This window comes from Carcharhinus amblyrhynchos, chromosome 23 (genome assembly GCF_965287045.1).
Source record: "Carcharhinus amblyrhynchos chromosome 23, sCarAmb.v2.hapA, whole genome shotgun sequence".
NCBI lineage: Eukaryota > Metazoa > Chordata > Chondrichthyes > Carcharhiniformes > Carcharhinidae > Carcharhinus > Carcharhinus amblyrhynchos.
The window spans coordinates 27,825,705-27,889,637 of NC_137346.1; the positions used below are offsets into that span (position 1 = coordinate 27,825,705).

The 63,933-nt window shown below is 42.7% G+C and overlaps 2 long non-coding RNA genes and 5 other non-coding genes across 10 annotated transcripts; all 7 read right to left on the reverse strand.

Annotated features, from left to right (window-relative positions):
• Positions 1–17,466: 17,466 nt before the first annotated feature.
• On the reverse strand, positions 17,467–27,602 carry LOC145357528 (uncharacterized). 4 transcript variants are annotated; one of them, XR_013889307.1, is made up of 9 exons: positions 27,579–27,602; positions 23,307–23,403; positions 22,926–22,972; positions 22,540–22,606; positions 20,475–20,525; positions 19,692–19,740; positions 19,203–19,253; positions 18,388–18,459; positions 17,467–17,715 (listed from the first exon to the last, which is right to left on the reverse strand). It is a non-coding gene; the product is annotated as an uncharacterized LOC145357528 (long non-coding RNA). The 4 variants fall into 4 exon arrangements; XR_013889309.1 differs by having other exon boundaries at positions 22,540–22,636; XR_013889308.1 differs by lacking the exon at positions 27,579–27,602 and adding an exon at positions 26,710–26,836.
• On the reverse strand, positions 19,323–19,452 carry LOC145357630 (small nucleolar RNA SNORA8). Its single transcript, XR_013889323.1, has one exon. It is a non-coding gene; the product is annotated as a small nucleolar RNA SNORA8 (small nucleolar RNA).
• On the reverse strand, positions 20,595–20,724 carry LOC145357632 (small nucleolar RNA SNORA8). The gene has a single exon (XR_013889325.1). It is a non-coding gene; the product is annotated as a small nucleolar RNA SNORA8 (small nucleolar RNA).
• LOC145357635 (small nucleolar RNA SNORA40) lies at positions 23,155–23,280 on the reverse strand. Its single transcript, XR_013889328.1, has one exon. It is a non-coding gene; the product is annotated as a small nucleolar RNA SNORA40 (small nucleolar RNA).
• A 19,159-nt stretch (positions 27,603–46,761) lies between the features above and the next one.
• LOC145357529 (uncharacterized) lies at positions 46,762–54,499 on the reverse strand. Its single transcript, XR_013889310.1, has 9 exons — positions 54,440–54,499; positions 52,100–52,201; positions 51,727–51,773; positions 50,680–50,747; positions 49,640–49,705; positions 48,966–49,007; positions 48,490–48,538; positions 47,703–47,773; positions 46,762–47,003 (listed from the first exon to the last, which is right to left on the reverse strand). It is a non-coding gene; the product is annotated as an uncharacterized LOC145357529 (long non-coding RNA).
• On the reverse strand, positions 48,608–48,737 carry LOC145357631 (small nucleolar RNA SNORA8). The gene has a single exon (XR_013889324.1). It is a non-coding gene; the product is annotated as a small nucleolar RNA SNORA8 (small nucleolar RNA).
• LOC145357634 (small nucleolar RNA SNORA18) lies at positions 49,819–49,952 on the reverse strand. Its single transcript, XR_013889327.1, has one exon. It is a non-coding gene; the product is annotated as a small nucleolar RNA SNORA18 (small nucleolar RNA).
• Positions 54,500–63,933: the final 9,434 nt, after the last annotated feature.

Sequence of the window (63,933 nt, forward strand, 5' to 3'; positions counted from 1 at the left end):
GAAAATTAGCCAAGGAGACAGAAGGTACTGGAAGACAACAAACCTGATTGAAATTTGAGAATGACTAAAAATCTTTTTTCTGTTGTTAATAAGTGGGAAGTGGATTTATCTGAACAGCATTCCATTAGAATAGTGTTTTATTTGGTTTGTTAATAGTTTAGTTAACCTGTTTGCTGTTAGTTGGGTAAAATAAAATGTTACTTGTTGCTTTACAGAGAGTCTTTGGTAGTTATTTTGATTTGACCTCTAAAGTTGCTGAAGTGTAGATAATACCCCTTCTCACCTCATGTTAACAGATTATGAAGTGAGGTACTTCTCTTTGAGTGGTTGAGTGTTAGTTCTCAGAGAGGAGATCAATTTTCCCTTTGTAACATGAGGAATAAAACTATTTTAGATCTAGTATTGTATAGTAAGGCAGAGTTAATTAGTCAGCACATAGCAGAAGATCCATTGGGATCAGCACATAGCAGAAGATCTATTGGGAACTAATGATCATAATGTCATTTGAATTTTATGTTAAGTCTAAAAGTGACAAACTTCAATCACAAACGAGAATCCTAAACTTAAACAAAGCCAATGAGGAGTATAAGGGGAGAACTGGCTATGGCTGTTTGGGTAAATAGAATAAAGGATATGGCTACAAAAAAACAGTGGGAACCATTGAGATAAAGAATGCAAAATGTTCAACAAAAATACATTCCATTCAAAAAACAAAAGCTCAGTGAGAAAGACTTATCTGTGGCTGACTCAGGAAGTGAAGGCTAGTATCAGATTAAGACAAGAGGATTATCAGGTTGTAAAATGTCTGAGAAGTGTTTTAGAAGCCAGTTTAAGGTTCACATAAAAAGTTGATAAAAAGGGAAAAAATAGAATATGCGAGCAAATTAGCCAAGAATATAAGAAACAAATATAAGAGTTTTTAACCAGTATATAAAAGGAAGGGAGTAGAGAAAGGAGAGGCAGGAGGGATGAGAAAATGGCAGAGATCATAGAATCCGGACAGTGCCATTCGGCTCATCAAGCCTGCACCAAAAACTATCCCATGCAGGCCCTACCCCCATAACACCAATTATTTACCCTGCTAGTCTGCCTCTGATACCAAGGGGCAATTTAACATGACCAATCAACCTAACCTGCGCATCTTTTGAGTGTGGGAGGAAATCGGACCACCTGGAGAAAACTCACGCAGACACAAGGAGAATGTGCAAACTCCACACAGACAGTCACCCAAGGCCAGAATTGATGCTGTGTCCCGGGCACGGTGAGGCAGCAGTGCTGACCCACTGTGTCATCCCAGTAAGTGAAGATAAAAAAAAGTGAAACATAAAGAAATCTGGCTTATCAGTCACCACAGCAGGCATGTGGCACCCATCTCCTGGCACCATCACCCCACCCCCATTCAGAATTTATATCCTACAATGAATTCGATCACCTCTCTCCACCCGATCTGACTTCCACTACAGGCATCGCGTTGCCTCGACCTGCCAAATTCACTACTGCCCTGAATACTTATGCTATTAGGCATGTTAGCCTGACTAATGCTAATCACTAATTGAGCACAGATTCATCAAATAAGTTGCGGTTACATTGTTTTTCAGAAAAAGCAATTTCATCACCTTTTCCAGGGAAAACTCGTTCCATTATTCAGACCTTCCACTGTTATGGAACGGCAGGATTTCCCAACATACAAGGAACCCTAAATGACTTCCATAAAGCCATATGTGGTCTTTTCATCAATCTAATTAGCTACACCACAAGAAAGGGTTACACTCACTCAATGTTCAGCTCTTTTCCAAATAGCAGACCCACATGGAGTAAAGGCTGTCTTGTAACTGCGCAATGGTTTCCTTTTTGAGGTAATTGAGCCTGGTCCCACTCATTCCATCGGATGGACAAATGCCTCCGTGGCTCTTGGGAGATGAAGGCTATCCTCCAGTGTGCGACCGGTGACGCCTGGGGCCTTTCACAGGATTTCACAGCTCAGCAGTTTCAGAACGAGGTGGATGACTGGTGCTTAAATAACTTTAGTTATGGCTGAGCAAAACCTTTAGAAGTATCAAACTGTAAGGACCATGTACTGCAGTTGTTCAAAGAGAAGGCCCACCAGAGGGGTACAGGAGCAGAGGGACCTGGATATTTATACATGTGTTAAAAGTGGCAGGAGAGGTGGAGAGAGCAGTGAATAAAGCATATATTATTCTGGATTTTATCAACAGGGGCAAGGGGCATAGAATACAAGAGCAACAAGGTTATGCTGAAAAAGACACTAGTTAGACCTCATTTGGAGCATCATGTACAGTTCTGGCTACTATCCTATAGGACTCACAGAATTGTTATGGCACAGAAGGAGGTCATTTAGCCCATCTTGTCTGCAGCAGCACTCTGAATGAGCACCATGAATTTGTACAATTCAATGCACTTTCAATCCAGCAAATAAGAGGACAAGCAGAAATAAAGTACTGGAAGAGGAAATAAAATGATTTCCATAAACTATTTTATATTCTAAAGCAGGCTAATTAGATTGCATTGCCGATCACTTTATTATGCATCACACATTCACAAATCTCATTAAATAACGAGCCAAATAGTCTCCTGAGATGAGGACCTCTCCTTTATGCACATCCTATGTGCATTCCAAGAGGTGCCTGGAATTTCAAACATTGAAACCCCTGAGGCAGAATTCCAAAAAGCTCACTGAATTTAAACTGTTAAATACATGAAAATTCTTTTTCTTCTGGCTTACTCCGTCCTATCAAAGTCCCCTTACCAAACCCAGAGTTATGAAATGCTTGTGCTTTAGCACAAACTTTAACTAACATTATCCATGAGATTTCAACGCAAGCGAGGAATAAGTGGAATTGTCTCCAGCACTAATACTGTAACTAGTTCAGAACCATTTGGAAATATGAAACGGATTTGCTCATTCTGCAGCAGATTGAATAAGATTAGTTACGTTCCCTTCTTCAGCCCCACCCCCCAGTATAAGTGTTTGGTTTTGGTACAAGCTGCCAATTCAGATCAGGTATCACACCCTGTTTTTTTTCTCCCTCTCTGAGCTGATCTTTCTGAGGTCAGTTTTTTTCCTTTGGCTGTGCGATTCACGGAGCTGTAATTCTTTCCAGATGGTGCCATCTATTGTGAACAGGCTGCAAATTTCTGAGCTGCGTAATGTTGCTGTGGGGTAGGGGTAGGTATTCCTTTCAAAGAAAGAGCAGACTCCAGTCTTCAGATGACAATCCATTCGAGGGGCAGGCCTGATACTCATTGCCAAATCACCGTGATTAGATTAAATACATTTCTCTTCAAAGCGTGGAGATCCAGGAAAACAAACTACTGTAATTGTCTCGTAAGCACTGCCAACTGGCAGAACAGAAAATACATTGATTTATCTCTTTACATGTTGTTTTTCTTGCTGGCGTGTAACCCATTAAATCCAGGGAGGTTTGCCTTGGCGGGGAAGAGGAGAACAGTCAGCCAGGACTGTTGAAACTCCTGTCACAACACTCCCATCTATGAATGAATTATCGGGCATTCTTTAAACACTGTAGCTGCCATGCCAAGATGTGCCTCCAACATGATTGTTTTTCGAGCATACATTGTGCAATGATGCACTTTCAAAGTCTTTCATTACTGAATAAAAAAGGGATTTATTTAGTGATCCTCAAAAGCTGCAGGTTTTGATCCCCGGATCACAGTGTTTAACGCTGCTGCCTCACAGCGCCAGGGACCGGGGTGCAAGTCCTGGTTTGGTTGTGTGGACTTTGCATGTTCTCTGCATGGGTTCCCTCCCAGTCTGAAAGACGTACAGGTTCAGTGCGTTGGCGTGCTGAATTCCCCCTCAGTGTACCTGAACAGGAGCCGGAGTGTGGTGACTAGGGGATTTTTACAGTTCCTTCACTGCAGTGTTAACGTAAGCCTACCGAGGACATTAATAAATAAAATACCTCTGCCCAGGACAAATTCTACCTCCCCCAAACGCTTGGTGATTCCCCACACTGAGTCCCAATTGGTCATCTAGATCAGGTGATCCTTACTCTGCTGTGTTGCCCTTAAAGGGACAATCGTCACACAGTCCAACAGCATAGACACTTTAATTGTATTTTGTTGTCTGCAAAGGCTCGGCTGAGGTTATGAAAGGTGCCATATAAATGCAAGTCTTCTTTCTTTATTCCAGTCATAAATACTGCTGTGTGAATCCATGGCCGCGCAGCATTCATGATTGAGTATACCATGTCGTGCTATGAACAACTGTGCAAAACAAAGAAAATATAGAGGGAACAATGATATTGAAATATTTTACAGGATTGCCATGGATGGGAGGATTTTCATAACACTCCACAACCAATTGACAAATGCTTAGATGTAGCAAAGTCATAAAATCAAGAAGAATCCTATTGTTTGTTGGTCTAGGTAGAGTTATGTAATTGACTTCTAAGCTAAGTAGAGGGAAAGTTATTCCTGATCACTACACTGTGATTCCCGCTGGGGACTGTACCTGTGTGCGCACAGGGCTTGGCTGTGATGACCCTTGTGAGTCCAAAGATGTGCAGGTTAGATGGATTGGCCATGCGAAATTGCCCCTTAGTGTCCAAACATGTATCCGAGTGACATTTCAACCTCTACTTTCTGATCTGAAATCCAATTTGCACTTCAAACACATTTCCAGAGCAGAGAAAACAGGGGCTAGGAATGAATGACGTGCATGCTATTTCCAGAACATCAAGCATAGGTGACATTCAAATATATTTCTGTCTATGGGTCTCCTGCTTTCGTACAGCCAGGATTCACTTCAAAGAAAGGCCAATTCCATGATTCTAAATGCTTCACTTTGTAGATTTTTCAAGTTTTTGGAATGGGAAGATAGGAGTTGGTCACACCACTGACATGGAGTCTTCCTCTGTGTGCTAACGTAGCGAGAACATGTCAGCTAATGTCATCAAGATTAAACATGGCCTTAAAATAGCCTCTTGGGCTGAAACGCATTAAAGCATCAAAGACGTTCTGAAAATCCAGAAACCAGAGCAAATCTGTTGTGGACACCTGTACAATTTTCCATTGTGTTTGGTGCTGGCAGGTAAGTTTTGATGGGTCTTATTTATCATCAAAACCATTACTGACACTATTGGGAGTGTCCTTACTGTGGTGGGTTAAAGTGGAAGACAGTCAATGGAGGGAGATCTCAGGAAGATCAGGTTGCCTATCCCATGCATACAAAGACAAACATACCTCATTTTTGCAGTCAATTTGTACGTGATGTTGCTGCTTTTCCCAAAGGAACCAGGGGCAGTGAGTGCAGTGGCACCAATTCTGTGGTCTGTGAATGTCTGACTAATGTTATCTGAGAGGGAGGTATGCTATTAGCATTGAGGTGTCACATTGACTCACCTCTGAGTCAGAAGATTGTGAGTTCGGATGCTACAACGGACTTTGGCACATCCCCTAAAGTAGCACTTTACTGGAGAACTAAAAAGTGTTATAATGATGGAGGCGCCATCCTTCGGATGAAATGTTCAATCGAGGCTCATTGTGGGTGGGTCATAGTTTGAGGATAAAGGGTAAACCTGTTTGGAATGAGATGAGGAGAAATTTCTTCACCCAGAGAGTGGTGAATGTGTGGAATTTGCTACCACAGAAAGTAGATGAGGCTAAAACATTGTCTGATTTCAATAAGAAATTAGATATAGCTCTTGGGGCGAAAAGAATCAAGAGATAATGGGGGGAAGGGGGATCAGGATATTGATTTTAATGATCAGCCATGATCATAATGAATGGTGGAACAGGCTCGAAGGGCTGAATGGCCTACTCCCAATTCTGGTTTCTATGTTTCAGTTTCTATATTCCATTAGTGCTCCTGGAGCTAATTGCTGTCTCCCTCTCCCCCTGAGACTGAGCCAGGTGATAGTTCTTGAGTGACCAAGAGCGGAAAATCAGATAGGGAAGGCTGAGTGAGGGTGGAGTGCAAGGCAAGAGGTCCATGCTCACAGAATTGCAGCTTGTCAGATAGCACGAGAATGATGAGGTGAGATGCTCGAAGGGGAAAGTTCAGGAATATACTTTCACCTGCAATTTTCTCGGTTGCTACAGAATCAGGGGCAGCTGGCTCTGTGATGTGACGCACAATCTTCCCAATGTGGGCTCAGGAGATGCAAGCATGTCTGTCCCCTCAAGCATTTCCCCTCTGCTCCCTGTGACTACTCACCCTATCTATGCCTCTCATAACTTTATAGACCTCTATCAGGTCAGCCTCAGTCTTTGGGCATCCAGTGAAAAGAATCTGAGTTTATCCAACCATTCCTCAAAGCTATAACCCTCCAGACCAGGCAGTATGATTGGAAAGGGGTCTGAAGGTGAGGTGGAATATCTGAATATCCCACCCAGACCCTATCTCCACGCATTTACCCAAGCTAGTGCCCCTGACACTAAGGGGCAATTTAGCATGGCCAATCCACCTAACCCGCATATCTTTGGACTGTGGTAGGAAACCGGAGCAGACACTGGGAGAATGTACAAACTCCACACAGACAATGACCCAAGCCGGGAATCGAACCCAGGATTCTGGCGCTGTGAGGCAGCAGTGCTATCCACTGTGTGCCACCGTGCTGCCCATATGTGCAATTATTCAGCCAGGGCAGATACATCACTGAAACAGAGTGCAACTCATAGACATGCCTAGTCTTGACTGCTAGAGATTGTTAACGGGTACATGTTTGGGAGTGATAGTATGCTGAGCACTCTGAGAGGTTGGTGGTGCAGTGTGTGGGAAATGTCCTTGAAAAATTAATGCACTGACCTTGACCACCCACACAAAATCATTGTAGTTCTTGGAACGCCACTGTCAGGTCTTCATGCCAGATTCTGCGAGTTGACTTCCCTGGACACTTGCTCCTACTCCCTTCTGAATGTTGATCCTTGAAGGCTTCCTGATTATTGCATGCTGCTGCAGCTCCCCCACCACCTCCCCCCCACCACAACAGCACCTCCCCAACCTACCGCAAAAACATAGCCTCTCTCTTCTAGTTAATCTCCATCACAGCACCCTTGAATCAAGGAACTCTCTCCCCCTCTTTTCTCTGGTGTTCCATTTGTTTAAGTTTTATTTGCAGCCAGTTGTAGCACAGGCAGCCGGCAGCAGACTCCTTCGAAAATGTGCAGCTGATCTACAGGTAAGGGACAGGGTGTCTTTAAGAGCTGAAGGCCAGTTGAAATGCATGCTACCCACGCCTGCTCCTGAACTCCCCACTGAGTGTTCAGTGCGGGCTGGTTGCAAATCTCAACTCCTTTCCCTTCACTTGAAAAAACTCCTCTCGAATTGTTTTAAAGTTTATTTATTAGTCACAAGTAGGCTTACATTAACATTGCAATGAAGTCACTGTGAAAATCCCCTAGATGCCACACTCCGGTGCCTGTTCGGGTACACTGAGGGAGAATTTAGCATGGCCAATGCACCTAACCAGCACGTCTTTTGAACTGCAGGAGGAAATCAGAGCACCCAGAGGAAACCCATGCAGACACGGGGAGAACATACAGACTCTGCACAGACAGTAACCCAAGCTGGGAATCGAACCTGGGCCCTTGGCACTGTGAGGCAGCAGTGCCACCATAGTGCCACCCCTCAGCAACTCATCTTCATACTGTTGGCTGTATCCCACACCCTCCAATCCCTTTCTCATTACAATCTGTCAACAGGCTGTTAGTGCCTCTCACAGACTGAGCCCATAGTGCCCTTCATTTCCCTTTTAATGTTACCATCCATTCACCCCAAATTTCCCTAAATTCATCTCCTCCTGTGACTAGCTATTCTGTGCACCAATCTCCCTTCTACCACATCCTCTTCCTCAACACCTTTCCCAACCAGCTGAGCTTCTCACTGAAATAAAACAAAATACTGCAGATGCTGCTGGAAATCTGAAATAAAATCATAAAAAGCTGGATAAGCTCAGCTGGTCTGGCAGCATCAGGGAAAAGAGAAATACGGCTAACGTTTCAAGTCCACTTGATCCTTCTAAAGAACGGAAAGAGTTTAAGTTTATTTATTAGTGTCACAAGTCAGCTACAATGAAGTTACTGCTAAAATCCCCTGGTCACCACACTCCGGCTCCTGTTCGGGTACACAGAGGGAGAATTTAGCACAGCCAATGCACCTAACAAGCACATCTTTGGGACTGTGGGAGGAAACCCAAGCAGATACAAGGAGAACGTGTAGATACCGCACAGACAGTGACCCAAGTCAGGAATTGAAGCCAGGTCCCTGGCGCTGTGAGGCAGCATTGCTAACCAGAGTTGAGGAGGAACTTCTTCACTCAAAGAGTGGTGAATCTCTGGAATTCTCTGCCCATTGAAGTGGTGGAGGCTGCCTCGCTAAATATATTTAAGTCACGGGTAGATAGGTTTTTGATAGACAAGAATTAAGGGTTATGGGGAGAGAGTGGGAAAGTGGAACTGATCCACTTCAGATCAGCCATGATCTTATTGAATGGCGGGGCAGGCTCGAAGGGCTAGATGGCCTACTCCTGCTCCTATTTCTTATGTTCTTATGTTACCACAGCACCACCCTAGAAAAGGAATAGTAATGCAATGAATTGAATCTTAGAATCCCTACAGGGCAGAAGGGGGCCAATGGGACCATCGAGTCTTCACCAACCACAATCCCACCCGGCCCTATCCTTATAACCCTACTTATTTACCCTACTAAACCCCCTGACACTATAGGGCAAATTAGCATTTGCCAATCAATCTAACCTGCACATCTTTGGACTGTGGGAGGAAACAGGAGCACCCAGAAGAAACCCACACAGACACAGGGAGATCGCACAACCTCCACACATACAGTGACCCAAGCGGGAATCGAACCCAGGTTCCTGGCGCTGTGAGGCAACAGTGCTGACCACTGAAGGATCACATAGACTCAAAACATTAACTGTGTTTCTCCTCCACAGGTGCTGCCAGGTCTGCTGAGTTTATCCAGCATTTTGTGTTTTTATTCAAAATTTTCCAATCCTTTCAATCCAACCTTTAGTTTGTGCCTGGATTCCTCAGGAAAAGAATACAGTTCATTTAACCAAAGGAGTCTCTCTCATTCCCATATCCCCTTTAGTGAAAAACTACGCAGGTCAATTTTAGTTTAGTTGGAAAAAGCAATGCAAGAGCTTAAATTATAAGTTGAATATATAAACACCATGAAAATTTGTTGTTAATTAAGAAGTGTAATCACATTATTTCAAAATATTTGTAAAACTTCTGGGCGATGTGGGATTCAGTGTATTGCTGCCCCCTTGTGGTTTAACTATTTCTCAGGCTGGCCAAATATGACCAGCCCGCTGACTATTCCAGTGAGGCCCAAACTAAGCCACTTGCAGCCAGAGCCTGAAACCATAGTAATGAGGTTGCATTCACAATGATTTGCTTGCTTGTCCTTGGTTGAATTTCATGGCTTTGGAAGATTGAAGTGGGCCGTTGAGTCCCTCATCGCTGAATGCATTGTGAAACAAAATGCCCAAAATCTGTTCGCTTCATTGCTAACGTGTCATACAAGTCATCTCTAGCGATTTAGTCTTCTTCGGTCAGTCAGGCAGGCTTCCTCGAATGTCACGAGATACTTGCAAAACGATGAGAAGCCAGTGGAAATGGAAGTCCAACGAGACACGGCTGGGGACAGGGGTAGAGGTGCTGCGGGTGGGTGGGTGGGGAATTTGGGGGCTGGGGGGTTGCTGGGGAAGATATTATAAAACATGTCCAGGTTAACAAAAAATTACTAAAATGCCAGGTACAGAATGTAATCAGAAGGCTGGAGGGAATGCTGGCCTTTATATCTACAAGGGAATGTTGTCGTGTTTCAGCTGTACAAAGCCCTAGTTAGACCATGCTGTAAGAAGTCTCACCAAACCAGGTTAAAGTCCAACCAGTTTATTTGATAGTAAACCCATAAGCTTTCGGAGTTTGCCCCTTCGTCAGGTGAGTGGAGAGTTCTGGACTTTAACCTGGTATTGTGAGACTTCTTACTCTGTTTACCCCAGTCCAACGCCAGCATCTCCACATCATGATATACCATGCTTACAGTCCTCTAGGCAGCTCTGGGCACCACACTGTAGAATACAATGACCTTGGAGGAACTACACAAATAATACCTGGACAGCAAGAGTACAACAATAAAGAGAGATCACACAAAACAGGGTTACATTACCTCAAATTTAAAAGGTTAAGCAGTTATCTGAGCAAATATTAAGATATTAAAGGACATAGGTTGGATAGATAGCAACTATGGGGGTGATTCTCCAATCTCACCGTGCCTGGCACAGATTGTGCTGATCCCATACTTTAGCGTATGGGCCTAAAAAAATCAGTTTTGTGCCCAGCACCAAGCAGTTTGCAATTCGCCCAGTCCCTTTCTAATTGCATGAACCACGTCGCACCCAGAAAGGGCATAAGGCTCATTAGTATATTTAAAGTATCATTTAAATATATATAGTTTGTTCAACTCCCAGTGATTGGGATTCTCTGACTTTGGGCATGGTGCAAGAATCACTACTGGGTCTCCACTAGCAGAGATCTGGTGCAATGGCCATGACTTTGGGCTCAGAGGCTGTGAAAGCTCTCAGCTGGTCAGGGGCATGGATAGGTAGGGCCCACCAGGCACCCTAGCAGTGTCAGTAGGGCACCGCCATTGTGCCTGGGGTACTGCCAAGGGGTTGGGATCTATGACGGGGGGGGGGGGGGCTATGCATGTGGGTTCATACAGGGGGTGGATCGTGTCAGGGGTCCCATGCAATGGCGCCAATTCCGCTGACCTTTGTCAGGAAGGGGGAACATGCTGCTGCCGATGAGAGCAGGGAGATGGGGCGGTTCTTGATGTCTTTGGGGGGGCGGGGGGAGGGGTGTGTAGAGGGAAGGGGGCCTACTAGTGCACTGTGAAATTGGGGTGCTCTTGTGAATGGCACTCGAGTGCTCTGAAGATCGGCTCGCCCGCTAAAACCTACCCCTCCCCACCACTGACCAACACAACTCAAAATCTCAACTCTCCACGAAAAGTGACGGGGAGTGGGAGGAATGTGGTACAGATTGCACCCAAGAGACTAGCACAGATCGTCCCCTTATCCTTGTTATGATGGTCATTTTTGGGAAGAATTCCACCCTATATCTGCTGAATGGTGGCTTAAAATTAAAGCCAGACCTTTCAAGCATAAAAGTAGGAAACATCTCCGTAGACAAAGGTCGGTATAAGCATGGAACTCCTGCAATGGCAACTGTAGACGAATGATTTATTTTAAATCCAAGATTGATAGATAAGATATGAAAGGGACATGCAGCAAAAGTGAGCATATGGAGTTAGAATCATAGAATCCTACAGTTCAGAAAGAGGCCATTCAGCACATCGAGTCTGCACCGATCACAATCCCACCCACACCCTATTCCTAAACCCGATGCGTTTACCCTAGCTAGTCCCCCTGACAGTAGGGGACAATTTAGCAAGGCCAATCCACCTAACCCTCTCATCTTTGGACTGTGGGAGGAAACTGGAGCACCTGGAGGAAACCCACACAGACATGAGGACAATGTGTAAATTCCACACAGATAATGACCCAAGCCAGGAATCGAACCCAGGTCCCTGGTGCTGTGAGGCAGCAGTGATAGCCACTTTGCCACCCATTAGATATGGAATCAGCCATGATGCCTCTGAACGGTGGAACAGGCAAAGTGACTATCTATCCTTGTTTCTATGCATCCACGTGCAAATTCATTCACCGACAGAGAAAGAGATTAGGCAATGCTGAGTCATGACCAAGGGGAAGAGATTAGGCAACTGCTGTGCTAAGTCAGCCAGCCGTTATGCTACGATATTTCTGCAGTCCCCGATTCACTCAAACTTACTCTCATCTCCAGCTTTTATGCCTTAGTTCCCAATAGAACAATTACCTGGCTCACCCTCGACAATCCCTCAGCAATGACCCCTTCCACCGGATCTGGCTGGGTCACATATAAGCCCTAGTGAGGACCTGCTCTTTAGTCTGTTTAGGACTCATGAACTTCTTTGCCACTAAGATCGAGGCCTTTTGATTGGCTGCTACTAGACCCCACCCTTCCACAGGCCCGCCTGCCAAATTACCTCCAAAACAGGGTCCACATTTCAACTTCTTTTTCTAACTCTCAGGATCTGTAAGCAAACTTTGGGAAGGCATTGGTTATTAATTAATCTTAGTTATTAATTAAAACAGAAAAGGTGCATTTTTATGAACATTCTTCAAATGAGAAGTCTAGTTAATTAGCTTATTCCCTCATCACATTGAGCACTAATTTAGTGAGCTAACTGGCATTGTTCTTACTTCCACAAGTAGTTCATGCCTACCCACAAGCACTTGTTGTAACATTGCAGTGGACATCATGGACATCTGTCTGGTGTGATCTTGATTGCGTTTTGATGTTTTTCATTGTTGAGAAGTTTTTGACAGCAATTTGTGCTGCTGGACAGTGCAATCACCAGCCACATGTTGAATTTCTTTGAGGACAATTGGCCTTTTCTGAGTGGGAATTTAGTCTGTCAATTCTAAAGGGTGATGCTCAGTCCCAAACTGAGACCAGTCCTAGCACCTGAATTAACACAAGTTTCAATCCTAGCTTCCCCATCCACCCTCCAGCCTGGAAGGAAACAATCCTGAATCTCAAGGAACGATGCTCATATTATTGACAGTAACGTAAAGGTGGAACAGCTGAGCAAATCCTAGCAAGTTTTAAGCTATACCACAGACCTACATCAGTCACAGGTTGCAGGATAGTTAAAAGGTTTTGCTGACAACTCTGACCTTTCAAACTACTACCCCAACTCCAACCTCCCTTTCCTCTCCAAAATCATTGCATATGTTGTCTCAAACACTTCCCAAGACATAACCAATTAGGTTTCTACTACACCAGCACCATTAATGTTCAGTGGATTTTGGGAGTAACTGAACATACTGTAAAAACCCAGCATGTTTGGCAGTATCTGTGGAGAGAAACAGATCCTGTCTGAATCAGCTGACGGAGGTATTCACAGACATCTTCAACCTCTCTTTACAACAATCTGAGGTCCCTATCTGCTTCAAGAAGACGAGCATCAGCCCGGGACCTAAGAAAAACCAAGCAGTGTGTCAGTGGCTCTGACATCCATCATTATGAAGTGCTTTGAAAAATTAGTTACAGCACGAATCAATTCCAGCCCTCCTGGACTATTGGATCCATTACGGTTTGCCAACCGCCGCAACAGGTCCACAGCAGATGCCATTTCCCTGGCCCTGCACTCAACCCTGTAACACTGAGATAACAAGGACACCAATGTCATACTTCTATTTATTGACTACAGTTCAGCCTTCAACACAATTATTCCCATAAAATGCATCTCCAAACTCTGTGGCTTGGGCTTTGGCACCTCCCTCTGCGACTGGATCCTGAACGTCCTAACTCTCAGACCGCAATCTGGATAGGCAACACCACCTCCTCCGCAATCATCCTCAACACCGGTGCCCCACATGGCTGTGTTCTCAGCCCCCTACTATACTCCTTATACACCTATGACTGTGCAGCCAAATTCCCCTCCAATTCAATTTTCAAGTATGCTGATGACACCACTGTTGGTAGATTGGATCTCAATGATGAGACAGTACAGGAATGAGATGGAGAATCTGGTGAACTGGTGTGGCAACAATAATCTCTCCCTTGATGTAAACAAAACAAAAGAGATAGTCATCGACTTCAGGTAGCATAAAGGAGAATATGCCCCCTTCCAGATCAATGGGGATGAAGTAGGAAGGGTCGAGAGCTTCATGTTTTTAGGTGTCCAGATCACCAATCTGTCCTGCACCCCCATGCTGACACTATAGTTAAGAAAGCTCACCACTGCCTCTACTTTCTCAGAAGACTAAGGAAATGTGGCATGTCAGCTACGACTCTCACCAACTTTTACAGATGCACTATAGAAAGTATTCTTTCTGGTTGTTTCACAGCTTGGTATGACTCCTGCTCTGCCCAAAACCACAAGGAACTACAAAAGGTCATGAACATAATCCAATCCATCACACAAACCAGCCTCCCATCTGTTGACTCTTTCTACACTTCCCAGAACCTTGGCAAAGCAACCAGCATGAAAGGACCCCACACATTCTTTCACCTTCTTCCTTCAGGAAAAAGATACAAAAGCCTGGGATCACATACCAATCCAATTCATGAACATGATCTTCCCTGCTGCTGTCAAACTTTTGAATGGACTTACTCTGCATTAAGTTGATCTTTCTCTACACCCTAGCTATAACTAACACTACACGCTGCACTGTCTCCGTTTCTTCTCTGAACAGTATGTTTTGTGTACAATAAATTAAAATGAACTAATGTTTCAAATTTGTATGACTTATGGCATTTTGATGCAAATGTGACAAAAGATAAACTTATCCCTTCTCATCCTTTGGAGACCTGCAGCCCTTGACACATTGACCAGATTTTCCACCACTGTCATTCAGCAGGTGGAATGGCTCTTGACTGATTCTACATTTTTGGCATCACTTGCAATATCTTTCAACTCTTGCATCATTACAACTCTAGGGCAGCACACTGGCTAGCACTGCTGCCCCACAATGCCAGGCATGTGGGTTCAATTACCAGCTTGCACATTCTCTCCATGTAGAACCATGTAACATTACAGCACATAAACAGGCCTTTTGGCCCTTCTTGACTGTGCCAAATGTGAGGTAATGTGAGGTAATTCACTTTGGTAGGAACAACAGATGTGTTGAGTATAGGGCTAACGGGAAGACTTTGAATAGTGTGGAGGAGCAGAGGGATCTAGGTGTATGTGTACATAGATCCCTGAAAGTTGGGAATCAAGTAGATAAGGTTGTTAAGAAGGCATACAGTGTCTTGGCGTTTATTGGTAGGGGGATTGAATTTAGGAGTCGTAGCATTATGTTGCAACTGTACACAACTCTGGTGCGGCCGCACTTGGAGTATTGTGTGCAGTTCTGGTCCCCACATTACAGGAAGGATGTGGAGGCTTTGGAGAGGGTGCAGAGGAGGTTTACTAGGATGTTGCCTGGTATGGAGGGGAGGTCCTATGAGGAGAGGCTGAGGGATTTGGGGTTGTTTTTGCTGGAAAGAAGGCGGCTAAGAGGGGATCTTATTGAAACATATATGATTAGAGGTTTAGATAGGGTGGATAGTGATAGCCTTTTTCCTCTGATGGAAAAATCTAGCACGAGGGGGCATGGCTTTAAACTAAGGGGGGGTAGTTATAGGACAGATGTCAGGGGTAGGTTCTTTACCCAGAGGGTGGTGAGGGATTGGAATGCCCTGCCTGCTGCAGTTGTAAATGTGCCTAGTTTGGGGGCGTTTAAGAGGTCTGTGGACAGGTTTATGGACGAAAAGGGATTGGTTTAGGTTAGTGGGTCATTGTTTTTTTTTAAACTGGTTGGCGCAACATCGTGGGCCGAAGGGCCTGTTCTGCGCTGTAATGTTCTATGTTCTAAACCATTTTTCTGCCTAGTCCCACTGAGCTGCATCTGGACATATCCCTCCATGCCCCTCTCATCCACATACCCATCCAAGTTTTTCCCTTAAACATTAAAAGTGAGTGTACATTTACCACTTCAACCATGTAGGTTTCCTCTCAGTCTGAAAGATGTGCTGGTTAGGTGCATTGACCCAAACAGGCACTAAAGGAATTTCCACAGTAACTTCATTGCAGTGGTAATGTAAACCTTGAGTAAAAATCTCAAGCACTTGATGGTAGTGCTAGCCACTGCTCCCATCGCAGCAGTTGTGACCTTGGTTCAATTCTGGCCTCAGGTCACTAAAGTTTACACCCCATGTCCAAGTGTGCTTCCTCCCAATGCAAAGATATGCAGATTAGGTTGATGCATTAATTCAGCATAGCCAATGTCAGGGGGATTAGCAGGGTAAGAGGTTAGCTGAAAGAGCCATAACATAAGAAATAGGAGCAGGAGTAGGCCATCTAGCCCTTTGAGCCTGCCCCGCCATTCAATAAGATCATGGCTGATCTGAAGTGGCTCAGTTCCACTTTCCCACTTTCTCCCCATAACCCTTAATCCCCTTGCCTACCAAAAACCCTATCTACCCATGTCTTAAATATATTTAGCGAGGTAGCCTCCACCACTTCAACAGGCAGAGAATTCCAGAGATTCACCACCCTTTGAGTGAAGTTCCTCAACTCTGTTCTAAATGGCCCCACCCCCCCTTATCTTGAGGCTGTGCCCTCTAGTCCTGCTGTCCTTTGAGCAGGAAGAACCTCTCCACCTCTACCCTATCCATCCCTTTCATCATCTTATACGTCTCAATAAGATTCCCCCTCATCCTTCTAAACTCTCTTCATAGCTCAACCCCAACTCCAGTATCAGCCTAGTGAACCTCCTCTGCACTCAATGCCAAAATATCCTTGTGCAAGTGCAGTGACCAAAACTACACACTAGTCCAGCTGCAGCCTCACCAGTGCCCTGTACAGTTGCAGCAAGACCTCCCTACTTTTATATTCAATCCCCCTCACTATGAAGGCCAGCATCCCATTTGCCTTCCTGACCACCTGTAGGCTAGGTTTTTGCAACTCATGCATAAGGACCCCCAGGTCCCTCTACACCATAGCATGCTGCAGCTTTTCACCCTGTAAGTAGTCCTTCCTACTATTATTCCTACCAAAGTGGATAACCTCACTTGCCAACAATATGTTCCAACCTCACTTGCCAACATTGTATTCCAATGCCTGGATGGAATGGTGGTTGACACAGACTAGGCCTGAGTAATGTTTTGCACTGTAGGGAATCTATATTCATTTCTAGGGGCTGACCCATGACCATCACTGAAAGCCAAAATAGTGCAAGTTGCCCTGGTTCCTCATTCCAAGATAGGCTATATCCTAACTCCAAATGAAACACTGGTCTAGAGGGTTGTGTTTGTCAAGTTATGTCTGCTTATTTGGATATTCTACAACCACTGTTAATTTGCTCCTCCTGGAAAAGGAATTGGAGGTCATCCAAAACTGCTGCCTTCTCACCCCAATTTTCAAATCTATCACTGTTCAAAATGAACTCCTTGTCAGCAACATCTTAATTGGAAGATTTACAAACTGTCCACATATAAATTACAATTCAGACAGATTTCACACTCCTTGTGCCTTACTGACCAATGCAGTTAGCCCCTTCTCACTACTCCTACAATCCTCATTCATCCCTTGAATGCATCCTTGCTCAAAGTCCCAAAGAAAACAACAAAAATTCCATTCACTCATCCACCCTGATTTGACAGCAGCTGATATCTGATCCACTTTCATTGCAGTGCCTTCAGCCCCAATGTCAATTGCCTACTCAAAATTCAGACTCTCCAAATGACTTTGAAACCTACACTTTGGATACCCATTCTGCACATGAGTGCATCTCCTTGCAGTTCTCAAATTTGCAGTCTTTTGTAGATATACACAAATTAAGGACACAAACAATGCAGTCTTGATTAATTCCTTTATTATGCAGCACTGAAGTGCACAATGAATACTGGAATACACATTAGTTCAGTAAAGCTATGAATGTTGTACTAAGATGCAATTCAGATTTCCTTTTTGATAATCCTGATGTAATACAAAGCCAGAAACTCAGTTTGTACATGGTCAGTTGAAACAAAATGCAAAATAAAAAAGGCAAGTTGAGCTTGATTTGCTATCTTCAGTTCAGCTATTTTCTGTGATTCCAACATTTCCTAAAAGCAGAATAAATATAGTAAGATTCAAGTTTCCAGGAAGACTAAGAATTCAACACCAAGTAGACATCACAAATTGCCCTTTTTGTATTTCGAGGACTAAATTTGTGCAGTTTCCACTAGTGTATTCTAATAGAAAACATGCATCATCCGTTGCAGCACCATACATCTTTAAAAGAGAGTAGGTTTTGTATACTAATCCTTTTTAACTGTGATACTCAGTTTTGGCAAGGCTAGCATTTATTGCCCATCCTAATCAGAGCCTGAGTTGATGTCTTTGGAAAAGGACTAATTTATACACATTGCAACCATGAGGAACTAAGCAAAGTAGCCAGGAACAATGTGCCAGCAACCCCCAGTGTCAGACCCATCAACTATTAGTTAGCAGAATAGAAAATGGCTAAAGTTTGCTTTTTCCAGGCTAATAAATTCCATCTTTGGCTTGGAAGTTTTATAAATGTGTCCTATGAGGATAGACTGCAACATGTGATTTGCAGTAACTAAGACAGGATTATACTCTTGATCATTGCATTAAGAGTTGTTGGATTTTTGCCAAAAGACTTTGAAATGACCAACACAACCTTCTTTCACTGGCAAATAGTACAGAAATGGTCCATTTATCTCCAAGTACAATTTATATATTTCAACTAGCTGTGAAATTCTTAAACATACCTGAACAAATGGCTAATTTGAGGCCACTTAATGTTTTCACAAGATTTACCAACAATCTTGTAGTATTGTAACCTAAAAGAACCAAAGTGAAATTATGCACAAGTTAATAAACACTAATGCAAGACGTGCTGCCTTGTGCTGACAGCTTGCTAAAATATACATTCTCCAGTCTGATCCCAAACTCAAGCAGCAAGTACATAATGAGTTTGCAACTTTGCATCAATGGAGATAGAGGTTTTGCAGTCAGTTGGATGAAAAGTTTGTCAAACAAGAGCACAGGTGAGAGATCCTGCATTCTACAGGCAGAGTTGGAAAGACATCATAAATGCTGTGAATACATGTAATCAAGATGGTCTGGTTACACCTGTTATTCCATACCATTTAGTTTGGACTAACTACTATTTGCCTATCCATGTTAAAAGAATGTGGATTCTGATCCAAATTGAATGTAAAGCTACAAAAATGTGGAATCTTGTTGGTAGTGTCTTCATTTGGGGTTATTCAGCAAGTCTGATTATTTTAGTTTAATTTTCCATGGGATCATAGGAATGTTCCCAGCCAATTGGGTTACCAATAGCAACTACAACCAGCTGGGATGGTCTTTTACTTTATGGCCATTACCACAGCAGATCAGATACAGGAAATCTGGTCGCCTCAAATGTGACCAACTATGCCAAACATTACAATTAATAGTACTTGCCAACTGAAGTTAATACATTTTAACTTCACTACTGAGCTCCACAATGCAGCTAACTTTCAGTCACTGAATAAAACATGTTGTATATATGCTATATTTTCCCCATGAACTGTCATACCTGTTTACAATTTCAGTGCAGTGATCCTTGCAGCTTCAAGCTCTGATGCACCTAGGAGTGAAAATATTAGTGAATCAATGGTTCTAGGTTGCCTTTTATTGGTTTAATGTGCAGTGCAGCACATGTATCAGCAATATTACCAGGTTAACAAGCATGATCAGCAAGCTAACCAACGATGCTAAACTGAATTAATATTGCACTGATAGAACATCCAACAGGAGGTGCTGTTGGATGCAGATACACTAGTGCAATTAGACATATCTAGGAAACATACAAGATTAGCAATATTAATTTCTGAAACTGCAACAAATTGCATCCAATGTTAGATATTAATCCAAATCTGGTCAGATAAGATACTATTGTTGATCAAACTACTGCACTTTTAGTTTCAAATTTTAGGCAAATAAATGTTATCACTATTTTATAGTCAGGATGTGAAATTCTACACAGGACATTTTTCCAGTGTGCCATCAAGAACAAACTACATACCTTGTGAAAGAGGTGCGAGAAGTGATTTACTCCCAAGTAATCTCGACATCTTTATAGAAAGAGAAGTCATTATATCCAAGATGCACACCTGAACTTAAAGCATTGAAACTCTTACTACTTCAGCTGATGACAAATAGTCTGTTCAGAAAACAATTTATATTCATTGATTTTCACATAGCAGTTGAACAGAAAGAATATTCATTTACAGAACTGCATTTGAGCATTAACCCTCCAACTTAGCTGCAGCCACCAGGAAATAGCAGGTGAATGGGACTAATTGACCAGCTCTTTTAAACAGCCAGAGGAACACTGGGCTGAAAGAATACTATTACATAGCAAGAATTCAAAGTAGTGCTGCAATCTGCAATTTAATTCTACAGCTTTCACTAGTACCTCTAATGGCTTCTGGAACAGCAGCCTGACAGATACTTCCAAAATGGAAAGCATCTCACCTCCCTCTGCAGAGAGTAATGGTGGCAGTGTCAGTGATTATTTTGATTTACAGTTTTCCATGTTCCCAGCCAATTGCGTTACCAATAGCAACTACAACCAGCTGGGATGGTCTTTTGCTTTATGGTCTTGTTGCAACAGACCAGATACAAGAACTCTGGTTGCTTTAGGTATGACCAACTATGCCAAACATTACAATTAATGGTATTTACCAACCGAAGTTAATACATTTTAACTTCACTACTGAGCTCCACAATGCATCGAACTATTTCAGTCACTGAGTAAAAAATGTTCATTGTATAGCAGCTATATTTTCCCCATGAACTGTCATACCTGTTTACAATTTCAATGCAGTGATCCCTGCAGCTTCAAGCTCTGATGCACCTAGGAGTGAAAATATTTGTGAATCAATGGTCCTAGGTTGTCTTTTATTGGTTTAATGTGCAGTGCAGCATATGTATCAGCAATATTACCAGGTTAACAAGCATGATCAGCATGCTAACCAACGATGCTAAACTGAATTAATATTGCACTGATGGAACATCCAACAGGAGGTGCTGTTGGATGTAGATACACTAGTGCAATTAGACACATCTAGGAAACATTGCAACAAATCACATCCAATATTAGATATTAATGTAAATCTGGCCAGAAATCAGATATTATTGTTGATCAAACTACTGCACTTTTATTTGCCTAAAATTTGAAACTAAATGTTTTCACTATTTTATAGTCAGGATGTGCAATTCTATAAGGATATTTTTCCAGTGTGCCATCAAGACCAAACTACATATCTTGTGAAAGGGGTGGCAGGAAGTGATTTACTCCCAAGTAGTCTTGACATCTTTATAGAAAAGTCATTATATCTAAGATGCACACCAGAACTTAAGCATTACAACTTTTACTACCTCAGCTGACAAATAGTCCTGTTCAGAAAATGATTTACATTCATTGATTTTCACATAGCAGTTGAACAGAAAAGAATTACAGAACTGCATTTGAGCATTAACCCTCCAAATTAGCTGCAGTCATTAGGAAACTTGCTCTTTTAACGGTCAGAGGAACACTGGGCTGAAAGAATGCTATTGCACAGCAGGAATTCAAAGTAGTACTGCAATTTAATTCTACAGCTTTCACTAGTACCTCTTTATGGCTTCTAGAACAGCAACCTGCCAAAGTGACATACTTCCAAAATGGAAAGCATCTCACCTCCATCTGCAGAGAGCAGTGGTGGCAGTGTCAGTGAATATTAAGGCAAGCTAAATAGATTCCGGACTGATGGGGAGGCAAACATTGGAGGGGTAGGCAGTGGAAGTGAGGCCAAAATAAGATCAGCCATGATCTTATGGAATGGTAGAACAGACAAGAGGGGGATGAATGGCCTACTCCTAAACAGGATGGTCAGGGGCTGGGGAAGCTCTAACCTCCTTACCTGTTGCAAGAATTCACCTGATGTGGGCTGAACTTTCTGCTAAATTCATCTTCAGTGCAGAAAGGCCCGAAAAACATTTAGAAATGATATACATCGGCAAAATCAATGCTCTCTGGATTCATCAATCCCATTCCACTTTCCTTTCTGAAATACCCGTGGTTATAACTTTCAAGACATGACAATCAATTGTTTTGTAGTTCAAATCTTACTGATTTAACAGCATAATCCAATGAATAAAGCAAGGACTACAGGTTTATTCTTTTAGGCATTTCCAACATAAATCTATTGTTAAGATTCAGTTGGGATAGACCTCATTTGCCCAATGCTACATGCAAAGTGACCAGACTTCAGGTTTAAGTAGGCTTGCATGAAAATATAGAAATTTAATTGTAAAATATGACTTCAACTCAAGCAACACAATCAGCCATATTCACCAATTTTTTTCCAATTTCTACACCATGAACACCAAAAAGATTAGCCAACCTCAGCCATATTCAGTTTCTACAAGCTATCAGCTGGAAACATGCCTACTTTTCAGACAACTACCAAAGCATCCTAAACCAACCATCCATCAAATCTTGCCATTTCACCCTTTCATAGGGGGAATACAGCTGGCCACATCAGCTCCCTGCTTTTTCCCCAGATCTAGTATTACCCACTCAAAGCACCCAATGTATCCTATCCATTGCCACTGATGCTCACATTAGCATTCATTCAACTATCCTCAAAAGACCTGCTTGTCATCTACACTATATTCAAAGTTCACATTCCTTACAGCCCTGCTTCATCATACCTCCAATGCCCTTGACCCCATTCTATGACCCCTGTCCCCATTTTCTTTGTTCATCTGGCTGGATCACAGTCCACTCTTCACACTGACATCAGTGACATGCTGCAGTCTTCAGCACATGTTGCCCCAGGACATTTTCCCTACTTAAATTGATTCTATATCCATGTAGAACTCACCCAAGTAGTCAAGTTGCCCTGGAATGATCACAATTACATCCACATGAAGCCATCTCCATAGGAATTTCTAAAGGTAGAAGATAAAATCAAGGGAAACCTGTAGTGGTCAATTGGTGGAGATTCATTTTAACAGCTTAAAAACTAATGCATTCCTTTATCACACCACACATTATTTGAGAATTCATTGTTTTAGAGCATAATTCATTACCCTGTTAAAAAGGGTCAGGTGCTTTTTTCAGCTACTTTGAACCACTGAAGACACCTACACAATTACAAAACTTATGGTTTTTAACGAGCATATTTCACTTCATCTACTGTATTTGAATAACCTTCACGTCAAAATTGCATATAAAGTATACCCCTTCAGAATACAGAGAAATTCATACCTTTTATGTCATTGTCACAAGGCCAGTTCATTTTGGTCCAGCTCCACCTGTTTATTAAGGGGAAAAATTTCATTGAGTTTTATAAAGCACGTTTACTTGAGCTTATTCAGCAGCATCATAAATAGATCAAGATTCAACTAGAGGAAAGTACTACAAACCATACTAGAATACCAATTTAAGGTGGATTAAATATTATGGTACTTTGATGCTTAGGAGACAATCCAATACATCTGTTCCTTCTTGTTAGTAGCATAACTGGAGGATTGTGACCAGTTATGGGTTGCAAAGAAGTTTATTTTCAGCACTTCTTTCCAGGTTAATGTCTATTCAAATGACAAAACCATGCTCAAGTGCTGATTACAAAATTCAAAAAGATCTCACCTGCATTTTATCTCAACTATCTCCATAGCTTAGTTTCTTGAACAGTTTCTTGATCAGGTATTTGAATTAAGAATGGCTGAATTCCAAATACAGCAATCTGAAATAAGATACAACTCCCATTATGTTGCAAAAATATCTAACGTTCAGGGTGATTAATCAAATGTTAACACTGTCTGAACAAAACTGCCCATCAGTCACTGAACTGGAACATTCACTCCTTTCATCACCAGTGCATTGTGACAGTGTGCACTACCCTTCTGAACCCAACATCAAGCCATTATTCATGTTTACTCTTGCAAAGCATATGGGTTCAAGTGCTCAACTAGCAAAATTACAGCAACTGCTACAAAACTACCCATTAATGTGAAAGTAGCAAAATTTAAATCTGGCCGACTCCCTCATGAGACCTTGCTACAAAGCACTTTAAATACAGAAGAATGAGGTCAGGTATAATTAAGAGGATTAATCCAGATCAAACCTGGTGTTGTCAGACTTTTCACTGATTTTTCTTGACATGGGATGCTAGAAGTGCCCAAAAGAACAGGAGGCCATTCAGCTCCTCAAACTTGCTCTGCCATTCAATTGTAACCCTCAATTCCCCTAATCAAAAATGAATACATGTGTTAAATATCCACAAGGTCTCTGCCCCCAGAGTTCTATGGCAAGGAATCCAAGACTGAACCCTCAAGAAATCTCCCCTCATCTCATTCTTAAATTGGGGCACTTTTATTCTGAGACCATGCCCTTCAATACTGTCTCAATCCTACACTGCAGGCAGCCATTTGGCCCATTGCATCTGCTCCCAACCCAATCCCACACAGGCCCTATACCCATGCATTTACTCTAGCTAGTCCCCTGACACTAAGGAGCAATTTAGCATGTCTTTTGGGTTATGGAGGAAACCCATGCAGCCACATTTTCCATGCTGGGAGAACACACAGACTCCCTAGACAGTGACCCAAGTCAGGAATCAAACCCAGGTCCCTGGCACTGAGGCAGAAATGCCAGCATTGGACTGGGGTAAGCACAGTAAGAAGTCCAACTAGTGCTCCAAAAGCTTGCAGCTTGTGCTACCAAATAAACCTGTTGGACTTTAACCTGGCATTGAGAGACTTCTTACTATGCTTGAGGCAGCTGTGCTAACTAGTGCCAACAATTTTTCACTTTACAGGAACAACAAAGTCCCCCATGAGGGGAACATCCATTCATCATTTGCCTCAAGTCCCTTAATACTATACACCAATGAAATCACCACTCATTTTTCCAGATGCTAACAAGTCCCACATACCACAGATCATCCTAGGTGAAACTTCCCTCAACTGCCTCCAACTAAATAATTAGTTACTTAAATAAGGGGACCCAAACTGCTCAGCACTCCAGATGGCCTTGTATAATTGTAGCAAGGCTTCCAACTCAATCCAACTCCTTAAAATAATGACCAACATGGGATGGGGTACATTATTGATCTGAATAATCACATTTTAATTTGATGTGTCTTACGGTTCCTTTGTACATTTGTTCCCCTTCCTTTTGGAGAGCTGTCCCTTTTACTCTGTCCTAAATAGTTTATTTGGTACTACCTTAAGAGGATTAATTTCTTGCTGCACTAGCTTTGTGCTTGCTGTGCAAGCAACCCCCACCCCCAAGTTCCTCATATTGCAACAATCTGCAGTTTTTTCTTTATTTAAATACCAATCTTTTGTTCTCCCTTCCAAAAGGAAGGATTTCACATTTCCCAGATTATACTCCATTTGCCAAATGTTTTTTCCTACCAACACCAATTTGCATCCATCAATTGCTTTTCTGCCTTTTGTCATCTGCAATATGGCAACAATACACGTTTCTTTTCTGCAAGCCATTAATGTATATTGTGAACATCTAAGAACATAAATAGGAGTAGGCCACCATTCAATAAGATCATGGCTGATCTGAAGTGGATCAGTTCCACTTTCCTGCCTTCTCCCCATAATCCTTAATTCCCTGTCTATCAGAAATCTACCTACCTGTAACTTAAATATATTCAACAAGGCAGCCTCCACCCCTTCAATGGTCAGGGAATTCCAGAGATTCACCACCCTTTGAGTGAAGAAGTTCCTCCTCAACTACCCTTCCCTTTATTGAGGCTGTGCCCTCTAGTTCTGGTTTCCTTTCTAAGCAGAAAGGATCTCTCTACCCCTACCCTATCTAGCCCCTTCATTATCTTGCAAGTCTGTAAGATTCCCCCTTAGCCTTCTAAGCTCTGAGTACAGGCCTAGTCTATTTAATCTCTCCTCATAAGCTAACTCCCTCATCTCCAGTATCAGCCTGGCAAACCTTCTCTACTCCTTCCAAGGCCAATATATCCTTTTGCAAATAAGGCAACCAAAACTGCACAGTACTCCAGTTGCAGCCTCACTAGTGCCTTGTACAGTTGCAACAAGACCTCCCTACTTTTATATTCTATCCCCTTTGCAATAAAGGCCAACATTCCATTTGCCTTCTTGAATGGCATGCTGCCTTTATGCTGCAGTCCCAGCATGGATGGATCCTTGTGAAGCCCCCCTGGTTATCAGCTTCCAACTGAAAAGAACCCACATCTCCAGTTTGCTGGGAAAGAGGGCCCACCCAAGAGGTTGGGGATAGGAGTTGATACTATGGACTTGAATTGCTACTTCTCCATTCAAGGCTCAACGTGCACAATAGAATGCATGTGTTGTGATAGTACTAGACATGAATTGGGGCAGATCAGTGAATATACATGTTTAGCATGCAAGTACACAAATTGGTGAATAATTTTTAGTAACCCAAAGGTACAGATAGCACTCTGGGAATATAGCTTAAATTTGAGCTGGTTGCTTAACATTCATTGATACAAGCTATTCAGAACAAGGGGATTGGTGGCAATACTGGTTTGGGCGGGGGGGGAGGAGGGAACTATCCTTGAAGGGGCAAAGACAGCAAATAGATAAGATCGTGCTTCTGAGATAATAGTATAGGCCCTCATGGTGAGGCAAATTAAAAATCTGAAAGGGATATATTTCCCAGAACCAATTTCAATGCCCCAAAAATATGAAACCCAGGCTCATGCATTAGACCACAAGGGGAGCACCACTCCTTCCTAATTCTTCTCACTAGCACATGCAATTCAGCAAATACCTTTTTCTTCTGACTCACTTCCACCCCCTTGCAAAATATTCTGGATCCTCTGCCACAGCAGGTAAAATGTGCAGAACTCTGGATGCACCACTCCACCCCTGCCAATTATCAGTTCTTAATGACTGGAATGCTAATAATTTGTTCTTTCTATATGTACAGTCCCTTGTTCATTGATGCCTAGGACGAGTTAACATTCTCCCAAGGACGGAGTGGGAAACAGCTCCAAGACTCTTCTGGACAAAATCTAGTATCACTGGAATGAAATTACCAATCTCAGAATCCAGCTCCAGAAAATTTAGCCTCCTGGATGCACCAGTGAATCCTGTCCCTATAAGCTCTAAAGCCACAACTTGGAAGTAGCGGGAAACGATTTCCCACGTGGCGCCTAAACTCCACACATGGCAGAGGAAGTGCCAGCAGCCAGTCTCAGCTGCCAAACCCGCATCCCAAAGCCTCAGGCTGAAACTAAAAAAAAAACACCCCAAATAATAGACAAAACCCTTGTAGAAAATTCACCAGCGGATGGAGCGGGACGGTGGAAGTGTCACAGGCCTCATTGTCATCAGTGGCACGGCCAGAGCCCAGAGATGAAAGCAATGCCTGTTTTTACTGTAACGGGGGGGTGGAGAGGGAGGAAACAGCTCCATCAGAGGAGCGCCCCCCATGTAAAGACCTCTTTTCCACCCACACCCCCCGGAGGAGTAATGGCAGGGAGTGGCGGGCTTTGGGGGGCCGGACGCGAAAGACCGCCTGGGCCCTAGGAAGGACAGCGTCCATCGCCATTGCACCCGGGGCGGCTGATGGCGAAACAAACCTCCCGCCTCCCCGCTACCCCCGCGAGCAACTGCCACGGAGACCAGTAACCATCCCCCACCCCTCCCCTCCCCTCCCTCTCCAGCCCCGCGAGCGTCCGCCATTGAGACCACTAATCACCCCTCCACCCCGCGAGCGGCCGCCATGGAGATCAATACCCCTCCCTCCCCGTCCTCATGAGCCGTTGCCAATGGGTACCATGCTCGAGGCACTAACGGCTCGAAGGAGTCAGATGAAGCTCTCCCGCTTCAGGGAGAACCATCCCCCGCCGTCTCTGGAGCCCGGGGTATCTAATTGTGGCCCGGGCCGGAGCGAATCTCTTACCTCCACTTCCTCCGCCGCCGTCAGGGAAAGAGAGCGCGAGAAGCCGGGGACGGCCTTTTTATACCCGCCTGGGAGGCGCGCAGATTCCACCTCCAAACCGCGCCGCCCCGCTCTGGACTTTTATTATTTTGAATTTTCACTGACCCAGGCCCGGCCCGAGCCCCGCTGATTAATTATTTTAAAATAATAATTAATTTTATATAAAATAACCAAGGGGCTTTGCGCTATATTCCTGCCCCCCCACCCCAATTTCCCGCGCAGCCGTAGTCTGGCTGAGTTTCACTGTTGTGCATTATTGGGTGTGGGTCATTGAAGATCATAAAACGTAGGAGCAGAATTGGGTTACTCAGCCCGTGGAATGTGCCCCACCATTCAGTCATGGCTGATATTTTTCTCATATCCAGTCTTTTCCTGCCTTTTTCCCATAACCCCTGATCCCCTTATTAATCAAGAACCTATCTACTTCTTAAAGACACTCAATGACTTGGCCTACACAGCCTTCTACGGCAAGAGTTCTTCAGATTCACCACTCTTGGGCTGAAGGAATTCCTCCTCATCTCTGCGCTAAAGGATTGTCCCTTTAGCCAGAGGTTGTGCCCTCTGATTATAGTTTTTCCTACTAGTGGAAACATCCTCTTCACTTCCACTCTATCCAGGCCTCACCGTATCCTGTAAGTTTCAATAAGATTTAATAAGTTTCAATAAGATTCCGCCTCATCCTTCCAAACTTCAACATGTACAGACCCAGAGTCCTCAACTGTTCCTCATATGGAATGATAAACATTGCGGAATGATAAAGATTCAGCACAGTACATTGCTATCTATCGTTGCTATACACTACTGGGTGTAAGTTATTTCTATGTACTGTGCTGGATCTTTATCATTGCTGTGCACTGTACAGAGCTGGGTCTATATCAAGGTCTCACACAACAGATTTTTATAGAAAGTGGGCAATTCAACCCTTTGTGCCTGCTCTGTCATTGTATATGATCGTGGCTGATCTCCATCTCATCCTCAGTCCACTTCTCCACTTGCTCCCCTTAGCCCTTTATCCTGCTTTTGATCAAATATTTATCCATCTCTTTCTTGAATCTATTGATTGATTCTCCATCCATTGCACCCTGGGGCAGTGAGTTCCATAGATTTTCTGTGAGAAGCAGTTTCTCTTTATCTTGAACCTCCCCTGTCTTACTCTACAACTATTACCTTTGTCCTGAACTGTTCTAGAAGGGGGAACATTGTGGTTAACATTTACTTTATCAATCCCAATGAGTATTTTATATATCTCAATCAAATCCCCCTTCATTTTCTGTATTCCAGCAAGCCCAAGCTACTCAACCACTCCCCATATGGCAGCCCCTTCAAACCTGGAATCAATCTAGTGAATCTCTTCTGAACCGCTTCTAGTGCCACCACATCCTTCCTCAAAGATGACCAAAATACTCCAGTCTCACCAATGCCCTATATAATTGTAACAACACTTCTCTACTTTTATACTCTAGACCCTTTGCCATAAATGCCAAGGTTCCATTTGCCTTCCTTATAACATTATGCACCTGCATACCACTTTCTGAGACTCATGCACAAAGACGTCCAAATCCCTCTGCACAGACGCCTTTTGAATCTGTTTCCCAGTTAAATAGTAATTTGCCCTTTTATTTTTCCGGCCAACATTTATCCAGATTAAATTCCATCTGCCAGATTCTGGCCCATTCCCCAACCTGTCAATATCCATTTGTAAATTTTTTTATCTCCTCATCACAGCCTGCTTTCCTACGTGTTTTCGTGTCATTGGCAAACTTTGCTATGTTACACTCTATCCTGGCTTGTAGAGATCATTGATGTAGGTTGTAAATAATTGTGGTCCGAGAACTGAACCCTGTGGGGACATCACTAATTACAGATCACCATAAGAACATAAGAAATAGGAGCATGAGTAGGCCATCTAGCCCTTCGAGCCTGCCCCACCATTCAATAAGATCATGGCTGATCTGAAGTGGCTCAGTTCCACTTTCCCGCTTTCTCCCCATAACCCTTAATTCCCTTGCCTACTAAAAACCTATCTACCCGTGTCTTAAATATATTTAGCGAGGCAGCCTCCACCACTTCAACGGGCAGAGAATTCCAGAGATTTACCACCCTTTGAGTGAAGAAGTTCCTCCTCAATTCCGTTCTAAACTGCTCCCCCCTTATCTTGAGGCTGTGCCCTCTAGTCCTGCTGTCCTTTCTGAGCAGGAAGAATCTCCCTACCTCTACCCTATCCATCCCCTTCATTATCTTATACGTCTCCATAAGATCCCCCCTCATCCTTCTAAACTCCAACGAGTACAGACGCAGTCTACTCAGCCTCTCTTCATAGTCCAACCCCCTCATCTCCGGTTTCAGCCGAGTGAACCTCCTTTGCACTCCCTCCAAGGCCAAAATATCCTTGCGCAAGTGCAGCGACCAAAACTGCACACAGTACTCCAGCTGCGGCCTCACCAGTGCCTTGTACAGTTGCAGCAAGACCTCCCTGCTTTTATATTCTATCCCCCTCACTATAAAGGCCAGCATCCCATTCTCCTTTTTGATCACCTGCTGCACCTGCAGACTGGGTTTTTGCAACTCATGCACAAAGACCCCCAGGTCCCTCTGCACCATAGCATGTTGCAGCTTTTCGCCCTTTAAATAGTAATCCCTCCTACTATTATTCCTGCCAAAGTGGATAACCTCACACTTGCTAACATTGTACTCCATCTGCCAGGTCCTCGCCCACTCGCTCAGCCTATCTAGATCCCTCTGCAGACTTTCCACACCCTCCGCACAATTTGCTTTTCCACTTCGTGTCATCAGCAAATTTCGGCACCCTACACTCAGCCCCCTCCTCCAGATCATTTATATAAATGGTAAATAGTTGAGGCCCCAGCACCGATCCCTGCGGCACTCCACTAGTCACCAACCGCCAATCAGAATTGCACCCATTGATACCAACTCTCTGCCTCCTATTAGACAACCAATCGTCTATCCAGGCTAACCCCTTACCCCCAACTCCATGCCCCCTAACCTTCTGAAGCAACCTTTTGTGCGGCACCTTATCAAACACCACATCCACCGGTTCCCCTCTGTCTACCGCACTAGTCACATCACCAACTGGAGACAGACCCATTTATCCTAACCCTCTGCTTTCTATCAGTCAGCCAATCCTTAGGCCTAGCCAGTACTCTATCCCCAACTCCTTGGAATCTAATCTGGATCAGTCTCTTGTGTGGCACCTTATCACATACCTTCTGGAAATCCAGATTGATCACATCCACAGGATGCCCGTTATCTACCTTGTTGGTTACATCCTCAAGAACTCTAGCACATTTGTCAAACAACATTTCCTCTTCACAAAACCATGCTGACACTGGTGAATTGAGCTTTACTTTACCAGATGCTCATTCACCTTCTCCTTAATGATTGACTCCAGCAACTTTCCCACCACAGAAGGCAAGCTGACTGCTCTATAATTTCCCACTTTTTGCCTCTCTCCTTTCTTAAATAAGGACGGAATATTAGCCTACCTGCTTTTTCTTTGGCTTGCAAGAAGTTGTCAGGCCACAGAACTCAAACTTGGAATGCCTCAGCGCTGCTATTGGCCAAGCTCTTCAATCTCTTCTCCCGACACTGCTGCTCAATGGATTCACAAAGCTGCACCTCAGCATCTGATCACCGGCACGGTCCCAGCTTCCTGGCTGATCAGAGCAGAACCTAAGTGCTCATAGGCTTTCCTTTGTCCCAACTGGTGATTTCATAGAGCTACCACTGTCCCTCAACCATCTCTTACCCTCCCCCCACGACGTCCTCCAGACCTCTCTGAGCACCAGTTCCTCAGAGATGATGACAGCACTTCAGCTGTAAAGAGCTAGCAACCTTCTGCTGCCTCCTCAGCTCCGTAGTAATCTGAACTCCTCTTAATTCTTATAAGATTCAGCCATTGTTCTGAGGCATGGTCTAATATACAAAACATGGTGCATTCTGTATCTGAAAAGTTACAATCTCCAATCAAATCAAATGGCACTCCCCACAGGTACCAATTTACAATGGCTCCACACCAGAAATTTCAAAATCTCACAAACTGTCCTGTCTAGAGACAATACACATCTCTTTATCCTGTGCTTAACACTCTCTCCACTCACATTGTCTGTACCTTTAATTTTCAGACAAAAATCCTGAAACAGATTCCCTCACAAAACATGGGACATGAAGCACAAGGAATGTGCTAAAAAGTTATTTCTGTGTTTATGATTGATTGCCAGAGTATTTATGAGATTATCAAAGCATTTATATAGCATCTTTCATATTTGTAGAATGTCCCGAAGATCTTGCAGTCAATAAATAACTTTGTAGTGTTCCTTTTCGGGTGGAAAACAGCCACCGGTTTGTGCACAACAAGCCCCTGACATAATAGCAAAAGTATTGACGATGATTCTGTTTTTGAGGTACAAGTGTCTCACACCTCTTCAGTTAGTGCTAGGGTATCTTATCTGCATTGGCAGCTGGAGTCTTAATGGCACCTCTGATGGTGCACTACTCTCTTAGAACTACATTGGATACATTGGCCTAGATTACATGGAGTAAGGTTTTGACCAACACCTTCTGATTCAAAGATGTGTGTGAATTCTAGGTCAGGCTGGCACAGTTTTCATCAATGCAGTTTCCACAAATTGAAATGAAAAGCAAAGTAATTAAGATCTGAAAATGGGCAAAAAGTGTCAAACGTACAACTTAATTGCTATGTATGTGAATGAGAGTGGGCAAGGAAGTGAGACTAACGAGAACTTCATAGTAAACATTAAAAACAGTCACTTCATTCAATTCTCAAGCCAACAAGATGATTGGCACCCCGAGGAAATTCTTTGTTAATATTTGGTCATTTAAAATCAGAAGTGTTCATCTTATAAATTGCACAATGAATTTGGTTTGAGTATACCTGGGAGTTTTATGGAATTATTGAATAACAGCTGAACAAGGAAAAGACTGATTTTTCAAATTTCTTTCTTCAATCTTAACACCAGTGGATGGCGAATCAAAACTGCTCACACACAAAAGGGGTCAAATGGCTATCCCATGAATCAGAATGTACTGAGCTAATAAAGGAGTGGTGAATTATAACAGGATTATAAAGGCTCATCTTTCTTCACATCACTTGACTAAAGCCAGTGTTGAATCTTTATTGTTCTGCATTATCAAAGACTTCAGTAGATGAGACACAAAAAACACGTGCTAGTTAAATCCTCCCTCAGTGTATCCAAATAGGCGCCGGAATGTGGCGACTAGGGGATTTTCACAGTAACTTCATTGCAATGTTAATGTAAGCCTACTTGTGACTAATAAATAAACTGTTCTTTATTTTGAAGAGGTCATGATCCTTGCACACAAAATCCGCTGAGATTCCCATGCGCTCGGAAGAAATTCCAGCCTTTATAATGCAGAGTTGGTTCTGGAACACCAGCTCAAAGATTTTTGCAAAAGTAAGGCTTTGAAGTGAAGAGCACGGTTTTGGTATTAGAAGGAGAAAGATGGGGTGAAATGAGGCACTCGTGCATTTCCTGACACAGCTTGAAATAGCAGGGTGGAAAGTCAAGGGATTGGAGGCTGGAGCTGAATAGTTTTTAAATAAAGGAATATCAACCTCAAAGGCAAAGGAAAAAGTCTGCCAGATTCATGCACAGTAGTTTCATTCAATTTGCAGGATACTTTTTGTGAAGATCAAACGAATTGGATAGAGTTGATGACATCATGGAATTACAGCAGATACATCTGAAGCAGATTGTATGTTATTTATGGAAAAGGACAGATTTGATGGAGCAAATGATCTTTTCTTATTCTATTAAATTCTCATGTTTCCTTACATGTGTCTCAGCACCTGGAAGCTTTATTTATGGGTGTGTGGTACCCCATGGAATGCCCCAAGGCAGCCTTCAAGACACACTATTGCGCTTAGACGCTGAGCAGAGACTGATAGCCAACTTCCGCACACATGAGGACGGTCTCAACCCGGATCTTGGGTTCATGTCACACTATCTGTAACCCCCACGACTTGCCTGGGCTTGCAAAATCTCACAAACTGTCCTGCCTGGAGACAATACACATCTCTTTAACCTGTGCTTAACACTCTCCACTCACATTGTCCGTACCTTTAAGACTTGATTACCTGTAAAGACTTGCATTATTTTGTAAATTGAGTTTGTGTCTTTATACGCCCTGTTTGTGAATAGAACTCCCACTCATCTGATGAAGGGGCAGTGCTCTGAAAGCTAGTGGCACCTTAATGTGCAAATTAAATAAGCACATTATATAAATCGGTATAAACAGAAAGCGAAATAACTAATCCAAAGGACAAAAACTGAATCAGGAGATTTATTTTCCTAACAAAAAAAAGGCTTTATTGGTATCTGCAAAAATAAAACATGTAGTAACTGTCATTGTGACATTTTGCATTGAGACATGTGACATCTGAGTAACATTTTGACACTGCAATAGATGTGGCATATTGTAAACAGAACAAACCCAAGCTAAAATGTTGAGTTTTGTCCTGTATTGAAAAGTAAGCTAAAATAAGAAAAATATTCAGGTAGAGTTTTCAGAATTGAAGTATCTCCACTCCAATCTTCAATAAATTATATCTCCAGTAGAAAAGACTTTAACTTGTGGAGCCAGAACTGCCTTGCCCGGAGAAGGCAGAGAGTGATTGTAGATGGGTATCTTTCTGCATGGAGGTTGGTCACCAGTGGAATGCCCCAGGGATCTGTTCTGGGACTCTTGCTATTTGTAATTTTCATCAATGACCTGGATGAGAATGTGGAGGGATGGATTGGTAAGTTTGCCGATGACACGAAGGTTGGTGGTGTTGTAGATAGTTTGGATGGATGTCAGAGGTTGCAGCATGACATAGATAGGATGCAAGGCTGGGCGGAGAAGTGGCAGATTGACTTCAACCTGGATAAATGTGTAGCAGTCCATTTTGGCAGGTCAAATGGGATGAAGGAGTATAATATTAAGGGTAAGACTCTTAGCAGTGTAGAGGATCAGAAGGACCTTGGGGTCCGGGTCCATAGGACTCTTAAATCGGCCTCGCTGGTAGAGGATGTGGTTAAGAGGGCGTATGGTGTACTGGCCTTCACCAATCAAGGGATTGAGTTTAGGAGTCGGGAGATAATGTTGCAACTTTATAATACCCTAGTCAGACCTCTCTTGAAATACTACGCTCAGTTCTCGTTGCCTCATTACAGGAAGGATGTGGAAGCTATCGGAAGGGTGCAGAGGAGATTTACAAGGATGTTCCTTGGATTGGGTGGCATGCCTTACGAGGATAGGTTGAAGGAGCTCGGTCTTCTCTCCTTAGGGAGATGAAGGATGAGAGGTGACTCGATATAAGTGTATAAGATGTTGAGAGGTATAGATCGGGTGGATTCTCAGAGGCTTTTTCCAAGGGCTGGAATGGTTGCTTTGAGAGGACACAGGTTTAAGATGCTGGGGAGTAGGTACAGAGGAGATATCAGGGATAAGTTTATCACTCAGAGGGTGATGGATGACTGGAATCAGCAGCCGTCGGTGGTGATGGAGGCAAATTTGATAGCGTCTTTCAAGAGACTTCTGGATGAGTACATGGAACTTAATAGAATTGAGGTTATAGGTGAGCCTAGTAGGATATGATGGGTTTTTGATAAGAGAGGAGATTAAGGGTTATGGGGAGAGGGCGGGAATGTGGAACTGAGCCATGACAGATCAGCCATGATCTTATTGACTGGCGGGGCAGGCTCGAAGGGCTAGATGGCCTACTCCTGCTCCTATTTCTTATGTTCTTATGTATGGATATCATTGGCGCAACTTGTGGGCCAAAGGGCCTATTTGTGATGTTGTTTTTCTATGTTTTAAAAGAATGGCCTCAACTATATTATATTTACGATGCTTACACCCAAAAACAGATAAAAACCTCCAAGTTCAACTTAATCACAAATCTATTAGTCATCAGACTAATCGTGGTGCTTCTTCGGTTCGTAACTTTAAAAAATAATAAAAATCAGCGTTACTCAAGTTCAAATGCTGTGTCAGTAACAAGGAATCTGCCATTCTATCACTGTACATCACAATGCCAGCAAAAAACTGCACCAACTCTAATCCAATCTCTCATTTTCAGTGCCAGTTTTCAATTCAATTTCTTCCAAAATCAATCTCTGTTTGAAGTGATTAGTGGTGAAATACTAAATAAAGGTCAACGCTAAATAATTAAATGCCATAATCAGTAGATCGCCATCATAAATATTTCATGTTTACTCTTCGAGAGATTTTTTTAGGACATAGCTTTGGGTGCTATCTCTTGCTGTCAAATCACTAATTTGCGCTGCACATTGAGTATTTGTTATATTGAGTACAAGAATATTCTTAATCTTGTACCAGGTCCCTCCCACAGCATGATACTTTTATACTTTAGTTGCACAACATGCTTATCACTATGTTCCCAACAATAGCATGTCCTCGTGATGAATGCAAAAGATCTTTTTTCCTGACAGTCTAGCCTATTAGATGCTATTGATCTCAATTATGAGCATGTGCACACTGCAATGAAAAGCCATCACTAACCAGTGCCTTCATGACATACATTCATTAAATTCTTCAGTGCCACAGATAATCTGTTCATTCTTAAATAATAGCTTATGATGGTTAGCCAATTAAACAGTCATTCCCATAAGCATTTATTCATTTTCTTTTTCAATATTGACAACGAGTTTATATCATTGTTAACCGGTTCCATTGGGTCATCTTGCTCCGAGGAAACACTTCTTGCAGAGATACTGTTACAAAAGGACTTAGTACATTGATCCATTTATCACTCTGTTTTGAATTTTTTCTTCCTGTGGTGATATACCTTCTCCATTCTGTCCTATTCTTTTTGAATGTTTACTGGTCTTGGGATTCTTCAGCAAAAAGGAAGCCTTTGTTCTCTCATTTTCTAGTTCATTGGATGGCTCACAAGTACTTTGTCGACTTGCTGATTTAACCAGTGGGGTCTCTGGTGTAACCTGTTCTGACAGTTGTTCTGCCACAATGCATCTAGTTTTGTGCTTGAAATGTTTAAATAGCAGAAGATTTTGCATTGCTTGGTTCTTCCAGTTGAATTGTTCCTCGTTTATTTTTCACATTGTCTATAGTTTTGGCATTAGTTATACACTTGCCTTTATCTTTGTGACTGGAGTTCTTTTTGGCATTAGTTATACCCTTGCCTTTATATGTGCGACTAGAGTTCTTTTTCCGCAGGCGTTTTTTCTTTTTCTCAAACTTATTTTCCATAACAAAACAGCTGTTATCCTACAAATAAAACAAACATTTATGAACAAAATAGCTGTTTACCTATACGGCTTCAAATACTGTTTATAAACATTAACCTCGAGCTGTTGGTCAGGCAAAAGGCAGATCGAGGATGGTATGGGACTGACAACAATATCATAGCAGTGGATTAGGAATCAGAACAAGCTAAGGAGATTTGAATCCATTTCAAAGCTTCATGATAATCAAATCTCAATGCACCAAAAATTACCACAAAGTTATGTGTATGTTATAGGTACATTTCAATGATTTTTATTTATCCAATATTAAATGTTAGCATCTTCTGAATATTCCGTGAAATGAAAGCCAAAGTTTCTCTAATTCAAATCAAGATTTTCAAGTAGAATTTTGGAATTTGTGATAGGCTGCCACTGAAAAAGTGCAGTAAAATCTAATCCAACATTTTGAATAAGAATTATAAACTTTTCATTCAATTGGGCAAAATAAATCTTTGGTTAAATTTTAGTTTTAAGCTCAGTTATGCACCTATTGATTGGTATATCCTGTAGATGATAATCTGTCAGGAATTTCTTATTGCTCTAGTTTTGAGAAATATAATTTTGGTTCTGGTTTAAGGCAATGGCTTAGAAAGCTTTGCGTGAGGCAGCTTTTTGCACACTCCTGGGGAAGACTTGGAAATAATTATACGTCCCTTGACAACTTTTGCTCAAGAATAAGCTCCCTATTCACTGTGCACAGGAGTATAAATAAATATGCTAGTAAGCCAACCAGTGTAGGGGAAGAAAAACTGTGGCAGGATGTAGAATTCAAGACATATCCAGTCCAGACAGCTTTATGACCAGGTGGGCCTTGCTTTGAAAACATGATTTGCGGTGCTATCTTTTCACACTTGGTAATTTTCACTGCTCCAGTATTTAGAATGTTAGAACGGACTTCCAAATCAAAGGCATTTCAATATCAATTCCTTTTACTATTCTCTGCCATTTGCTTCTTGTCTCCCTGTCACTGAGTATGAAATGGGAAATTGTCACAAAGCTGGTAATGCCATGGCAAGATTTAAAGACAAGGATGAGAATTTTAAAAGTCTTATGAGTTAATGGAATGAGAGCCAGTGCTGGTCAGTGAGGAGAGGGTGAACAGGAATTGAGCAGCAGAGTTTGGAATCAGCTGATGGAAGTGTTTAACCAAAAATCAACATTGAAAGGAATAGGGTGAAGCAAAAAAAAATGTTGACAAGTCCAAAGATTAAATGCAGGACAGTTCTTCAAAAAAAAAATGGTTTTGGCTGTCTTGTTTTGGGTCAAAGTGCAAGGATTATCGTGCAGAACATTCACAGATTATATTTTCTGAAATATTCACTCTTGGAAGTTTACAAATGCCGATACATGAGTGTATCTATTTGATACCTTCCGTTTTGAGGTAATCATTTAAATAAATGTTCTTCAGTAAATTTGAGTGTTTTTTTGAAGGTGGGCAATAAGCCAAATTATATGCAGGTACACCTGTGAACCAATGTATTTCATAAATCTAGCAGATGCCTTTTGAGATTAGGCTCTGTTATTTCTCTATTCAATTTAGAAATACAAAGTACCTACCATTCACTATTAAACTTAATACTCTAAAGACTATGTTTCCAATTATGACTTAGAGAGACTAAATAGACTGGGTCTGTACTCGTTGGAGTTTAGAAGGATGAGGGGGGATCTTATAGAGACGTATAAGATAATGAAAGGAATGGATAGGGTGGAGATAGAGAGATTCTTCCCGCTTAGAAAGGATAGCAGGACCAGAGGGCACAGCCTCAAGATAAGGGGGGGGCAGTTTAGATCGGAGTTGAGGAGGAGCTTCTTCACTCAAAGGGTGGTGAATCTCTGGAGTTCTCTGCCCGTTGAAGTGGTGGAGGCTACCTCGCTAAATATATTTAAGTCACGGGTAGATAAGTTTTTGACAGACAAGGGAATTAAGGGTTATGGGGAGAGAGCAGGAAAGTGGAACTGATCCACTTCAGATCAGCCATGATCTTACTGAATGGTGGGGCAGGCTCGAAGGGCTAGGTGGCCTACTCCTGCTCCTATTTCTTATGTTCTTATGCTCAATATAAAAAATTCAGTTACCACAATTTTCACATCAAACGTATCTTCATTGTCACAGTCTTCAATGCAGGTTTCATCACTGTAGTCTTATAAAAATTACTGTCAAATTTGTTTATACAAAAATACATTAAATGACAGAATAACTTAAAATGTTCCTTTAATTTTAAGCACTGCTACTTAATTAACAGGCAGGAACAACAGCATATTGCTTTAAAAAGTTAGCTTGAAATGAAGATCCTGAGACAAACTGGGGCAGTGGCACAATTCTGGATTCTCTCCAAGTAAACCAGGCTTGATAACCTGAAAAGGGACGTTATCCTTATTTCTATAATGTGGAAATGCCAACATTGGACTGTGGTAAGCACAGTAAGAAATCTCACAACTCCAAGTTAAAGTCCAACAGGTTTATTTGGAATCACGAGCTTTCGGAGCACTGCTCCTTCACCAGGTGAGCACTCAACCTTTATGCTCAATTCATTCAGAGAAGCATCGGAACTAGAACCTGAACATAATTAAGACAGGCCAAAGTACTTCTTCTGATCTGCTGGCACTATGGCAGCCATAACACAGCATATAAACATTCACAAGCAGTAAAAGTAGGTGAGATTTTACACGCATTCTCGTATGGGTGAAATTGGTCGTTTCTCATCCAAGTATTTATGTTGTCTAACAGGACGGTTGTCCCTCTCTGGACAGCCCACATTTATTTTTCTTAAGGATTCTGAGACTACCCTTTGACACTTAAACTCCTTCATGTAAGTAAATAATCCACATAAAACTGCTTGCTATAAATGAAGAGAATTTCAATGTTAAAACATTTTCAAAAATATTCACCAAGTACCAGGACTCCTTTGTTATTTTACATGCTTTGAAATTATACTGTGATTTAATATGAGTCATATATGTATCAACAATTGCCAGTGAAATTTTACTGTTCATTAGTTAACAAAGTACAGCCTCTTTTTTTAGCTTGCTTTTTTTTAATAAATAGATAAAAGCATTTTGTATTAATGCATGAACTTGTGAAAAGCTTGGGGTAGATAGATTGAACTGACAGTTTATGTATGCACAAATGAGGCATTCATGGGGGCGTTAAATGATTATTTGAGCAGAAACAATGTACTAGGGGCTGGGTACTGAAAATAGGCAGGAGAATGGCATGAAGTCATAATGCTCATTTGGGGAGCCAGTGGAGACATGACAGGCCCAATGGCCTCCGTCTGTACCTAGATAATTCTGTGATAAATCAAAGCATAGGCTTTGGAGGGTTACAGAAGCAGGGTGACACAAAACAATGAAGCAATTTCTGAAAAATGAGATCACTGAATTTTGAAATCAGTGCGCTGAAAGATGGAAAGCCTGAGTGGGGGTAACTGAGCAGACTGGATGTAGGCAAACACATACATGTATTGTGAGAGTGAGGTGGATAAGGGTGAGGAGTGACGGGATGGGGAGAAGAGCAGGTGGGGGACGGGGGAGGAGCGGGGGGGAAAGGGGAGGGGTGAGGAGTGGGGGGAAAAGGGGAGGGGTGAGGAGCGGGGGGGGAAGGGGAGGGGTGAGGAGCAGGGTGGGGGGGCTAGGGGAGGAATAAGGAGCTGAGGGGTGGGGGAAGGGGAGGGGTGAGGAGTGGGTGTGGGATGGGATGGGGAACTGATGATATATGTGCAGAGTGACATCATTGATGCATGCACAGAGCCGTTGATAGCATTGAATTTTTGTGCATGTGTGTATCAGTGAACTTGAGCAGATGATGCCTGTGGCCATGCAATGTTGGCAAGAGTGACACTGAACATTTATACTTGTGAACGCAACAGTCTGGTTGGATGAGTGATAAAATGCAGAAGAACCCTGTCAAATTTCCCCTTTTCCACCTGAGGGTACACCTGAGAGCAACTACTTCGGACGAATGGATGGGGATTGGTGGCTTTATAATTTCGGTACTTACTGTCCTTCCTATTTAAATAACAGAGTTTTAAGCAATATACATAGTATGTGTAAAAATAAAGACTTGACTTTTCACAACCATCGAACATCTCAAATCACTTACAGCCAATGGAGGAATTTGGAAGTGTTGTCACTGTGGTAATGTAGGAAACACAGCAACCAATTTGTTGCCCCAGTGGTCAGACAATGTGTTTTAGTGTTGCTGATTATAAGACCATAAGGCATAGGAGCTGAATAGAAGCCACTTGGCCCATCGAGTCTGCTCTGCCATTCAATCATGGTTAATATTTTTCTCATCCCCAGTATCCTGCCTTTCCCCCATATTCCCTGATCCCCTTATTAATCAAGAACCTATCTACCTTAGTCTTAAAGACACTCAATGGCTTGGCCTGTACAGACTTCTGCGGCAAAGAGTTCCACAGATTCACCACTCTCTAGCTGAAGAAATTCCTCCTCATCTCTGTTTTAATGGCCTGAGGTTGTGCCCTCTGGTTCTAGTTTTTCCTACTAGTGGAAACATCCTCTCCACGTCCACTTTATCCAGGCCTTGCAGTATCCTGTAAGTTTCAAAGGTCCCCCTTCATCCTTCTAAACTCCAATGAGTACAGACCCAGAGTCCTCAGCCGTTCCTCATACGACAAGCTCTTCATTCCACGGATTATTCTTGCAAACCTCCTCTGGACCCTTTCCAGGACCAGCACATCCTTCCTTAGACATGGGGCCCAAAACTGCTCACTGTACTCCAAATGGGATCTGACCAGAGCCTTAAATAGATTGAGGGATAAATATTGGCAAGATCTGTGACAGCTGCTCTGCTCTTCTGTGGAATAATTTACATCCATTGAAGAGCGCAGATGGTGCCTCAGATTAGCACCTTATCCCAAAGTCAGTAACATAATCTTTTGTGCCCAAGGTGGAGTGGAACTTAAACCGGAATCTTGTGAGTCAGAGGTGAGAGTGGTACAAACTGAGCCACAGTTGACACTACCAGCAAACATGCTGCCGATGAGAGCAGGGAGATGGGGCGGTTCTTGATGTCTTGGTTGGGGGGGCGGGGGGAAAGAGGAGGGTGTGTGGAGGGGAGGGGAGGGGGCCTCCTAGTGCACTGTGAAATTGGGGTGCCCTTGTGAACAGCACCCAAGTGTTCAGAAGCTGGGCTTGCCCGCTAAACCCTGCCCTCCCCATCACCGACCAACGCAAAATCCCATCTCTCCACAAAAAGTGACCGGGAGTGGGAGGAATGTAGTATGGATTGCACCCAAGAGACTAGCACAGATCGTTCCCTTATCGTTGTTATTATGGTCATTTTTGGGGAGAATTCCACCCTATATCTGCTGAATGGTGGCTTAAAATTAAAGCCAGACCTTTCAGACATAAAAGTAGGAAACACCTCCATAGACAAAGGTTGGCACAAACATGGAACTCCTTCTGCAATGGCAACTGTAGACAAATGATTTATTTTAAATCCAAGATTGATAGATAAGATATGAAAGGGACATGCAGCAAAAGTGAGCATATGGAGTTAGAATCATAGAATCCTACAGTTCAGAAAGAGGCCATTCAGCACATCGAGTCTGCACCGATCACAATCTCACCCACACCCTATTCCTAAACCCATTCATTTACCCTAGCTAGTCCCCCTGACAGTAGGGGACAATTTAGCAAGGCCAATCCACCTAACCCTCGCATCTTTGGACTGTGGGAGGAAACCCACACTGACATGGGGAGAATGTGCAAATTCCACACAAGGCAGGAATCGAACCCAGGTCCCTGGTGCTGTGAGGCAGCAGTGATAGCCACTTTGCCACCCATTAGATATGGAATCAGACATGACACCTCTGAACGGTGGAACAGGCAAAGGGACTATCTATCCTTGTTTCTATGCATCCAGGTTCAAGTTCATTCACTGACAGAGAGAGATTAGGCAATGCTGAGTCACGACCAAGGGGAAGAGATTAGGCAACTGCTATGCTAAGTCAGCCAGCCGTTATGCTACAATATTTCTGCAGTCCTCGATTCACTCAACCTTACTCTCATCTCCAGCTTTTATGCCTTAGTTCTCAATAGAACAATTACCTGGCTCACCCTCGACAATCCCTCAGCAATGACCCCTTCCACCGGATCTGGCTGGGTCACATATAAGCCCTAGTGAGGACCTGCTCTTTAGTCTGTTTAGGACTCATGAACTTCTTTGCCACTAAGATCGAGGCCTTTTGATTGGCTGCAACTAGACCCCACCCTTCCACAGGTCCACCTGCCAAATTACCTCCAAAACAGGGTCCACATTTCAACTTCTTTTTCTAACTCCCAGGATCTGTAAACAAATTTTGGGAAGGCATTAGGAATTCATCTAGTTATTAATTAAAACAGAAAAGGTGCATTTTTATGAACATTCTTCAAATGAGAAGTCTAGTTAATTAGCTTATTCCCTCATCACATTGAGCACTAATTTAGTGAGCTAACTGGCATTGTTCTTACTTCCACAAGTAGTTCATGCCTGCCCACAAGCACTTGTTGTAACATTGCAGTGGACATTATGGACATCTGTCTGTGTGATCTTGATTGCGTTTTGATGTTTTTCATTGTTGAGAAGTTTTTGACAGCAATTTGTGCTGCTGGACAGTGCAATCACCAGCTATATGTTGAATTTCTTTGAGGACAATTGGCCTTTTCTGAGTGGGAATTTAGTCTGTCAATTCTAAAGGGTGATGCTCAGTCCCAAACTGAGACCAGTCCTAGCACCTGAATTAACACAAGTTTCAATCCTAGCTTCCCCATCCACCCTCCAGCCTGGAAGGGACCAATTCTGAATCTCAAGGAACGATGCTCATATTATTGACAGTAACGTAAAGGTGGAACAGCTGAGCAAATCCTAGCAAATTTTAAGCTATACCACCACAGACTTACATCAGTCACAGGTTTCTGGATAGTTAAAAGCTTTTGCTGACAACTCTGTCCTTGCAAACTACTACCCCAACTCCAGCCTCCCTTTCCTCTCCAAAATCATTGCATATGTTGTTTCAAATACTTCCCAGGATACAACGAATTAGGTTTCCACTACACCAACGCCATTAATGTTCAGTGGATTTTAGGAGTAACTGAACATACTGGAAAAACCCAGCATGTTTGGCAGTATCTGTGGAGAGAAACAGATCCTATCTGAATCAGCTGGCGGAGGTATTCACAGACATCTTCAACCTCTCTTTACAACAATCTAAGGTCCTTATCTGCTTCAAGAAGACAAGCATCAGCCCAGGACCTAAGAAAAACCAAGCAGCGTGTCAGTGGTTCTGACATCCATCATTATGAAGTGCTTTGAAAGATTAGTTATAGCACGAATCAATTCCAGCACCCCTGGTCTACCGGGTCCATTACGGTTTGCCAACTGCCACAACGGGTCCAAAGCAGATGCCATTTCCCTGGCCCTGCACTCAACCCTGGAACACCGAGATAACAAGGACACCGATGTCAGACTTCTATTTATTGACTACAGTTCAGCCTTCAACACAATTATTCCCAAAAAACGCATCTCTAAACTGTGGCCTGGGCCTTGGCACCTCCCTCTGCGACTGGATCCTGAACTTCCTAACTCTCAGACCACAATCTGGATAGGCAACACCACCTCCTCAGCAATCATCCTCAACACCGGTGCCCCACAAGGCTGTGTTCTCAGCCCCCTACTATACTCCTTATACACCTATGACTGTGCAGCCAAATTCCCCTCCAATTCAATTTTCAAGTATGCTGATGACACCACTGTAGTGGATTGGATCTTAAACAATGATGAGACAGTACAGGAATGAGATGGAGAATCTGGTGAGGCAACAATAATCTCTCCCTTGATGTCAACAAAACAAAGGAGATCATCGACTTCAGGAAGCGTAAAATATGTCCCTGTCCATGTGGATGAAGTAGAAAGGGCTTCAAGTTTTTCCAGTGTCCTGGTCACCAACAATTTGTCCTGGTCCACTATGCTGCCACTATAGTTGAGAAAGGTCACCAAAGCCTCTCTCAGGAGACTAAGGAAATTTGGGATGTCAGCTACAACTCACCAACTTTTACAGATGCACCATAGAAAGCATTCTTTCTGCTTTATCACAGCTTGGTATGGCTCCTGCTCTGCCCAAGATGCAAGGAACTACAAAAGGTCATGAATGTAGCCCAATCAATCATCCAAACCAGCCTCCTGTCCATTGGCTACACTTCCCATTGCCTCAGCAAAGCAGCCTGCATAATTAAGGACCCCACACACCCCAGGCATTTTCTCTATCTTTTTCCCCAAAAGGCAGAAGATGAAAGTCTGAGGTCACACACCAGCCCAAGAACAGCTTCTTCCCTGCTGCTGTCAAACTTTTGACTGGATTTACCTTACATTAGGTTGATCTTTTCCTACACCCTAGCTGTAACAAACACTATGCACAAACTCCTTTCCTATGAACAGTATATTTTGTGTATAGCATGTTAAAACATTTGATAATCAAAGCTAATTTTTGAATTAACTCTATGGAATCTCTTAGCATTTTGATGCAAACATGGCAAGGTAAACTTATCCCTTCTCATCCTGAGTGGTGGAAAATCTGGTCATTCAGCAGATGAATGGCTCTTGCCTGGTTCCACATTTGTGGCATCACTTGCAACATCTTTCAACTCTTGCTTCATTAGAACTATAGGGCAGCATAGTGGCTAACATTGCTGCCCCATAGCACCAGGTTCAGTTACTAGTGTGCACATTCTCCCCATGTCTGTAGGATTCCTCCCAGTCTGAAAGATGTGTGGTTAGGTGCATTGACCCAAACAGGTACTAGAGGAATTTCCACAGTAACTTCATTGTGCTGGAAATGCAAACCTTACTGTGATTAAAAATTTTGAATCAAGTACTGATTGAAGCAGTGGCTACCACTGCCATCTCAGCAGCTGTGGCCTGAGTTCCAGGTTTGACTCCGGCCTCAGGTCACTCATTTGCACTCCATGTCTGAGTGGGTTTCCTCCCAATCCAAAGATCGGCTATGCTAAATTAACCCATCAACCTAATTTGCCAATGTCAGGACAGGAAAGAGCCTGGGTGAGATGGTGGTCACTGCAAACAATGGACAGAATGGCCTTTTGTATTGTAGGGATTCTACATTCATTTCTAGGGGCTGACCCATGACAATCTCACCTCATTTGGCCAATAACTGAAAGCCAAATGGGGTACAACTTGCCCTGGTTGCTCATGCCAAGATAAGCTATATGCTAACTCTAGCCAGACATTGGTCTAGAGGGCCAAGTTTATCAAGTTCTGTCTGATTTGGATATTCTGTAACTGTTGTTCATTTGCCCCTCCTGGAAAAGAAATTGGAGGTCATCCAAAACTGCTGCCTTCTGACCAATTTCCATAAATCTATCACTATAGAAAGTGAATCCTTATAAGCAACATCTTAATTGGAAGAGTCTTATGATACAAACTGTCCACACAAATTGCAATTCAGACTGATTTCACACTCGAGTTACTCGACTAGTTCAGTTAGCCCCTTCTCACAGCTACTATCACTACTCCCACAATCCTCATTCATCCCTTGAATGGGACTTGAGCAAGGATGCAAAGAACACCACTCAAAATTCCATTGAGTCATCCACCCTGATTTGACAGCATCTGGCATCTTACTCTAGATCTGATCCACTTTTGTTCTTGTATCTTCAACTAGAATGTAAATTGCCTGCTCAAAAAAATTCAGATTCTTCAAATGACTGTTGAGACCTGGACTTTGGATACCCATTCTGCACATGAGTGCATCTCCCTGCAGTTCTCAAATTTTGCACTTGTTAGTAGATATACACAAATTAAGATGACAATACAGTCTTGATTAATTCCTTTATTATGCAGCACTGAAGTGCACAATGAATACACATTAGTACAATATTCATAGCTTTACTGAACTAAAGATGCAATTCAGATTTCCTTTGATAATCCTGATGCATTATAAAGCCAGAAATTCAGTTTGCACAGTCAGTTGAAACAAAATGCAAAACATTAAAAGGCAAGCTGTGCTTGATCTGCTATCTTCCAGTTCAGCTGTCTATTCTGTGATTCCAATGTTTCCTAAAAAGGAGAATAAATAGCAAGATTCAAGTTTCCAGGGAAGACCAAGAATTCAACACCAAGTAGATATCATAAATTGTCCTTTTTGCATTTGGATGACAAATTTTGGTGCAGTCCCCATGAGTATATTTCTAAATAGGAAACATCAATTATCACTTATAGCACCACATTTTTTCAGGAACTTGAGTAGGTTTTGCATACCAATTCTTTTCAACTGTGATGCTCACATCTTTGGCAAGGCCAGCATTTATTGCCCACCTTAAGAGTCTGAGTGGATGTCTTTAAAAAAGGACTAATTTATACACATTGCAACCATGAGGAGCTAAGCAAACTGGCCAAGAACATGTGCCAGCAACCCACTCCCCTCCAGTGTCAGACCTGTCAGCAACTATTGGACTGCAGAATACAAATGGCTTAAAATCTGCTTTTTCAGGCTAATAAATTCTATCTTTGGCTTGGAAGTTTTATAAATGTGCCCTATGAGCATAGACTGCAAGATATGGTCTTGCAGTAACTAAGCACAGGATTATACTCTTGGTCATTGCGTTAAGAGTTGTTGGATTTTTGCCAAAAGACTCTCTTTGAAATGACCAGCACTGAACCTACTTTCACTGGCAAACAGTACAGAAATGGTCCATCTATCTGCAAGGACAAGTACTATTTGTATATTTCAACTAGCTGTGAAATTCCTAAACATACCTGAACAATGGCTAATTTGAGGCCACTTAATGTTTTCACAAGGTCAATCAGCAATCTTGTAGTATTATAACCTAAAGAACCAAAGTGAAATTATGCACAAGTTAGTAAACACTAATGCAAGACATGCTGCCTTGTGCTGACAGCTTGCTAAATATATAAATTCTCCAGTCTGATCCCACCTAACTCAAGCAGCAACTTGACCTTAGCAACTTTGCATCAATGAGAGGTTTTGCAGTCAGTTGCATGAAAACAGACCCAAGACAGCAGAGCTAAGAGATCCTGCATTCTACAGGCAGAACTGGAAAGACATCACAAATGCTATGAATACACATAATTGAGATGGTCTGGTTACATTTGTTATTCCATACCATTTAGTTTGTAAAAACTATTTGCCTATCCATGTTAAGAATGTAGATTCTGATCCAAACTGAATTTAAAGCTACAAAAATGTGGAATCTTGTTGGTAGTGTCTTCATTTGGGGTTATTCAGCAAGTCTGATTATTTTGGCTTAGTTTTCCATGTTCCCAGCCAATTGTGTTACCAGTGGCAACTACAATCAGCTGGGATGGTCTTTTACTTTATGGTCATCGCCACAGCAGACCAGATACAGGAACTCTGGTTGCCTTGGTATGTGACCAACTATGCCAAACATTACAATTAGTATTTACCAACTGAAGTTAATACATTTTAACTTCACTGCTGAGCTCCACAATGCAGCTAACTATTTCAGTCAGAGTAAAAAATGTTCATTGTATAGAGGCTATATTCCCCCATGAACTGTCATACCTGTTTACAATTTCAGTGCAGTGATCCCTGCAGCTTCAAGCTGATGCACCTAGGAGTGAAAATATTAGTGAGTCAATGGTTCTAGGTTGCCTTTTATTGGTTTAATGTGCAGTGCAGCACATGTATCAGCAATATTACCAGGTTAACAAGCATGATCAGCAAGCTAACCAACGATGCCAAACTGAATTAATATTGCACTGATAGAACATCCAACAGGAGGTGCTGTTGGATGCAGATATGCTAGTGCGATTAGACACAAGATTAGCAATATTAATTTCCGAAACACTGCCAATTGCATCCAACATTAGCTATTAATCTAAATCTGGTCAGAAATCACTATCAAATACTATTGTTGATCAAACTACTGCACTTTTTATTTGCCTAAAATTTGAAACTAAATATTATCACTTATATTCAGGATACGCAATTCTACATAGGACATCTTTCCAGTGTGCCATCAAGAACAAACTACATACCTTGGTGAAAGGTAGTGATTTACTCCCAAGTAGTCTTGACATCTTTATATAGAAAGAGAAATCATTATATCCAAGATGCACACCTGAGCTTAAAGCATTAAAAACTTTTACTACCTCAGCTGATACAAATACAGTCCTGTTCAGAAAATGATTTATGTTCATTGATTGTCACATAGCAGTTGAACAGAAAGAATAATCATTACAGAACTGCACTTGAGCATTAACCCTCCAAATTAGCTGCAGCCATCAGGAAATAGCAGGTGAATGGGACTAATTGACGAGCTCTTTTAAACAGCCAGAGGAACACTGGGCTAAAAGAATGCTATTGCACAGCAAGAATTCAAAGTAGTGCTGCAATCTGCAATTTAATTCTACAGCTTTCACTATTAGCTCTAATGGCTTCTGGAACAGCAATCTGCCAAACTGACATACTTCCAATATAGAGAACATCTCACTTCCACCTGCAAAAGCAGTGGTGGCAGTGTCAGTGAATATTAAGACAAGCTAAATAGATTCTGGACTGATGGGGAGGCAAACTTGAGGGGTAGGCAGTGGAAGTGTGAGGCCAAAATAAGATCAGCCATGATCTTATGGAATGGTAGAATAGACAAGGGGATGAATGGCCTACTCCTAAACAGGATGGTCAGGGGCTGGGGAAGCTCTAACCTCCTTACCTGTTGCAAGAATCCACCTGATGTGGGCAGAACTTTCTGCCAAATTCATCTTCAGTGCAGAAAGGCCTGAAAAACATTTAAAAATGATATACATCTGCAAAATCAATGCTCTGGATTCATTAATCCCATTCCATTTTCCTTTTTGAAACACCCATGGTTATAACTTAAGACCCAGCAATCATTGTTTTGTAGTTCAATCTCACTGGTTTAACAGCATAATCCAATGAGTAAAGCAAGAACTACAGGTTTACTCTTTGAGGCGTTTCCAACAACATAAATCTATTGTTAAGGTTCAGTTGGGATAGACCTCATTTGCCAATGCTACAAGCAGAAAGTAACACCAGCAGACTTCAGGTTTAAGTAGGCTTGCATGAAAATTTAGAAATTTAATTGTGAAATACATTTGACTTCAACTCATTATATAAGCAACACAATCAGCCATATTCACCAGTTTTTTTCTAATTTCTACACCACGAACAAAGATTAAGCCAACCTCAGCCATATTTAGTTTCTACAAACTACTATCAGCTGGAAACATGCCTACTTTTCAGACAACCAAGCATCCTAAACCAACCATCCATCAAATCTTGCCATCTCACCCTTTCATAGAGGGAATACAGCTGGCCACATCAGCTCCTTGTTTTTACCCAGGTCTAGTATTACCCACTGCTGCACCTGTTAACCTACACAGCTGCTTTGTTAATTTGCCAACTAGTTTCATTACCTGCCTTGAACCTGCCACAAAGCACCCAAGGTATCCTATCCATAGCCACTGATGCTCACATTAACATTCATTCAACTATCCTCAAAAGACCTGCTTGTCATCGACACTATATTCAAAGTCCACATTCCTTACAGCCCTGCTTCATCGTACATCCAATGCCCTTGACCCCATTTTATGAGCCCTGCCCCCATCTTTGTTCATTTAACTGGATCACAGTCCACTCTTCACACTGAGTGAAATGCTTCATTCTTTCCTGGGGCATGTTGCCCCAGGACTTTTTCTGCAGAAATTGATTCTATATCCACATAGAACTCACCCAAGTAGTCAAGTTGCCCTGGAATGATCAGTTACAACATCCACATGAAGCCATCTCCATAGGAATTTCTAGAGACAGAAGATTGTATTTAGACATGTTCAGATATTTATGGCAAAGTTGAAGCCCACAATTTTGTTATTGATTTTGCATTGATGTGTTCAGAAGGCCATGTCATTCATTGTCAATCAGAGCAGTTGAACTTTTTGGCATTCATCACAACTGCAGAAAAGTAAAAGAAAAATCCAAACTGCTGGAAGGCAGGCTCAAGCCAGTTACAATTTTGTAATACAATATAAATTAGACTTTAATTACATCTAGCTGCAGAAGCATCAGTCATTAATCTCCATAGGAACTAAGGCAGAAGCTAAAAGTCAAGGGAAACCCATAGTGATCGGTCTTTTGGGTGGGTCAAACAAGTAAACCAACTTAAATTACGTTTGGACAAAGAAAAAGGGGGCAGCTCCCCAAAAGGAGGGGGAACGGCCCGAACAGAAACAAAACGTACAAAGGAAACTTAAGACACGTCAAATCAAAATGTGATTATTGGGGTCTATAAGGCACCTCAGCCCCTGCGGTGCCCAACGGGCACGGAAGGCCTTGACAGTGCCCACAGACACTGCGTGCTCCCTCTCCAGGGGCACCTGGCCGCGAACGTAGCCACGGTAGAGGGGCAGGCAGTCGGGACGGACAGCCCTGTCGATCGCCCGCTGCCTGGACCTGTTGATGGCATGTTTCGCCAGGCCCAGGAGCAGGTTCACGAGGAGGTCAGAATCCCAACCCTCCCCTCACCAGGTGTCTGTAGATTAGGAGCTGGTGCAATAAAGTTGAGACTCAAAACCAGTAAGGCTGCGCAATTTATTACCTGTTAAAAAAAGCCTCAAGTGCAATTATTTCATAGCTGCCTTGACCCATTGAAGACACCTACACAATTACAAAACGATTATGGCTTTTAACAAGCATATTTCACTTCCTCATCTACTGCTTTTGAATAACCTTCATGTCAAAATTGCACATAAAGTAATCCCTTCAGGACAGAGAAGTTCATACCTTTTGTCATTTTGTCACAAGGCCAGTTGATTTTGCTCCAGCTCCACCTGTGTATTAAAGGGGAAAATTTCATTGAATTTTATAAAGCACGTTTACTTAACCTTATTCAACAGCATCATAAATAGGTCCAGGATTCAACTAGAGGAAAGTATTACAAGCAATACTAGAATACCAATTTAAAATAAAATTATGGTACTTGGATGCTTAGGAGAGAATCCAATATCTGTCCCTTCTTGTTAGTAGCATAACTGGAGGATTGTGACCAGTTATGGATGGTAAAGAATTTACTTTCAGCACTCGTTTCCTGGTTAATGTCTACTCAAATGACAAAACCATGCTCAAGTGCTGATCACAAAATCCAAAAATATCTCACCTGCATTTTATCTCGATTATCTCCATAGCTTAGTTTCTTGAGCAGAAATTGATCTTGATTAGGCATATGAATTAAAAATGGTTGAATTCCAAACACAGCAATCTGAAATAAGATACAACTCCCATTATATTGCAAAAGAACTATCTAATATTCAGGTGATTAATCACAAATCTTAACACTGAACAAAACAGCCCATTAGCCACTAAACTGGAACATTCACTCCTTTCATCACCCTTCTGAGCCCAACATCAAAACGCAAACAGCAGATATGAAAAACTACCATGAGGTCCATATCAACCATATCCACTGCTTTTCCTTCGTCAATGTGTTTAGTCACATTTTCAAATAACTCAACCAGGCTCATCAGGCACAACCTGCCCTTGACAAAGCCATGCTGACTACTTTTGATCAAACTAAACTTCTCCAAATGTTCATAAATCCTGTCCATCAACTTATCAACCACTGAGGTTAGACTCAGTCAGCAATTTCCTGCACTATCCTTGTTCCCTTTCTTGAATATAGGAACCACATCTGCAATCCTCAGGAATCTCTCCCATCTCTATCAGGAACACAAAGATCATCACCAGAGGCTTTGCAATCTCTTCCCCACCTCCCACAGTAACCTGGGGTACATCCCATCTGGTCCTGGTTACTTATTTATCTTGATGCAATTCAAAAGTTCCAACACATCCTCTTTCTTAATGTCCACATACTCAATCTTTTCAGTCTGACTTCACATTTCCCAGATTATATTCCATTTGCAAAATGTTTTTTCCACCTATTTTGTTATCTGCAAATATGGCAATACACATGTTTCTTTCCTCCAAGCCATTACTATATGGTGTGAACATCTGCAGTCCCAGCACATATAGAGCCTTGTGGAGCCCCACTGGTTATCAGCTTCCAACCTGAAAAGAACCCTCATCTCCAGTTTGCTTGGAAATAGGGCCCACCCAAGAGGTTGGGGATGGGAGTTGATACTGTGGACTTGAATTGCTACTTTTTCATTCCAGGCTCAATGTGCACAATAGAATGCATGTGTTGGGATAGTACTAGACATGGAATTGGGGCAGATCACAGTGAATACACAGGTTTAGCATGCAAGTACACAAATTGGTGAATAATTTTTAGTAACCTAAGGTACAGATAGCACTCTGGGAATATAGCTTAAATTTTTGAGCTGGTTGTTTAATATTCATGGATACAAGTTATTCAGAACAAGGGGGTTTGGTGGCAGTACTGGTTAGGGGAGAGAGGGACTGTCCTTGAAGGAGCAAAGACAGCAAATAGATAAGAGCATGCTTCTGAGGCAAATTAAAAATTTGAAAGGGATATATTTCCCAGAACCAGTTTCAATGCCCAAAAATATGAAACCCAGGCTCATGCATTAGACCACAAGGTGAGCACCACTCTCCTTCCTAGTTCCTCTCACTAGCACATGCAATTCAGCAAATACTTTTCTTCTGACTCACTTCCACCGCCTTGCAAAATATTCTGGATCCTCTGCCACAGGAGGTAAAATATGCAGAACGCTGGGTGCACCACTCGACCCCTGCCAATTATCAGCTTAGTGACTGGAATGCTATAATTTGTTCTTTCTACATGCGCAGTCCCTTGTTCATTGATGCCTAGGAATAGTTAACACGCTTCCAAGGACAGGTTGGGAAACATCTCCACGATTCTTCTAGCCAAACAATTATCACTAGAATGAAATAACCAATCTCAGAATCCAGCTCCAGAAAATTTAGCCTCCTTGATGCACCAGTGAATCCTGTCCCCATAAGCTCTGAAAGCCACAATTTTGGCACGGCCAGAGCCCAGCGATGAAAGCAATGCCTATTTTAGTGTATTGTCAGACTTTTCACTGTATTTTAGTGTAGCCGGGGGTGGAAAGGGAGGAAACAGCTCCAGAGGAGCGCCCCACCCCCCCCCCGCCCAAGCAATGGCAGGGAGTGGGGGGCCTTGTGCGGGGCTGAGTCGGACGTAAAAGGGCGCCTGGGGCCTTAGGAAGAGCAGCGTCCATCGCCATTGTGCCCGGGGCGGCTGGTGGCGATACTAACCACCCCTCCCACCGCCGCCATGGAGACCAATCCCCCTCCCTCTCTCCCAACCCCGCGAGCGGCCTCCTCGTGAGCCGTTGCCATGAACGCCATGCTCGAGGCACCAACGGCTCTAAAGGGTCAGATGAATTTCTCCCGCCTCAGGATTAACAATCCCCCGCCGTCTCAGTGAGTATCAGGGCCGGGCGGTGATTCTGGAGCCTGGGGTATCTAATTGTGGGTAGGCCGCCACGTGGACCGGGCCGGGCCGAGCCGAGCTTCACCACACGCAATCTCTTACCTCCGCTGTTGCCAGGCAAAGAGAGCGCTAATAGCCGAGGACGGCCTTTTTATACCGGCCTGGGAGCTGCGCAGATTCCACCTCCAAACCGCGTCACTCCGCTCTGGTATTTTATTATTTTGAATTTTCACTGACCCAGGCCCGGCCCGAGCCCCGCTGATTAATTATTTTAAAATAATAATTAATTTTATATAAAATAACCAAATTGCTTTGCGCTATATTCTTTTCCCCCCGCCCCAATTTTCCGCGCAGCCGCAGTTGGGCTGAGTGTTTCTGCTGTGCATTGTTGGGAGTACTGTGTTTACGCCGGCATACTCACATCATGTGCATTATTGGGTGCAGGTCATTGAAGATCATAAGACGTAGGAGCAGAATCGGGCAACGCTGTCCGTGGCGTTCGCACTATCATTCAGTCGTGGCTGATATTTTTCTCATGTCCATTCTCCTGCCTTTTCCCCATAACCCCTGATCCGCTTATTAATCAAGAACCTATCTACTTCTTAATGACACTCAATGACTTGGCCTACACAGCCTTCTAAGGCAAGAGTTCTTCAGATTCACCACTTTTGGGCTGAAGGAGTTCCTCCTCATCTGTGTCCTAAAGGATTGTCCCTTTACCCTGAGATTATGCCCTCTGGTTCTAGTTTTTACTACTAGTGGAAACATCCTTTCCACGTCCACTTTATCCAGGCCTCACTGTATCCTGTAAATTTCAATAAGATCCTACCTTATCCTTCCAAACTCCAACGAATACAGACCCAGAATCCTCAACCATTCCTCATATGGAATGATAAATGTGGAGGAATGATAAAGATCCAGCACAGTACATTGCTATGTATGTATCATTGATGTACACTACTGGGTGTAAGTTATTGCTATGTACTATGCTGGATCTTTATCATTGCTGTACATTGTACAGTGCTGTGTCTATATCAAGGTCTAAACAACATTTTTATAGGAAGTGGGAGCAAGAGTAAGCAATTCAACCCTTTGTGCCTGCTCTGTCATTCTATATGATCACGGATGATCTCCATCTCATCCTAAATCCACTTCTTCACTTGCTCCCCTTTGCCCTTTATCCTACTTTTGATCAAATATTTGTCCATCTCTTTCTTGAATCTCGTGATTGATTCTCCATCCATTGCACTCTGGGGCAGTGAGTTCCATAGATTCACAACCCTCTGTGAGAAGCAGTTTCTCCTTATCTCTTGTGTTGAACCTCCCCTCTCTTACTCTACTCCTAGATTGTTCTCGAAGGGGGAACATTCTGGTTAACATTTACTTTATCAATCCCATTGAGTATTTTATATATCTTAATCAAATCCCCCTTCATTCTTTTGTATTCCAGCAAGCCCAAGCTACTCAACCGTTCCTCATATGACAGCCCCTTCAAACCTGGAATCAATATAGTGAATCTCTTCTGAACTGTTTCCAGTGCCAGCGCATCCTTTCTCAAAGAAGGTGACCAAAATTGAATGTAGTCAAATAGGAGGCAGAGAGTGGGGGTCAACGGGTGCTATTCGGATTGGCGGATGGTGACTAGTGGAGTGCCCCAGGGGTCGGTGCTGGGGCCTCAGCTTTTTACCATTTATATAGATGATCTGGAGGAGGGAACCGAGTGTAGGGTGTCGAAATTTGCTGATGACACCAAGATTGGGGGAACAGCAAATTGTGCGGAGGGTGTGGAGAGTCTGCAGAAGGATCTAGATAGGCTGGGCGAATGGGCCAGGAAATGGCAAATGGAATTTAATGTTGGCAAGTGTGAGGTGGTCCACTTTGGTAGGAAGAATGGTAGGAAGGACTATTACTTACGGGGCGAAAAACTGCAGCAGGCGACGGTGCAGAGGGACCTCGGGGGGTTCTTGTGCATGAGTCGCAAAAACCCAGCTTGCAGGTGCAGCAGGTGGTCAGGAAGGCGAATGGGATGCTGGCCTTCATAGCGAGGGGGATTGAATATAAAAGTAGGGAGGTCTTGCTGCAGCTGTATAGGGCATTGGTGAGGCCGCAGCTGGAGTACTGTGTGCAGTTTTGGGCGCCGCACCTGCGCAAGGATATTTTGGCCTTGGAGGGAGTGCAGAGGAGGTTTACTAGGCTGATACCGGAGTTGAGGGGGTTGAGCTATGAGGAGAGGCTGAATAAACTGGGCTTGTACTCGTTAGAGTTTAGAAGAATGAGGGGAGATCTCATTGAGACATATAAGATGATGAATGGGATGGATAGGATAGAGGTGGAGAGACTCTTCCCGCTCAAAAAAGACAGTAGGACTCGGGGGCACAGCCTCAAGATAAAAGGGGGGCGGTTTAGAACGGAGTTGAGGAGGAACTTCTTCACTCAAAGGGTGGTGAATCTCTGGAATTCTCTGCCCTTTGAAGTGGTGGAGGCTGCCTCGCTAAATATTTTTAAGACGCGGGTTGATGGGTTTTTGATAAGAGAGGGGATTAAGGGTTATGGGGAGAAAGCGGGAAAGTGGAACTGAGCAGCGGCAGATCAGCCATGATCTTATTGAATGGCGGGGCAGGCTCGAAGGGCTAGATGGCCTACTCCTGCTCCTATTTCTTATGTTCTAATACTCCGGTCTCACCAATGCCTTATATAATTGTAACAACACTTCTCTACTTTTATACTCTGGACCGTTTGCAATAAATGCTAAGGTTCCATTTGCCTTCCTTATAACATTATGCACCTGCATACCCAGTTTTTGAGACTCATGCACAAAGACACCCAGAGCCCTCTGCACAGACATCTTTTGAGTCTGTTTCCCAGTTAAATAGTAATTTGCCGTTTTATTTTTCCGACAAAACCTCACATTTTTCTAGATTAAACTTCATCTGCCAGATTCTGGCCCATTCCCCTAACCTGTCAATATCCATTTGTAAACTTTTATATCTCCTCATCACAGCCTGCTTTCCTACGTATTTTCATGTCATTGGCAAACTTTGCTTTGTTACACTCTATCCCGGCTCGTAGCTCATTGATGTAGGTTGTAAATAGTTGTGGTCTGAGAACTGAACCCTCTGATTACAGATCACCAACTGCAGACAGACCCATTTATCCTAACCCTCTGCTTTCTATCAGTCAGCCAATCCTCAAGCCTAGCCAGTACTCTACCCCCAACTTGTTGGAACCTAACCTTCTGGATCAGTCTCTTGTGTGGCAACTTATCACATGCCTTCTGGAAATCCAGAATAATCACATCCACAGGATCCCTATTATCGACCTTGTTGGTTACATCCTCAAAGAACTCTAGCAGGTTTGCCAAACGAGATTTCCTATTCACAAAACCGTGCTGACACTGCTGAATTGAGCTTTGATGTTCCAGATGTTCCGTCACCCCCTCCTTAATGATTGACTCCAGTAATTTCCCCACTACAGAGGTCAAACTGACTGGTCTATAATTTCCCACTTTTTGCCTCTCTCCTTTTTTAAATAAAGGCATCACATTAGCATGTTCCCAGTTCAATGGTAGTTCTTTTCATGTACCCAACGAGTAAAATGAACTCAAATTAACTTAGGGACAAATTAAGAAGGGCAGCTCCCCAAAAGGAAGGGGGGGATGGCCCAAACAGAAACCAAAGTCCAAAGGAAACTTAAAACATTAAATCAAAATGTGATTATCAGGGTCTATAACACACCCCAGCCCCTGCGGTGCCCAGCGGGCGTGGAAGGCGTCAACTGTGCCCGTGGACACTGCATGCTCCCTCTCCAGGGACACCTGGCTGCGAACGTAGCTGCAGTAGAGGGACAGGCAGTCAGGATGGACTGCTGCCTGGACCTATTGATGGCGCATCTCGCCAGGCCCAGGAGCAGGTTCACGAGGAGGTTGGCATCCCGATACACCCAGTTCACTGGTATTTTTCTGGAATCCAGGGAATTTTGGAATATCATAACTAATGCATCCACTATCTCTGCTCAACACTCTATGGTGTCAGCCATCAAGTCCTGGGGCTGGGGGGATCTTTCAGGTCAAGTCTTTCGGGTCAAACCAAGTAGACAAACTCAAGTCTTTTGGGTCGTTCTTTTGGGTCGGTCTTTCGGGTTGAACCAAGTAAACAGACTTAAATTACATTCGGACAAAGAAAAAGGGGGCAGCTCCCCAAAAGGTTGGGGGAACGACCCGAACAAAAACAAAAGTACAAAGGGAACTTAAAACATGTCAAATCAAAATGTGATTGCCGGGGTCTATAACGCACCTCAGCCCCTGCGGTGCCCAGCAGGTGCGGAAGGCATCAACTGTGCCCGCGGACACTGCATGCTCCCTCTCCAGGGACACCTGGCCGCGATACATCCTGATACGCCCAGTTCACTGGTATCTTTCTGGAATCCAGGGAATTTGGGAATGTCATAACTAATTCATCCACTATCTCTGCTGTCACCTCCTTTAACACTCTATGGTGTCAGCCATCAAGTCCCGGAGACTTATCTGTTTTCAAAGCCTTCAGTTTACTGAGTACCTTCTCCCTCATTATAGTAATTTCCATTGTATTAACAGCAGTTTTTGGTGAAGAATTATTATCTGCTACTGTGAAGACATAGACAGCCCTGCGTTTCCCATTATTACCCCACCATTTCCATCCTCTAAAGGGCCAACATCTAATTGTACTATTCTCTTCCTCTTTTATGTAAAGTTAAAGCACATGGGATTGGGGGTGGTGTCCTGAAGTGGATAGAAAGCTGATTAGCTGATAAGAATTGGCATAAATGGGTCTTTTTCTGATTGGCAGGCAGTGACTAGTGGGGTACTGCAGGGGTCTGTGCTAGGACCCCATATGTTCACGTGTATTAATGATTTGGAAGAGGAAATTGAATATTTTATCTCCAAATTTTCAGATGATACAAAGTTGGGTGGGAGGTGGAGGCTGCAAGGAGGATGTAGAGATGCATCAGCATTATTTGGACAGGCTGAGTGTGTGGGTGTATGCATGGCAGATACAGTATAATGTGGATAAATGTGAGGTTATCCACATTGGTAACAGTAATTGGAAGGCTAATTATTATTTGAATGGGTCTAAATTGAAGAGGTGGATACTCAGCAAGACTTTCGTGTCCTTGTGCATCAGTCACTGGAAGTAAGTGTGCAGGCACTGCAGGCAGTAAAGGCAAATGGTATGTTGGCCTTCATAGCAAGAAGATTTGAGTATAGAAATAAGGTTGTTTTACTGCAATTCTATAGGGTGTTGGTGTGGCCATACCTGGAGTATTGTGTGCAGTTTTGGTGTCCTTATTTGAGAAAGAAAGTCCTTGCTATAGACAGAGTGCGGTGAAGGTTTACCAGGCTGATTCCTGGGATGGTATGTCTGTCATATGAGGAGAGACTGAGTCAGTTAGGGTTATATTCATTGGAGTTCAGAAGAGTAAGAGGGGATTTCATAGAACCTTATAAAATTCTGACAGAGTGAGGCAGGATAGTTTTGGAAAAAATGATCCTCATGGTGCTGAGACTTTATCATTGCTGTATACTGTACAGTGCTGGGACATAATCACTGCTGTATGCTGTACACTGCTGGATCTTTATCATTGCTGTACATTGTACAGTGCTGAAACTTTATAATCGCTGTTCATTGTGCAGTGCTGGGACATAATCATTGCTGTGTGCCGTACACTGCTGGATCTTTATCATTGCTGTACACTGTACAGTGCTGAATCTTTATCATTGCTGTATACTGTACAGTGCTGGGACATAATCACTGCTGTGTGCTGTATACTGCTGAATCTTTGTTATTGCTGTACACTGTACAGTGCTGGCTCTTTATCATTGCTGTGCACTGTACAGTGCTGGATCTTTATCACTGCTGTGCACTATACAGTGCTGGATCTTTATCACTGCTCTGCACTGTACAATGCTGGATCTTTATCTCTGCCGTACACTGTACAGTGCTGGACCTTTATCATTGCCGTACACTGTACACTGCTGGGACATAATTATTGCTGTGTACTGTACAGTGCTGGATCTTTATCACTGCTGTTTACTGTACACTGCTGAATCTTTATCACTGCTGTGCACTGTACAGTGCTGGATCTTTATCACTGCTGTTTACTGTACAGTGCTGAATCTTTATCACTGCTGTGCACTGTACGTGCTGGATCTTTATCCTCGCTGTACACTATGCAGTGCTGGATTTTTATCTCTTCCGTTTGTGTGCATATATACCAACCTAGGAAACCTTACAAAAAATAAAAATAGCTGTTAGGCCACTATTTTCCTGGTCCTCAACACCTGAAAAATCTCTTCCCAAACGCACGGTAGCACAATGGTTAGCACTGCTGCTTCACAGCATCAGGGACTCGGGTTCAATTCCTGGCTTGAGTCACTGTACGACTACCCACATCTGCATGTGTTTCCTCCGGGTGCTCCGATTTCCTCCCATAGCCTGAAAGATGTGCAGGTTAGGTGGATTGACTATGCTAAATTGCCCCCGAGTGTCAGGGGAATTAGCAGGGTAAATATGGGGGATACGGCCTGGGTGGAATTGTCATCAGTGCCGACTGGATGGGCGGAATGGCCTGTTTCTGCACTGTAGAATTCTACGATTTTAAACTGAAAGTGCAGTGAGACTGGAGCGTGTGACTGCTTCACTTACAAGAGCAAAATAACAAACATCTACTTTATTGCAGACAAGGAAATTGAACAAAATTCAGAAACATAGATATGCAATAGTGATGCATTTGTAATTTAGTGATAGGATATATGGTCTTGAAGAAACAAAATAATCCAGCAAAATTTGAAGACACATCCGAATGTCAGAAGAAAATAATCATCTTTGGAGTTTTTCAGCATCTCAGAGAATCCCTGCAGAAGGAAGTCATTTGGCCCATTTCCCCTGACACTAATGGGCAATCCATCTAACCTGCACGTTTTTCAGACTGTGGGAGGAAACCGGAGCACCCAAAGGAAACCCATGCAGACACAGGGAGAACATGCAAACTCCACACAGACAGTGACCCAAGCCGGGAATCAAAACTGGGTCCCTTGCGCTGTGAGGCAGCAGTGCTAACCACTGTGCCACCATGCCGCTCATTTGGATTCCGATGTTATGATTCATTTCATGCCAAAGTACTTTCCTGCACATGTTGCTATTTTTTGAACTATGGAAATAAAAACAGTTGTTGGAATATAATATAAATTTGCAATGTGAAATTTCTCTCATTGGTAAACAAGCTCTACAAAATTTGTGAATTTAAATTTCACACGATACATTTACAATGATCCAAAGTGTTTAGTTTCACAACTTAAATTAGTCTGTTTCATGCTATTATTATTATTTTAATCTTGAAGCATTTTTAGGGAGAGGTAAGTATTAATCCATGCAAGAGAAAGAAAACAGTCAAGTTATAAGAAACAAATCACTGCACATTTCAAACTTAAGGGATTTAAAAACATGATTGGAAATTACTGTATTGGAGTCCCTACAAATATTTCCATTTTCATGCTTGAAATCCTTCCAGGGAAAACAATATTTTTGTTCTACAATGATTCATGAATAGCCAGTTAATTAATATTTTTGTTAAAATCACAGATAGAGGAATGACTTACAAATAACAATATGGGCTGATTGACTCAAATGATCTGTTCCTGTATTGTAATTTCTGTGTAATGTTCACACTGCTGTTTTGAGCAGCGAGCCACACGACATGCTGGGACCGTGTCTTACCAGAGCAAAGAGGTGGGTGACATGGTGGCACCGTGGTTAGCACTGCTGCTTCACAGGGCTAGGGACCCAGGTTTGATTCTCGGCTTGGGTCACTGTCTGTGCAGAGTCTGCACGTTCTCTCTATGTCTGCGTGGGTTTCCTCTGGTTTCCTCCCACAGTCCTAAAGATGTGCTGGTTAGGTGCATTGGCCATGCTACATTTTTCTTCAGTGCACCCGAATAGGTGCTGAAGTGTGGTGTTAGTATGAGTTTTCACAGTAACTTCATTGCAGTGTTAATGGAAGCCTACTGTGACTGATAAATAAACTTTAACCTAAACTTTAGGCAAAGAATCCCAGAGTCAGGACACTACACAAGTCAGTGCATTTCAAGAAAAGCTATTCAGCAAGAAACCCTTAGTCAAACTCCACGTTAGGATTTACCTAGATTGGTTATACACCAAGACCACTGTGAATTTCCTGCTGATAAATGCATACATGCATCGCTTGCTTGTATTTCTCAGGTATGCTGTACAATAAAATATGTCAAGTTGATCTGATTTCCTGGGTCTCGAACCTTTATTCATGGAATGCAGATCATCAATGAACACCTACCTTTAGAATATCTTGTTTGATCTTAGCCAATCATACATAGTAATATTTTATTTTTCAGACGGTTATGGTCCCAGACCAGACCCCTAAATTTTATTATGATCTGGTTAGGGACCATTGACTTATCTTGTAGACAAATTTGAAATTCCAGTTGCTAACTAAGAGAATAAAGCCACAGGATTCCATGGTTTTAAACAAACAGAAAACATTTTACTGTACAAAAGGCAGCAAAACATTTATCTTATACTCCAATATCCAGAATTAGCATAAGGTAAACATGGATTAATATAAGGAATCCATAAATAAAGTGTAAGAGATGGTTGAGGGGCAATGGTAGTTCTATGAAATCATGGATTAACAGCTGAACTGTGGTAGAACTCACCAAAATTACCATATTAAATGGCGGGCACAATAATGACAGATCCAATAAATGTTTCAGCAACCCATCCAGATCTCAGTCATTACTGAAGTTACAAAGTCTTTCTCGTGAGATTTCAGCTCCCCTCTTCTGAGAATCTAATCTCTGATTTTCCCTCATCAACAGCTCCAATTCAGACTGGAGCATAATAAAGGAGTGTTGAACTGTAACAGGATTATAAAATTACATCTTTCTTCAGTTCACTTGACTAAAGTCAGTGTTGAATCATTATTGATCTGCATTATCAAAGACTTCAGTAGATGAGACACAAAAAACATGTGCTGGTTGGGTATATTGGCCATGCTAAATCCTCCCTCAGTGTACCCGAATCGGCACCGGAATGTGGCGACTAGGGGATTTTCACAGTAACTTCATTGCAGTGTTAATGTAAGCCTATTTGTGACTAATCAATAAACCGTACTTTACTTTAAAGAGGTCATGAACCTTACACACAAGATCCACTGAGATTCCCATGCGCTCGGAAGAAATTCCAACCTTTATAATGCAGAGTTGGTGCTGGAACACCAGCTCAAAGATTTTTGCAAAAGTAAGGCTTAAGTGAAGAGCACGGTTTTGGTATTAGAAGGAGAAAGATGGAGTGGAGTGAGGCACTCATGCATTTCCTGACACAGCTTGAAATAGCAGGGTGGAAAGTCAAGGGATTGGAGGCTGGAGCTGAATAGTTTTTAAATAAATGAATACCAACCTCAAAGGCAAAGGAAAAAGTCTGCCAGATTCATGCACAGTAGTTTCATTCAACCTGCAGGACACTTTTTGTAAAGATCAAATGAATTAGATAGAGTTGATGACATCATGGAATTACAGCAGATACATCTGA